The sequence below is a fragment of the Dermacentor albipictus genome, unplaced genomic scaffold (assembly GCF_038994185.2).
Source record: "Dermacentor albipictus isolate Rhodes 1998 colony unplaced genomic scaffold, USDA_Dalb.pri_finalv2 scaffold_21, whole genome shotgun sequence".
Classification (NCBI taxonomy): Eukaryota; Metazoa; Arthropoda; class Arachnida; order Ixodida; family Ixodidae; genus Dermacentor; species Dermacentor albipictus.
This window is the reverse complement of record NW_027225575.1, coordinates 83,754-155,842: the sequence shown is the minus strand read 5'-3', so window position 1 is coordinate 155,842 and position 72,089 is coordinate 83,754. Positions and strand designations below refer to the sequence as shown.

General features: G+C 46.7%; 1 protein-coding gene and 1 pseudogene across 1 annotated transcript; one reads left to right on the top strand and one right to left on the bottom strand.

Moving 5' to 3' along the window:
* Positions 1 to 12,389: 12,389 nt before the first annotated feature.
* On the bottom strand, positions 12,390 to 43,411 carry LOC139052286 (glutathione hydrolase proenzyme-like). Its single transcript, XM_070529369.1, has 2 exons — positions 43,280 to 43,411; positions 12,390 to 12,550 (listed from the first exon to the last, which is right to left on the bottom strand). Exons 1-2 carry the CDS (start codon positions 43,371 to 43,373, stop codon positions 12,393 to 12,395), a joined length of 252 nt encoding a protein of 83 aa, XP_070385470.1. The 5' UTR covers positions 43,374 to 43,411; the 3' UTR covers positions 12,390 to 12,392.
* Positions 43,412 to 69,116: 25,705 nt separating this feature from the next.
* On the top strand, positions 69,117 to 70,645 carry LOC139052274 (speckle-type POZ protein pseudogene; annotated as a pseudogene).
* The last annotated feature ends 1,444 nt before the right edge of the window (positions 70,646 to 72,089 follow it).

Here is a 72,089-nt window from a genome sequence, read left to right as displayed (position 1 = left end):
ATGAATATGGACAGAACTTATAAACAGCCCAGACGAGAGCAAGACATTCGGGCTCGGTAATCTAATAGTTGATCTTTGCAGTTGTCAGGAGAGCCGGCTAGCGTAGGCTATAACGCGGTCGTGTCCGTGTTGGCGTTGCGATAAGACGGCGCCGATCCCATAACCACTGGCATCGGTTCGAACCTCTCTAGGTGCAGACGGGTCAAAGTGGGCCAAGACCGGTGGAATGGTGAGAATCGCGATAAGGCGTGAAAATGCAGCAGCCTGAGGGGAACCCCACGTAAAAGGCACGTATTTCTACAGAAGTTCAGTGAGTGGTCGAGCGATTGCTGTGAAATCTTTCACGAACCATCGGAAATAAGAACAGAGCCCCGCAAAGCTCCGGACGTCTTTGACAGACTGAGGTACAGGAAAAGCCGTTACTGCTCGAACCTTCTCCGGGTCGTATTGTACGCCGGAAGCATCGGCGAGATGGCCTAGCATTGTAATCTCTCGGCGCCCGGAATGGCACGTCGATTAGTTTAATTGGAGCCCAGCCTTGCGGAAGACGTCAAGGATAGCTGCGACACGCTCAAGGTGCGTCTCAAATGTAGGAGAGAACACAAGGACGTCGTCGAGGTAACAAAGACAAGTTGACCATTAGGAACCTTGAAGCAGAGAGTCGATCATCCGTTCAAACGTGGCGGGGGAATTGCATAAACAGTACGGCATAACCGTGAATTGGTAGAGGCCATCTGGAGTGACGAAAGCGGTTTTTTCTTGGTTTTGCCCATCACCGGAAATTTGCGAATAACTAGATCGAAGGTCGATGGACGGAAAGTATTTGGCACCTTCAAGACGATCAAGAGCGGCGTTAATTCGTGGTAAAGGGTAAACGTCCTTTTTAGTAATTCGGCTTAGGTGGTGGTACTCAACGAAAAAACGCCACGTATCATTTCATTTTTGACGAGCGCAACCGGCGATGCCCAGGGACTCGACGAGGGCTTTACAATGCCTCTGGCGAGCATCTTGTTTACTTCCTGCTGAATAAATTGCCGCTCTGCCGTGGACACGCGGTATGGTCGGCTGTCAATGGGAACAGCATCACCAGTGTTTATCCGAAACATAACAAGGGAGGTCTGACCAAGTGGTCGATTGTGAGTGTCAAATATGTCGCGGTAGGAAAGCAAAAGGCGGTATAGGGCAGCTGCTTGGTCAGGTGCGAGGTCCGGAGCAACCATGGGACGTAATGTACCGTCGAGGCTCAAGGCATCCTGCGGGTAATCAGGAGGATCTGGAGACGCGTCGGCTGCAAAAGCAGTGACGTGGTCGTCTTTCACTGACCGGAGCGTGGCTACCGCTATGTCTTCAGGTAACACTTGCTTCGTCAAGCCAAAATTGATAACGGAGAGAGACATCCGATTAGCGCCAAGGGTTACGACGGAATGTGGCACAGAGATGTCACGTGCCAGGAGGACACCACGAATAGGTGTGATGACATAGTCGCCATCAGGCACGGTTACCGTTGAGGCCAATTCGACAAAGGTTAGGGCTTTTGGAGGCAAACGAACACACGCTGTAGTGCAGAGGGTGTTCGGTTGTTCGGAGCGAGCCTCTGAAAGAAGAGGAAGCTCTAGGCACAGCGTACCGGTGGCACAGTCGATGAGCGCAGAATGCGTCGTCAGAAAGTCACGCCCAATGTCAGGAGGTCATGAGGGCAACTGGTCACCACGGTGAACAGGACTGGCACTTGGCGGCCAGCAATTTCTATGCGAGCAGTGCACATACCCTTGACGGCAACAGTGGCGTCATTGGCGACGCGTACGGCTCGAGTGATGGCAGGCGTAAGGACTTTTTTCAGGCGACGACATAGGTTGGCGCTCATTATGGACACATGGGCTCCAGTATCAATAAATGCCGTCAACAGAACACCATCTACCTCTACTTCAATTAGGTTCGTGTTGGGGAGGAGCGTCAAGGGAGAATTTGGAGAGGACGAATGTGATCCAGCAGTATACCTTCAAGAGCTGCATGGCCTAGTTTTCCGTCCGTCGGTCTGGCGTGGAAAAGCGGCGAGGCTGGGGTGACGGGGAGCGACGGCGTTGAGGCGACGGCGATCGCAGGGAGAAGCGGCTGTCAGGGGCATCAGAAGTAGGGTAAAGACGGTGAGGTGAATAACGGCGAGCGTCGGCGTATGGACGAGGAACAGGCAATTAGCTCCAGTACGGCTGCATCCAGGTGGTGCGGCAGTGGCGTGATACATAACTCGGTGGCAGTGGAAGCAGATCGGTTTGTCGTTTGGGGTTCGCCATTCAGAAGAGTTGCGCGGTCTGGGAGCGAAATACCCGTCATTACAGTTTGTGGACATAGGAATGGGTGCCGATTCAGTTCGGGAGACAGAGCAGGCTGTAATGATGCCATGGTCTGCAATTTCTTGCCGCACAACTGCTTGAATAATGGAAATAGTGGGGGCCTGTTGGTCAAAGTAGCCGTCAGGGGGTCATGGATGAAGGGGGGCAGGACTCGCCGCTTCAATCTCACGGTGAACGATACGTGTGACGTTCTCTTCAAAAGGCCGTGTGGCGGTAAGAATGGAGGAAGAAGACGTGGTAGGGTTGTTCGGGAGCCGGGAAAACATTGGGACGACACGGCGGCTTTTGGCTACCTCGAAGCGGCAGCATTTTTTGACGATGGCGTCGACGGTTGAAACGTCGTTATAGACGAGCAAATTGAAGGTGTCGTCCGCAATGCTTTTTACGGTATGGCTCACCTTGTCAACCTCGGTGATGTGCTCGTCGACTTTCCGGCAAAGCGCGAGCACTGCCTGTATGTAGGAGACAAACGTATCGGTCGACGACTGCCCACGAGTGGCAAGCTCTTTTCGAGCAGCCTGTAAACGACCTGACGGGTAGTCTAATAGGTCGCGAAGCCGCTCTTTGAAAATGTAGCAGCTGGAGAGCTCGATCTCATCGGTGCGAAACCAGACTCACGGTGTCCTGTCCAGATAAAAGATCGTTCCGTAACGTACGTTGCGGTTGGCGCCGCAGGTGTAGGTGGCGACGGAGTGGTTCCATCGGAAGCCATAGCTCAGAAGACGGTGCGGCTGCTTTGGAGCTCCATGGCGAGGACGGGGAATGATCTACTTTCACCACAATGTTATGCGAAGCACGAGTCAGTAAGACGAGCAACTATTTACAGGTTACAGTTACAACAGCGGTTGCAGCGCTGACCGGTTAGATTCCCACCGCGAGTCCATTCATTGTGCAAGCTATTAGGTCACCGACTCGTACTTACGAACGAAAATGCAAAAAAGGCAGAAAAAGCACCTTTAGTGACATCTTTGTCACGGATATCTCTAATGGAGACAACTGCATGGTTGCACAGTTCTAAAGCCTGTTTCACATGATGCGACTGCAACGACGAAAATCGGTGCTGTCGCACGCGTCGCAATGCGATTTTTAGAGGGCTCATTTCACATGATTGCGATGTTAACAATGCGACTGGAGCGACGCCCAGGGTTGCTTAGTGCCAGGTTTCGTGGCACACGCTGCATAATTCATTTATTGTAGTGAATAAAACGCTTACACTATAATATTATTGACTTCTTTTGATTATAAGCAAATAATATGTACGTTTACTCATTTAAAAACGTTAGTTAAGATTTGTCTTGGGGTGCGCGACGGCGGTTTCTGTAGTTCAGTGCGACAGCGCGCACGTAAACAGCTGTTCGTAGGTGGTTCAGCGGTGTGTGTTGCCTTATCTACCTTCTATGACCGTTTTGTTCTGCCTGTGCTACAACAATCTGCAAGATGACCTATCGACAAGTTCATATAGCTACCCTCACCGTATATACAGTATTCGGAATTCGGCTGCCACGAAGTTGTCGTGTCAGCCCAACAAGATCCTCGCGCTACCCGTGCTCGGCGTCAGCGTCTAGAGAAATGATGCGTGTATATTGCCTGTCATTGCGCATATGTGGTGCCTGCTTCTAGCCATATTCTTACGCCAAACGCAACAAGAAGCACCAACCCGAACGCCCGCGTGTGCCCCTGAACGAAGCCTCAAACGATCTGTGTGATTACGACGTGGAATGAAAATTGTGTTGTGAAATTCAACCTTAGCGCTAGCCTGGTTCGTCCATCGCCGTGCTTGCGCTGCGAATATATATATGGGAGCTCCCTCTCAATATTTCTAAAGGCGCAAAAGCCGACGCATCAAATGTTTCGAGCAGTTACCGTCACTTTTGTAGAAACCTGTACGTTGTAACGTAGCATTCTAAAAGACACGCTTCTCGTCCACTTTGTTGTCCCGTGTCTCGCGATGGTAGTATACTCGGAACTTCTAACAAGAAGACCATATCAATACGCGCTATTCATAATGCAGGATCGTAGGCCCACGGCAGGCGCACTTGCCGTAGAATTTTTCAGCTTTCTGCTCAGCCTCGCACGCCTCTCACGGTTAGCCTGTTTTGTGGAAATAAATATTATTATATTATTAATGTTATTAGATATTATAGTTTCTTCACTGTAATTTATAGCAATCGTCCAGATTTCTTAAGCTAGTCATGCATTTAACCTATATTAGATCAACATTGTTACGACATGCTTATGGGAGTCATTTCAAACTAGATTGCTCAGCCAGAGAAAGTACAAATGCAAGCCTCAATGTTTATTCCAATTTGGTATTCCTATACATTATATTGTCAGAATTTTATGCCTGCTTGCATTTCCTGCAATTCAATGTTCAGAGCTGGAAAAACTGATTCCTTTTCTTGCTGTCGAATGGCTGCTTCAATGTCGATAGCAAGCTATAATTATTCATTTCGAAAGTGTTAAGCAATGACTATATGTCTAAGCTTATCAGTGCGTTTTTGTTCCACGAACACTTTTAAGTTTTCTCTCTCCCTCTCATTGACAGCCATGGAATGAAACCGTTCACTTTCATATGTATCAGAATGCAAACATTCTGAAATTTGTCCTGAACATTTGTCTGCGTCCTATAGTGTGTATGTTTGTATTAAGTTCTGGGGTTACAATCGCAGTGATCTACACATATTGTTATATTGCAAGAAACAAATTTATTTCACTTTGTTTTCAAATCTACAATGTGGCCATGCAGTAACGACTGCATTAATAAGCAAAAAAGAAAACTGCAGATTCAGTGTACGTGTTGGAATCTATGCGAAGTGAAGTTTTTGTCAAGTGGTCAATTAAATGCTGTTAAAGTAACTGCGATATATACCATTTGTCTTATTTTCAACAATCCAACTTGTCATCTTTTGCAAGGTTTGCTTATGCACCGCATAGGTCACAACATTGATGTCATGTAATCTTTATGCATTACACTGTTCACAAACCATACCGAAACGCAAACGGCAGTTAATGTAGATGCACGCTGCGAGACATCAACACAGTGACGTTTGTTGAGCAAGGAATGGTGCGAGGTGTATGCAGATGAATGAATGACGTGCTTATGTACTTATTTATTTATATACCTCGCAGGCTGCAAGGTTGGAGTATTATGCAAGGGGGAATAAAAAAGTTGTTACAAAAGGAAGAAGGGCACAACATTAAGAAAAAAAACAGCAAAAAAAGCAGTACCACTACATTGCACCAACTAGCCCAACGTGTTTTACTGGCACATTATACAATACTTAACAAACAATAACAGAAAAAGTTACTGCCCATGCACCCTGTACAGACGGTAAACCAGCGAAGCTGAAATGTGCAGCCCCGGTTTTTATCACTTGGTTAATTCCAATGGCTTATTAAAGTCTTTCTATATTATTGGTTATGTCTGTGTTTCTTAATGAGGTTATGCACATGTTTGGCTTGGGTTTATCACATTGTTTATTTGGAATGCCGCACATTGCACTTTGCAAGATCACCATCTTCGAAAGTGCAATGAGCAGCGGTTCATTGTGTTAATCCAGGTGGTCCGTCGAAGTCTTTCTGAATTATGTTACGCATTTGTGTTTTGTAATGCGTTAATCATAATGTTTATGACTCAGTTATGCGCTGTAGTTACCAAGTGACACACCGGGGCTGCACATTTCGTTTAATTAAATACAGGGACACATTTTTGAACCTATAGGGAAGTCTGAGAGAGACTTCTGCACGCGCGCTCTGCTGCTAGAGAGAAATGACGTCACTATCGGTGTAGCCATTGGCCCGCCACACCTTTGCTGCAAGATAATTATGACATCAGGATCTTGTCTTAACCCCGTCCCACTCTGTGTCCCTTCCTTGGAATAATGCGTAGATAAATGTTTATGTGTTAAATGCATAAGCAATTTCTATGTCTACCCAACAGGAAATGTCTCCGTCCCTCATGTAAGACGAACAATGGCTCACAACCCCCGAAACAATGGCTCATACCCCTACGCTAGGGTTCTTGTGATCGGACCATGAGTGTTTCGCCTAGGCATATACAGCTTCACTCTAAAAAGAATGAACACCTTTCTGCTAGATACCAAGATAATCTCATGAGGTGTTCTAACAAATGAAAGTTTATTGACCATGCCGAGTAAATGCTGGTCGACAAGCAATAAATCGAATTTACACAAAAAGCAGAAGCAAGATCTGATGCGTGTCCATACAGATCCCAACAGGAAACGCATCCATCTCTGAAAGTGTAACAGCGGCCATGCTGACACAAGATTCTCCCAGTGTATTTGCATCTACAGCATCCATAATTTCTCTAGGCAGCCGATCTCCACAGAATGCTAGCTTCTTCCTCTACAATGCACTCTCCACATCTGAGCGTGCATCCTAGAGGAAGAAGCTAGCATTCTGTGCAGATCGGCTGCCTAGAGAAATTACGGAAGCTGTAGATCAAAAAATGCTGGGTTAATCTTGACATCACGGCCCCCGCTAAAAATGGATGCATTTCCCGTCAGGAAATGCACATGAATTTTTGCTTCTCCTATTTGTGTATGTTCAGTCTATTGCTTGTCAGCGAGCATTTACTCGGTGTGTACATTAAACTTTTGATTGTTAGATCATCACGGTTTTCTTGTTTGTCCTATGTGTTCTTTGGTGCCATTTGCAGCCAGGCTATTCGTTTTTTTTTTAGACTGCAGCAAGTCACTTTAATAGCCCTCATGATACCTTATAAAATCTTTTATTTGGCCAATGTAGCAAGAATTTACAGTGTGAAGCAGTAAGAACAGGGTATGCTAACTTCTAATTAAAAGGTTTATTGTGAAAGTGCAGTGATCTATAAAGGTTACCACAAAGTAGTGCAGCAATAAAACCTGATAAAGACTAGTGCTTGATGAAACCAAACATAAAAGCAGGAAAGGGGGAAAATACGTATAGATATACAAGTCCAGGGAAAAAAAACAGTGATGACCAAGTGTGCAAGTGGCTACCTTCCAGGAAACTCATTTTTTACCCAATGGCATGGAACTGGAAGAATGTGCTTGCATTGCATAAGCAAACTGTCAGTCTGTCTATTGGAATAACAACAGTGTTTCTTGAAAGGTGCTGGCATGCAGGATTGGCAATTGTAATTATTTTTTCCTGCACTTGGAATTTTTCTCTATTTTCTTTCTGTAGCATATTTATTTATGTTTGGCTGCATCAAGTACCAATTTTTATCTATCCTTCAATGATGTCTTTCTTTTTCTGGGGAAAATTCGGGGAAGGCAGGAGATGGAAATTCAAGACGATGAGCAACATGATAACAAGGTGAAAGTAGGAGCCAACGTTTCCACACGTGGACTTTGAAGAAGACAAGTCCACTTGTCGAAACGTTGGCTCCTGCTTTCACCTTGTTCTCGTTTTGCTCATCGCCCTTTTACAACTCGCCACATTTTTACAAATGAACCTCAGTTGAAAGTTAGTCCTCATCCATATCTAGTGTCATCCTGTTGATACTGCTCCATGCTATGCACTCTTGCAACATTTGTGTGTGTATGTGTGCACACGTGTGGATTTGGATGCGAGATCGGGCCCTTGGGCAGAGGTATCATTCTTCTCCTGTGCAGCCTTGTGAATTCATTAACTATACTGCAACAGAAATGCAATGGACAGGAACGAAGTGAACACACAGAGCGCTTCGTTCTTGTGTGTTGTCTATCTGTTGCACTTTAGTTAATAATGAATACACACAAACTCATCTAGTTTTCAGTTATTATGTCAGGCTTATAAGCCCGCTTGTGTCCTGGAATAACTGCATGGCTATGTATCCTGTAATTTAATTTCTGGCCATGTGCTGGCAAGTCGCGTGTTAATCTCTTGATTTTCCTGACAATCTTGTGTGATGTGCAGGCCCAGACAGTTTCTGGTGAATCCATGCAGGGTGTTGTGCAGGGTGTAATCTGCATTACAAGTGCTGCTTTGATTGCTTTCCGTTCAGCTTTTCTAGGTGTAGGATGACCTAAAATGGTACTCACTTATATGGGGTTTAGTTTTATGTAGTGTCATACTACTGTTACACTGCTATTGCCAGATCAGTGTACTATATGTGCCTTATGTTTGCTTGCATCTTCGTGATTAGCAACCTCCTGTGTTTGTTTGGCAGCTGCATATAATCTCCTGGCCTAATTGTTTGTCCCCATATTTCACGGTATGGGCCTGTTGTGTTTCAACTTCACGTACTCCCGAGGTTGCCTTTCTGAAGGGAGGGGTGTTTGCATCTCATATGCTAACTGGCATAGTATCTTGGGACGAGGTTCTGAGCTCTTGAGACAAAGAATTTGTGCTGCAGGCTGCAACTCTACTCTGTCTAGGTGCTTCTTCGTTAGCTCTTTCTCATAGAGGTCTTCAAGCATGGTACAGTTGGAAAGACCTGTTATTACTACCCGATGCCTGTATTCGATGAGTTGTCTTTTTTGTGTGCTGTTGGTAATTCATACCGTACCATACCTTGGACACAAGCACAGCATCTGCGATTTTCTATAGTATCCGCTCGGCCACCCCCGTTATTTCGAGATTATTCGTTTCACCAGGTGTGGAAGTTGCGTCCAGGCATTGCATAATTGTTTCACCCACATGCTGGCTCTGCCGTCATGGGCTTACACTAGCTGAGGATTTGTGGATGTTGACTTGCGGGCATATTTGTCCAGCTATGTGGATCACTATGTGCAATCTGGGGTAGTTCTTGATTCTAGTCTTTCTTTTTTTCTGACGTCGATATGAGCTGACTTATCAGAAAGCGAGAGGCCAGACTAGCCAAGAAAGTCTGCAGTGTTGTCGAGGGCTTGTTGCATCATTTTTGATTTCTGTATAAGATAGCTTTCCCACAGACTGTAATACACCATAGGCTGTAGTGTTTCTTGTAGTATGCCCGTGTTGTTGGTGTGTGTGGGCTAAACGTACCTCCAACTCTCACCTGGAATTTTCTGTCTTTCAGAAAGTTAGTTTAAGTGTTCTACCAGAAATGTTTTTGCACATCGTTCCTCTTATTAGAGCAGCATGAGGTACTGCTGTTAACCCTTTAATGACGAGACATATAAATACCGAGAAAACATGTTTATTGTTCTATCTAAATATGCAAAACACGTCAAGAGTAAGCATAATCAACAAAAAGAAAAAATATTTTGCAGAAATTTTTCAGCAATAGAGGGAAAACCCCAGGCAGGAAACTGGAAGTGGGCTTCACCCCATTGAAGCCACGTAGCTTTATTTTCCATTTGTATAGACACCTCTTATCATATGTGAACCAGAGGTGCCCATTTCATTTGCTTTACATCAGATGTGCGACACCAATGCAGCTGCATACGTTGCATTGGCCTGTCTCCTCTGAACTTGCTTGCACAAGACAGTGAGTCACGTGCCAAACTTCTTCTTCCTCGTCCAGTGTTCCTGCTCTAAACCAACAAATTGACATCCAACAACGCTTGCTGCTTGTCATTCAGTGTTGGCCGAAGACATTTAGCTAGAAACTTCGTACTTGATACTTAAACTCGACAAGAAAAAAATTCTTTTTTGGTGTGTTGCCTGTAGGCAACACTCGTCAATAAAGGGTTAAAAGCCTCTTCACTCTGTTCATTTTTTCATAAGTGGTATTACACAATGCCCTGCAATAAAGTTTCTGCTGCTTATGGCCCACTCATATCTGCCAGAAGGGACAACTCTTGAAAAAGGTTTTCTTTGTGCTATGTGTGCGACGTAGTATGAGCATTCATGCCTTGACATTTATACATCTGTATAACCAGCTTCTTGACAGAGTACTTGCTATACCTGATCATGCTTACTTGTGCAGTGCTGTTGAACAATACATATTGATGCAATGAATATTTACACACTTGAATTATCACGAAAGATGGTTGTTTTACAATTCTGCGCTTTGCTTTCTATTGGTGTTAGATTTTGCATAAGCATGCCGCCCGTGCAATAGCATTTTGAAGTGTAAGGGTTCAATAAAAGGTGATGAACTAAATCTAAGTGCAAGAGCTTTTTTTCGCACCTATGACTCCCATCGAAATGCGACTTCCATGGCTGGCAAATCAATCCCTCGCCTTGTGTTAGCAGCAGAATGCTATAGCCACAGTGGCAGGTGAACAAATTGAAGAACAATATTTCTGTCTATAATTTTTTTTCTTGCCTGTATGTAAGTAAAGTTTGGAATAAGTTTGTCATTGCAAAAAAGCCCAGTTTGTGTTCTTTTATTGAATAAACCACATATTGTGTATAGTTGAAATGCAGAAATTTGTTCTAAAATCCTCAGGTGATATATGTTCTTGCAAGTAGCATGGTATTTCATTACTTACAAAGATAGTAATCGCAGCGGATATCGTTATATGGGTTTACACACTAATATATGTGATCACAAACTTATTAGAAACTTACTAGAAACATGTAAGGCATGAATGTTTCTGCACACTTGATCAGCTGTGAACGTGCAAGAACTGCTTGTACTGGCTGACTTCACTGCATAGTTTAGATTTACTCTTCTTCAGCGTGTCGTTTTATACTGTTTTATCCACACAAGAACAGGGCGTTTGCCTGCTTTTCGCATTGTTGCACGAGTTCTACATAATTGTGCAGGAGGGTACGTTGTCACTGTATTTACTTAATCTACTAGCTGTGCAGTTAGTTACCTTGCAGAGCAAGTGTTCATACAGATGCAGTAAGGATACAAAGTCCGCAACATAGTCAATGTTTATTGGTTTCTGTGCAAGAAAAAAAAATTCTCCAGCGAAGAGGTGCAACCAAACGTACATGTAATATTTTATTCAAGCCACGGATTTAATGCTATCGTAGCAAATTCATTACGATAGCCTACACTTTTGCTCTGTCAGATTTAATAAGAGGCAAGATAAGCTTTCAAGATGCATCGGGAAATTCGTGCTTGAAAACCGACAAGAAAATGCAACTGAACGGTGCCGCGTTCAGCGCAACGTTGAAACTTCGGTACTTTGCTGTCTTGTCATTTGCCCTTGACGAGGTTGAAATAATTCAAGCTGCTCCGTAAGCGCGATTTTTGCATGCTACTCAAAACATTGTAGCGACCTCGTCGTCTGCTGGGGATCGAACACCTCCTAGCACTGACAACTCGCAAAGGCGTACGAAGCAAACGTGAAAATGCACTTCATTTGCTGTGCAGAGTGTCAACAAACGCATAGAAATCGGAGAATGCAATCTGCGGTACAAGTTTTTTATTCTCCCTTCGCGTACGTACCGAATTCGACGATCCACGTCTCCGCGTATTGCACTTGTCGATCGAGACGCCATTTTCCAAAACAAACCAGCGAAATAGCTCCTTTGGCAGCTCTCCGCGCAATTTCGACGGAAAATCGCAGCGATCAGTGCGACGGTGCGACTGTGCGACCAACCGGTTGGTCGCAGCCGAAAATCGGGGGGTCGGCACTGCGACTGCGATTTTCATCGCAAACGAAGGAAATCGCACTTCCGGTGCGACGAAAATCGCATCATGTGAAACAGGCATAAGGCGGTGGCGATAGTGTCTTTTCTCATGCTTATCCCATATTCCTAATTGCGGTAGCCGTACTCGGTTATCTCTCCAACTTGACTTCATCGCGGAGATACCGAAGCGAATTCCATCACAAGACGTACATAACAGATTCATTATTTAAAAGCTTTTTGTGCGCAAACAGACAGGGACAAAGAAGAGGGGTAATACAAGGACGAGCGCTTTGAATCCAGAATCAAGGAAGGCTTTCTGGTTGTTGTACCCAATGATTGTTATTTAGGAAGGGCTTTCCTAGCGGTGAATGAGTGCTTTAGCAAATATGATGTAAATGTAGAAAGCGTACTAAAGAAGGCGGTGGAGCAAAAAAAAAAGGGGCTCGTCCTTGCGTTGTCGCTCTTTTTTGTCCCTGTCTGTTTGCGCACAAAAAGCTTTTAAACAAAGAAGTACATAATGCATTCCCAGTCATTCAGAACTTTCATTCCAATTCTGTTTGAACCGGTGCCATACTTGTCGCTCTTGTAAGCTCAATGCCCTCACCTTCCGTCGATGCAGCGCACGGCTCGTGTCTGGGCGTCGTAGAAGAGGGCGAAGCAGTCGCCTCCGATGCCCGTCGCGTACGGCTTGAGCACCTGGAGCGCGGCCGCTTCCGCCACCGCCACGTCCGCCGCGTTTCCACCACGCTTCAACACCTCTGCGGCGAAAAGCACCACAATATGATCGCGGTAGCCCGACTTCACACTCCCTCGGCGGCGCTTCTTGGCCGTCGACACAAGTTGAAATAACCGCTTCACTCCTTACCACCGTATTTACCGACGCGGGGAAACAGGGGACAGGTATTAGCCCAATGGCGCTTCGGTGACGTCTGTCGGGGTACCCGACTTTGTCGTCTGCGACACCCCAGCTGTAGAATAGCTTCAATAGCTTCAATAGCGTTTCTTCTCACCCTGACTGCGTCTCGCGTAGCACGATGCTCTGCAATAACAGTATATTTTTCTTTATATTTTAGCTCCGTAAATGAAATCATTAGCGAGACAACAAACGTATATTTAATATATCTGCTACATCACCACCCGATGTGGTGGCCCAGTGCTACGGCATTGCGCTGCTTAGCTCGAGGTCGCTGATTCGACCCTGTCCGCGGCGGCCGCATTCCGATGGGGGCTAAATGTGAAAACGTTCGCGTATACTTACATTTAGGTGCGCGTTAAAAAACCACAGGCGGTCAGAACGAATCCGGAGTCCTCCACTACGGCGTGCCTCAATCATGTGGCGGTTTTGGCACCTAAACATCCCACAATTTGATGTTTTTAATTAAATATGTCTGTAACCACAGCACCCGCGGGCAGGGACAAGATCTCGGGACTCAATCGTAAAACATCGCTCCGAGCGAGTAAATGAGTGTACGCAGCTTTTGAAATGAAGCACCATCTCAGGACTCATTCACAAAATATCGCGGTGCCTGAGTGGCACTGTAGTTGAACGCAAATTTTAACTTTCGCTCGCAATTATGATCACTTCATGTGGCATATATAACCTTTTTCGGACGAGAAAACTCTAGTTTCTTCACTGGCAATCGGTTTATCTCAAACCTCAGTTAAGCCACACCATCATGTTTTGCAATCGTCAAGCATGCTTTACATGGTTTTCTTGCAAACAAATTACTTTACCACTTTCTAGTGCAAAAATATTGTACAGGTTAGCATAGGCCTATTATTGCTGCTCAAAGCACTCAGACCACCGGAGACCACTCGGAAAACGGCGCTTCACAGCGTAGAAAGAAATATTGTTATAAAAAAATTGATACTCGCTTAACTTTCTTTACGTGAATTGAATGCACCTTAATCAACCTTGCTCTAATTTGTACCAACTTCATTCCACATTAATTTACCTTCATTCACTTTACTCCACCTTCATTCACTTTACATCACTTTAAGTAACCTTACTCAAACTAGTTGTATCTTTGATTCGTTGTACTTCACTGTAATTCAGCTTAATTTACATTACTTACCCACAATTACTACTACTTAACGTTGGAATACCATTTGCCATTTTCTGTATTACTACTGAGGTCATACAAGAAGCTGACGTCAACTCTTCCCCAATGGCTGCGTCGTTACGAGGCCAACGACGCACGCACTAGGCGGCATGTTTAGTCAGCCAGATCGCTGCAGTGTGACGTGTGCAATGATCCACGCACTAGGCACACAGTCAACCGGAACCGTGGAGCCGCCGTCGCGTCGGGCAGCGTGCTCGTCCTGCGCCCCCCGTAGGCCCGGATTTGGTTCCCACCTGTTCCCAGCTGCTTTTCGCTAACTGCATCAAAACGCGCTGTGCGGTCAGCGTGCCCTAAAAGTAACCAAATGAGTTACAATAATGTTGGTGCCCCGTATAAAACGTAACTAACATGCTCCAGCATGATTCAGTACATGCCAAACTAAGTGCACCACAACGGCCGAGCTGTTTTTCGCTAACTGCGTCACAACGTACTGTGCGGTCAGCGTGCCCTAAAAGTAACCAAATGAGTTACAATAATGTTGGGACCCCGTATAAAACGTAACGAAAATGCCCCAGCATGATTCAGTACATGCCAAACTATGTGCACCACAACGGCCGAGCTATCTTTCGCTAACTGCGTCACAACGCGCTGTGCGGTCAGCGTGCCCTAAATGTAACCAAATGAGTTACAATATTGCTACGGGGTAGTATTCCCAATGACCAAGAGCCGAGCAGGAAGAAGAAGACGACGTTTGGAAGCTAGCGCGGGCTGTTGCCTCTTGGTAAACTGCGGCGTATAGCCTTGTAAATATACTTGTAAATAGCTTTTCGTCGGTGTCTGCCTACGTAACATATTTGGTGGAGGTGGGCGTTCCCTGTACCTCGTCACGGAGCTTCGCAGTGGACGGTACGTCGAGCCTACCTTCATGGCTCCCGGCGACGCCAACCCGACACCACCGGCTCCGACACCTGCTGCCACTTCGACGACCTACATCACCCTCTCCGCTCCCTGTGATCCTGGCGTATTCTCGGCAAAAGATGGGGAAGACGTCGAGGACTGGATCAGCGAGGCCTCTGCATTCTCGCTTCTCATCGATCTTCTCACAACGCCTCCCGTTCTCGCCCATTTCGATCCTTCTGCGCCTACCGAAGTCCGTACTGATGCCAGCGGTCACGGTATTGGCGCAGTACTGGCACAACGCCAGCGTGGCCACGACCGTGTTATCGCTTACGCCAGCAGGCTCCTCTCACCCGCGGAGTGCAACTATTCCATCACTGAGCGTGAGTGTCTGGCCCTAGTTTGGGCGGTTGCGAAGTTCCGCCCATACTTATATGGCCGCCCCTTTTCCGTCATCACAGACCATCACGCGCTTTGTTGGTTATGCTCATTGAAAGACCCTTCAGGAAGACTTGGTCACTGGGCCTTACGCCTCCAAGAATATTCGTTCTCTGTCACCTACAAATCTGGCCGACTACACAAGGACGCTGACTGCCTGTCTCTCTACCCGGTAGACGAGCCTGACGACGCCGACAGTAGTACCGCCGACGGCGTTTTCTCTGTGTCTGCCTTCGCTAACATCGCCGATGAGCAGTACCGAGACCCATCGCTTCGAGTACTCATCGAGCGTCTGCGCTCTACACCTACCGACGCATCCGTTCGCCGATATGTCCTCCAGGGCGGCATTCTGTACCGAAGGAGCTTCCTCCGTGATGGCCCTGATCTTCTTCTTGTCGTGCCAAAACATCTACGACAGACTGTGCTCTTTCAGATGCATGACGCACCCACTGCAGGACATCTTGGCGTAACCCGCACGTACGACCGCGTCCGCCGCCGTTTCTATTGGCCTGGTCTTGCTCGCTCCGTCCGACGCTATGTTGCTGCCTGTGATCCCTGCCAGCGTCGGAAAACGCCTCAGGTGCTACCTTCCGGTCATCTCCAGCCGATCCCCATCCCTGTGGAACCGTTTTTTCGTGTTGGATTAGACCTCCTCGGTCCCTTTCCCACGTCATCCTCTGAGAACAAATGGGTAGCCGTCGCAACTGATTACGCCACCCGATACGCTATCACGCGGGCTCTTCCTACCAGTTGCGCCACTGACGTCGCGGACTTTCTCTTGCGTGACATTATCTTAGTGCATGGCGCCCCGCGACAGCTGCTTACTGACCGTGGTCGTAACTTCCTCTCGAAAGTTATCGCCGACATTGTGCGTTCCTGCTCTATTCAACACAAGCTGACCACCTCATACCATCCTCAAACCAATGGCCTGACAGAGCGCTTAAACCGTACTCTTACCGACATGCTGTCCAAGTACGTTTCGACGGACCACCACGACTGGGACGTTGCCCTTCCTTACGTCACCTTTGCTTACAATTCTTCCCGGCACGACACCGCCGGATTTTCTCCATTTTATCTACTCTACGGTCGCGAACCGACCTTGCCCCTTGACACGGTACTTCCTCCTGCTGCGACCTCAACAACCGAGTATGCGCGCGACGCCATCGCCCTCGCCGATCATGCACGCCAGCTTGCCCGTGCTCGACTGACGGACTCGCAAACCACGCAGCAGCGTCAGTACAACGCCCGCCACCGTGACGTACAGTTTTCGCCTGGTGCGCTCGTGCTCCTCTGGTCGCCCTCCCGTCACGTCGGACTTTCAGAGAAGCTCCTTAAGCGATACACAGGGCCCTACCGCGTGCTGCGCCAGGTGACGCCTGTGACGTACGAAATGGCCCAGTGAGCTCAACCTCGTCATCTACTGTGGCACCTAGTGATGTCGTGCACGTCAGTAGGCTCAAGAGCTACTACACTGCTTCAGAGTCCAGCCTTTAGTCGCTCCGGGACGGCGCTTTTGCCGCCGGGGGTAGTGCTACGGGGTAGTATTCCCAATGACCAAGAGCCAAGCAGGAAGAAGAAGACGACGTTTGGAAGCTAGCGCGGGCTGTTGCCTCTTGGTCAACTGCGGCGTATAGCCTTGTAAATATACTTGTAAATAGCTTTTCGTCGGTGTCTGCCTACGTAACAATATTGTTGGGACCCCGTATAAAGCGTAAGGAACATGTCCCAGCATGGGGCGGGTTCAGTACAAGCCAAACTCAGTGCACCACAACGGCCGAGCTGTTCTTCGCTAAGTGCGTCACAACGCGCTGTGCGGTCAGCGTGCCCAAAAGTAACCAAATGAGTTACAATAATGTTGAGACCCCGTATAAAACGTAACGAAAATGCCCCAGCATGATTCAGTACATGCCAAACTATGTGCACCACAACGGCCGAGCTGTCTTTCGCTAACTGCGTCACAACGCGCTGTGCGGTCAGCGTGCCCTAAAAGTAACCAAATGAGTTACAATAATGTTCGGGCCCCGTATAAAACGTAACGGACATGCCGCAGCATGATTCAGTACATGCCAAACTAAGTGCACCACAACGGACAAGCTGTTTTTCGTTACCAGCGTCACAACGCGCTGCGTGGTCAGCATGCGCCAGAAGTAAACAAATGAGTTACAATAATGTTGGGGCCCCGTATAAAACGTAACGAAAATGCCCCAGCATGATTCAGTACATGCTAAACTAAGTGCAACGCAACGGCCAAGCTGTTTTTCGCTAACTGCATCAAAACACGCTGTGCGGTCAGCGTGCCCTAAAAGTAACCAAATGAGTTACAATAAGGTTGGGGCCCCGTATAAAATGTAACGAACAGTCCCCAGCATGATTCAGTACATGCCAAACTAAGTGCACCACAATGGCCGAGCTGTTTTTCGCTAACTGCATCAAAACGCGCTGTGCGGTCAGCGTGCCCTCAAAGTAACCAAATGAGTTACAATAATGTTGGGGCCCCGTATAAATCGTAACGAACATTCCCCAGCATGGATCAGTACATGCCAAACTATGTGCACCACAACGGCCGTGCTGTTTTTCGCTAACTGCGTCACAACGCACTGTGCGGTCAGCGTGCCCTAAAAGTAACCAAATGAGTTACAATAATGTTGGGACCCCGTATAAAACGTAACGAAAATGCCCCAGCATGATTCAGTACATGCCAAACTATGTGGACCAGAACGGCCGAGCTATCTTTCGCTAACTGCGTCACAACGCGCTGGGCGGTTAGCGTGCCCTAAAAGTAACCAAATGAGTTACAATATTGTTGGGACCCCGTATAAAGCGTAAGGAACATGTCCCAGCATGGGGCGGGTTCAGTACAAGCCAAACTCAGTGCACCACAACGGCCGAGCTGTTCTTCGCTAAGTGCGTCACAACGCGCTGTGCGGTAAGCGTGCCCAAAAGTAACCAAATGAGTTACAATAATGTTGAGACCCCGTATAAAACGTAACGAAAATGCCCCAGCATGATTCAGTACATGCCAAACTATGTGCACCACAACGGCCGAGCTGTCTTTCGATAACTGCGTCACAACGCGCTGTGCGGTCTGCGTGCCCTGAAAGTAACCAAATGAGTTACAATAATGTTCGGGCCCCGTATAAAACGTAACGGACATGCCGCAGCATGATTCAGTACATGCCAAACTAAGTGCACCACAACGGCCAAGCTGTTTTTCGTTACCTGCGTCACAATGCGCTGCGTGGTCAGCATGCCCCAGAAGTAAACAAATGAGTTACAATAATGTTGGGGCCCCGTATAAAACGTAACGAAAATGCCCCAGCATGATTCAGTACATGCTAAACTAAGTGCAACACAACGGCCGAGCTGTTTTTCGCTAACTGCATCAAAACGCGCTGTGCGGTCAGCGTGCCCTAAAAGTAACCAAATGAGTTACAATAAGGTTGGGGCCCCGTATAAATCGTAACGAACATTCCCCAGCATGGATCAGTACATGGCAAACTATGTGCACCACAACGGCCGTGCTGTTTTTCGCTAACTGCGTCACAACGCACTGTGCGGTCAGCGTGCCCTAAATGTAACCAAATGAGTTACAATAATGTTGGGGCCTCGTATAAAACGTAACTAACATGCCCCAGCTTGATTCAGTACATGCCAAACTAAGTGCACCTCAACGGCCGAGCTGTATTTCGCTAACTGCGTAACAACGCGCTGTGCAGTCAGCGTGCCCTAAAAGTAGCCAAATGAGTTACAATAATGTTGGGGCCCCGTATAAAACGTAACGAACTGTCCCCAGCATGATTCAGTACATGCCAAACTAAGTGCACCCCAATGGCCGAGCTGTTTTTCGCTAACTGCATCAAAACGCGCTGTGCGGTCAGCGTGTCCCAAAAGTAACCAAATGAGTTACAATAATGTTGAGACCCCGTATAAAACGTAACGAAAATGCCCCAGCATGATTCAGTACATGCCAAACTATGTGCACCACAACGGCCGAGCTGTCTTTCGCTAACTGCGTCACAACGCACTGTGCGGTCAGCGTGCCCTAAATGTAACCAAATGAGTTACAATAATGTTGGGGCCTCGTATAAAACGTAACTAACATGCCCCAGCATGATTCAGTACATGCCAAACTAAGTGCACCTCAACGGCGGAGCTGTATTTCGCTAACTGCGTAACAACGCGCTGTGCAGTCAGCGTGCCCTAAAAGTAGCCAAATGAGTTACAATAATGTTGGGGCCCCGTATAAAACGTAACGAACTGTCCCCAGCATGATTCAGTACATGCCAAACTAAGTGCACCCCAATGGCCGAGCTGTTTTTCGCTAACTGCATCAAAACGCGCTGTGCGGTCAGCGTGTCCTAAAAGTAACCAAATGAGTTACAATAATGTTGGGGCACCGTATAAATCGTAACGAACATTACCCAGCATGGTTCAGTACATGCCAAACTATGTGCACCACAACGGCCGTGCTGTTTTTCGCTAACTGCGTCACAACGCACTGTGCGGTCAGCGTGCCCTAAAAGTAACCTAATGAGTTACAATAATGTTGGGACCCCGTATAAAACGTAACGAAAATGCCCCAGCATGATTCAGTACATGCCAAACTATGTGCACCACAACGGCCGAGCTGTCTTTCGCTAACTGCGTCACAACGCGCTGTGCGGTCAGCGTGCCCTAAAATAACCAAATGAGTTACGATATTGTTGGGATCCCGTATAAAGCGTAAGGAACATGTCCCAGCATGGGGCGGGTTCAGTACAAGCAAAACTCAGTGCACCACAACGGCCGAGCTGTTTTTCGCTAAGTGCGTCACAACGCGCTGTGCGGTAAGCGTGCCCAAAGTAACCAAATGAGTTACAATGACGTTGGGACACCGTATAAAACGTAACGAAAATGCCCCAGCATGATTCAGTACATGCCAAACTAGGTGCACCAGAACGGCCGAGCTGTCTTTCGCTAACAGGGTCACAACGCGCTGTGCGGTCAGCGTGCTCAAAAGTAACGAAATGAGTTACAATATAGTTGGTGCCCCATATAAAACGTAACGACCATAACCCAGCATGATTCAGCACATACCAAACAATGTGCACCACAACGGCCGAGCTGTTTTTCACTAACTGCGTCAAAACGCGCTGTGCGGTCAGCGTGCCCTAAAAGTAACCAAATGAGTTACAATAATGTTCGGGCCAAGTATAAAACGTAACGGACATGCCGCAGCATGATTCAGTACATGCCAAACTAAGTGCACCACAACGGCCAAGCTGTTTTTCGTTAACTGCGTCACAACGCGCTGCGTGGTCAGCGTGCCCCAAAAGTAACCAAATGAGTTACAATAATGTTCGGGCCCCGTATAAAGCCTAACGAAGATGCCCCAGCATGATTCAGTACATGGCAAACTAAGTGCAACACAACGGCCTAGCTGTTTTTCGCTAACTGCGTCAAAACGCGCTGTGCGGTCAGCATGCCCCAAAAGTAACCAAATGAGTTACAATATTGTTGGGGCCCCGTATAAAACGTAACGAAAATGCCCCAGCATGATTCAGTACATCCCAAACTAAGTGCACCACAACGGCCGAGCTGTTTTTCGCTGACTGCCTCACAACGCGCTGTGCGGTCAGCATGCCCCAAAATTACCCAAATGAGTTACAATATTGTTCGGGCCCGGTATAAAACGTAACGGACATGCCCCAGTATGATTCAGTACATGCCAAACTTAGTGCTCCACAACGGCCCAGCTGTTTTCCGCTAACTGCGTCACAAAGCGCTGTGCGGTCAGCGTGCCCCAGAAGTAAAGAAATGAGTTACAATAATGTTCGGGCCTCGTATAAAACGTAACAAACATGCTACAGCATGATTCAGTACCTGCCAAACAAAGTGCACCACAACGGCCGAGCTGTTTTTCGCTAACTGCGTCACAACGCGCTGTGCGGCCAGCATGCCCCAAAAGTAACCAAATGAGCTACAATGATGTTGGGACCCCGTATAAAACGTAACGAAAATGCCCCAGCATGATTCAGTATCTGCCAAACAAAGTGCACCACAACGGCCGAGCTGTTTTTCGCTAACTGCGTCACAACGCGCTGTGCGGCCAGCATGCCCCAAAAGTAACCAAATGAGCTACAATGATGTTGGGACCCCGTATAAAACGTAACGAAAATGCCCCAGCATGATTCACTACATGCCAAACTATGTGCAACACAACGGCCGAGCTGTTTTTTGCTAACTGCATCAAAACGCGCTGTGCGGTCAGCGTGCCCTAAAAGTAACCAAATGAGTTACAATAAGGTTGGGGCCCCGTATAAAATGTAACGAACAGTCCCCAGCATGATTCAGTACATGACAAACTAAGTGCACCACAATGGCCGAGCTGTTTTTCGCTAACTGCATCAAAACGCGCTGTGCGGTCAGCGTGCACTCAAAGTAACCAAATGAGTTACAATAATGTTGGGGCCCCGTATAAATCGTAACGAACATTCCCCAGCATGGATCAGTACATGCCAAACTAAGTGCACCACAACGGCCAAGCTGTTTTTCGTTACCTGCGTCACAACGCGCTGCGTGGTCAGCATGCCCCAGAAGTAAACAAATGAGTTACAATAATGTTGGGGCCCCGTATAAAACGTAACGAACATTCCCCAGCATGATTCAGTACGTGCCAAACTAAGTGCACCACAACGGCCGAGCTGTTTTTCGCTAACTGCATCAAAACGCGCTGTGCGGTCAGCGTGCCCTAAAAGTAACCAAATGAGTTACAATAATGTTGGGGCCCCGTATAAAACGTAACGAACATTCCCCAGCATGATTCAGTACGTGCCAAACTAAGTGCACCACAACGGCCCAGCTGTTTTTCGCTAACTGCGTCACAATGCGCTGTGCGGTCAGCGTGCCTTAAAGGTAGCCAAATGAGTTGCAATAATGTTGGGGCCCCGTATAAAACGTAACGAACATTCCCCAGCATGATTCAGTACGTGCCAAACTAAGTGCACCACAACGGCCGAGCTGTTTTTCGCTAACTGCATCAAAACGCGCTGTGCGGTCAGCGTGCCCTAAAAGTAACCAACTGAGTTACAATAATGTTGGGGCCCCGTATAAAACGTAACGAACATTCCCCAGCATGATTCAGTACGTCCCAAACAAAGTGCACCACAACGGCCGAGCTGTTTTTCGCTAACTGCATCAAAACGCGCTGTGCGGTCAGTGTGCCCTAAAAGTAAACAAATGAGTTACAATAATGTTTGGGCCCCGTATAAAACGTAACGAACATTCCCCAGCATGATTCAGTACATGCCAAACTAAGTGCACCACAATGGCCGAGCTGTTTTTCGCTAACTGCATCAAAACGCGCTGTGCGGCCAGCGTGAACTAAAAGTAACCAAATGAGTTACAATGATGTTGGGGCCCCGTATAAAACGTAACGAACATTACATTACGAACGTACATGTTTGGCATGATACAGTACATGCCAAACTAAGTGCACCACAACGGCCGAGCTGTTTTTCGCTAACTGCATCAAAACGCGCTGTGTGGTCAGGGTGCCCTAAAGGTAACCAAATGAGTTACAATAATGTTGGGGCCCCGTATAAAACGTAACGAACAGTCCCCAGCATGATTCAGTACATGCCAAACTAAGTGCACCACAACGGCCGAGCTGTTTTTCGCTAACTGCATCAAAACGCGCTGCGTGGTCAGCGTGCCCTAAAAGTAACCAAATCAGTTACAATAATGTTGGAGCCCCGTATAAAACGTAACGAACATTCCCCAGGATGATTCAGTACATGCCAAACTAAGTGCACCTCAACGGCCGAGCTGTTTTTCGCTAATTCCATCAAAACGTGCTGTGCGGTAAGCGTGGCCTAAATGTAACCAACTGAGTTACAAAAATGTTGGGGCCTCGTATAAAACGTAACGAACATTCCCCAGCATGATTCAGTACGTGCCAAACTAAGTGCACCACAACGGCCCAGCTGTTTTTCGCTAACTGCGTCACAATGCGCTGTGCGGTCAGCGTGCCTTAAAGGTAGCCAAATGAGTTGCAATAATGTTGGGGCCCCGTATAAAACGTAACGAACATTCCTCAGCATGATTCAGTACATGCCAAACTAAGTGCACCACAACGGCCGAGCTGTTTTTCGCTAACTGCATCAAAACGCGCTGTGCGGTCAGCGTGCCCTAAACGTAACCAAATGAGTTACAATAATGTTGGGGCCCCGTATAAAACGTAACGAACATTCCCCAGCATGATTCAGTACGTGCCAAACTAAGTGCACCACAATGGCCGAGCTGTTTTTCGCTAACTGCATCAAAACGCGCTGTGCGGTCAGCGTGCCCTAAAAGTAACCAACTGAGTTACAATAATGTTGGGGCCCCGTATAAAACGTAACGAACATTCCCCAGCATGATTCAGTACGTGCCAAACTAAGTGCACCACAACGGCCGAGCTGTTTTTGGCTAACTGCAACAAAACGCGCTGTGCGGTCAGTGTGCCCTAAAAGTAAACAAATGAGTTACAATAATGTTGGGGCCCCGTATAAAACGTAACGAACATTCCCCAGCATGATTCAGTACATGCCAAACTAAGTGCACTACAATGGCTGAGCTGTTTTTCGCTAACTGCATCAAAACGCGCTGTGCGGTCAGCGTGCCCTAAAGGAAACCAAATGAGTTACAATAATGTTGGGGCCCCGTATAAAACGTAACGAACATTCCCCAGCATGATTCAGTACGTGCCAAACTAAGTGCACCACAACGGCCGAGCTGTTTTTCGCTAACTGCATCAAAACGCGCTGTGCGGTCAGCGTGCCCGAAAAGTAACCTAATGAGTTACAATAATGTTGGGACCCCGTAAAAAACGTAACGAACATTCCCCGGCATGATTCAGTACATGCCAAACTAAGTGCACCACAATGGCCGAGCTGTTTTTCGCTAACTGCATCAAAACGCGCTGTGCGGCCAGCGTGAACTAAAAGTAACCAAATGAGTTACAATAATGTTGGGGCCCCGTATAAAACGTAACGAACATTCCCCAGTATGATTCAGTACATCCCAAACTAAGTGCACCAAAACGGCCCAGCTGTTTTTCGCTAACTGCGTCACAATGCGCTGTGCGGTCAGCTTGCCCTAAAAGTAACCAACTGAGTTACAATAATGTTGGGGCCTCGTATAAAACGTAACTAACATGCCCCAGCATTATTCAGTACATGCCAAACTAAGTGCACCTCAACAGCCGAGCTGTATTTCGCTAACTGCATAACAACGCGCTGTGCGGTCAGCGTGCCCTAAACGTAGCCAAATGAGTTACAATAATGTTGGGGTCCCGTATAAAACGTACCGAACATGCCCCAGTATGATTCAGTACATCCCAAACTAAGTGCACCACAACGGCCCAGCTGTTTTTTGCTAACTGCATCAAAACGCGCTGTGCGGTCAGCGTGCCCTAAAAGTAACCAAATGAGTTACAATAATGTTGGGGCCCCGTATAAAACGTAACGAACATTCCCCGGCATGATTCAGTACATGCCAAACTAAGTGCACCACAATGGCCGATCTGTTTTTCGCTAACTGCATCAAAACGCGCTGTGCGGCCAGCGTGAACTAAAAGTAATCAAATGAGTTACAATAATGTTGGGGCCCCGTATAAAACGTAACGAACATTCCCCAGTATGATTCAGTACATCCCAAACTAAGTGCACCACAACGGCCCAGCTGTTTTTCGCTAACTGCGTCACAATGCGCTGTGCGGTCAGCGTGCCTTAAAGGTAGCCAAATGAGTTACAATAATGTTGGGGCCCCGTATAAAACGTAACGAACATTCCCTAGCATGATTCAGTACGTGCCAAACTAAGTGCACCACAACGGCCGAGCTGTTTTTCGCTAACTGCATCAAAACGCGCTGTGCGGTCAGCGTGCCCTAAAAGTAACCAACTGAGTTACAATAATGTTCGGGCCCCGTATAAAACGTAACGAACATTCCCCAGCATGATTCAGTACATGCCAAACTAAGTGCACCAAAATGGCCGAGCTGTTTTTCGCTAACTGCATCAAAACGCGCTGTGCGGCCAGCGTTAACTAAAAGTAACCAAATGAGTTACAATAATGTTGGGGCCCCGTATAAAACGTAACGAACATTCCCTAGCATGATTCAGTACGTGCCAAACTAAGTGCACCACAACGGCCGAGCTGTTTTTCGCTAACTGCATCAAAACGCGCTGTGCGGTCAGCGTGCCCTAAAAGTAACCAACTGAGTTACAATAATGTTCGGGCCCCGTATAAAACGTAACGAACATTCCCCAGCATGATTCAGTACATGCCAAACTAAGTGCACCAAAATGGCCGAGCTGTTTTTCGCTAACTGCATCAAAACGCGCTGTGCGGCCAGCGTTAACTAAAAGTAACCAAATGAGTTACAATATTGTTGGGGCCCCGTATAAAACGTAACGAACATTACATTACGAACGTACATGTTTGGCATGATACAGTACATGCCAAACTAAGTGCACCACAACGGCCGAGCTGTTTTTCGCTAACTGCATCAAAACGCGCTGTGTGGTCAGGGTGCCCTAAAGGTAACCAAATGAGTTACAATAATGTTGGGGCCCCGTATAAAACGTAACCAACATTCCCCAGCATGATTCAGTACATGCCAAACTAAGTGCACCACAACGGCCGAGCTGTTTTTCGCTAACTGCATCGAAACGCGCTGCGTGGTCAGCGTGCCCTAAAAGTAACCAAATCAGTTACAATAATGTTGGAGCCCCGTATAAAACGTAACGAACATTCCCCAGGTTGATTCAGTACATGCCAAACTAAGTGCACCTCAACGGCCGAGCTGTTTTTCGCTAATTCCATCAAAACGCGCTGTGCGGTAAGCGTGGCCTAAATGTAACCAACTGAGTTACAAAAATGTTGGGGCCTCGTATAAAACGTAACCAACATTCCCCAGCATGATTCAGTACATGCCAAACTAAGTGCACCTCAACGGCCGAGCTTTATTTCGCTAACTGCATAACAACGCGCTGTGCGGTCAGTGTGCCCTAAAAGTAAACAAATGAGTTACAATAATGTTGGGGCCCCGTATAAAACGTAACGAACATTCCCCAGCATGATTCAGTACATGCCAAACTAAGTGCACTACAATGGCCGAGCTGTTTTTCGCTAACTGCATCAAAACGCGCTGTGCGGTCAGCGTGCCCTAAAAGTAACCAAATGAGTTACAATAATGCTGGGGACCCGTATAAAACGTAACGAAAAATCCCCAGCATGATTCAGTACATACCAAACTATGTGCACCACAACGGCCGAGCTGTTTTTCGCTAACTGCGTCACAACGCGCTGTGCGGTCAGCGTGCCCTAAAAGTAACCAAATGAGTTACAATATTGTTAGGACCCCATTTAATGCGAAAGCAACATGTCCCAGCATGGGGCGGATTCAGTACAAGCCAAAGTCAGTGCACCACAACGGTGGAGCTGTTCTTCGCTAACTGCGTCACAACGCGCTGTGCGGTCAGCGTGCCCAGAAGTAACCAAATGAGTTACAATAATGTTGGTACCCCGTATAAAACGTAACGGACATGCCCCAGTATGATTCAGTACATGCCAAACTAAGTGCACCACAACGGCCGAGCTGTTTTTCGCTAACGGCGGCAGAACGCGCTGTGCGGTCAGCATGCTCCAAAAGTAACCAAATGAGTTACAATAATGTTGGTACCCCGTATAAAACGTAACGGACATGCCCCAGTATGATTCAGTACATGCCAAACTAAGTGCACCACAACGGCCGAGCTGTTTTTCGCTAACGGCGGCAGAACGCGCTGTGCGGTCAGCATGCCCCAAAAGTAACCAAATGAGTTACAATATTGTTAGGACCCCATTTAATGCGAAAGCAACATGTCCCAGCATGGGGCGGATTCAGTACAAGCCAAAGTCAGTGCACCACAACGGTGGAGCTGTTCTTCGCTAACTGCGTCACAACGCGCTGTGCGGTCAGCGTGCCCAGAAGTAACCAAATGAGTTACAATAATGTTGGTACCCCGTATAAAACGTAACGGACATGCCCCAGTATGATTCAGTACATGCCAAACTAAGTGCACCACAACGGCCGAGCTGTTTTTCGCTAACGGCGGCAGAACGCGCTGTGCGGTCAGCATGCTCCAAAAGTAACCAAATGAGTTACAATAATGTTCGCGCCCCGTATAAAACGTAACGAACATTCCCCAGCATGATTCAGTACATGCCAAACTAAGTGCACTACAATGGCCGAGCTGTTTTTCGCTAACTGCATCAAAACGCGCTGTGCGGCCAGCGTGCCCTAAAAGTAACCAAATGAGTTACAATAATGTTGGGGCCCCGTATAAAACGTAATGATCATTCCCCAGCATGATACAGTACATGCCAAACTAAGTGCACCACAACGGCCGAGCTGTTTTTCGCTAACTGCATAAAAACGCGCTGTGCGGTCAGCGTGCCTTAAAGTAGCCAAATGAGTTACAATAATGTTGGGGCCTCGTATAAAACGTAACTAACATGCCCCAGCATGATTCAGTACATGCCAAACTAAGTGCACCTCAACGGCCGAGCTCTTTTTCGCTAACTGCGTAACAACGCACTGTGCGGTCAGCATGCCCTAAAAGTAGCCAAATGAGTTGCAATAATGTTGGGGCCCCGTATAAAACGTAAGGAACATTCCCCAGCAGGATTCAGTACGTGCCAAACAAAGTGCACCACAACGGCCGAGCTGTTTTTCGCTAACTGCATCAAAACGCGCTGCGTGGTCAGCGTGCCCTAAAAGTAACCAAATGAGTTACAATAATGTTCGCGCCCCGTATAAAACGTAACGAACATTCCCCAGGATGATTCAGTACATGCCAAACTAAGTGCACCTCAACGGCCGAGCTGTTTTTCGCTAATTCCATCAAAACGCGCTGTGCGGTAAGCGTGGCCTAAATGTAACCAACTGAGTTACAAAAATGTTGGGGCCTCGTATAAAACATAACTAACATGCCCCAGCATGATTCAGTACATGCCAAACTAAGTGCACCTCAACGGCCGAGCTTTATTTCGCTAACTGCATAACAACGCGCTGTGCTGTCAGCGTGAACTAAAAGTAACCAAATGAGTTACAATAATGTTGGGGCCCCGTATAAAACGTAACGAACATTCCCCAGCATGATTCAGTACGTGCCAAACTAAGTGCACCACAACGGCCGAGCTGTTTTTCGCTAACTGCATCAAAACGCGCTGTGCGGTCAGCGTGCCCTAAAAGTAACCAACTGAGTTACAATAATGTTGGGGCCCCGTATAAAACGTAACGAACATTCCCCAGCATGATTCAGTACGTGCCAAACAAAGTGCACCAAACGGCCGAGCTGTTTTTCGCTAACTGCATCAAAACGCGCTGTGCGGTCAGTGTGCCCTAAAAGTAAACAAATGAGTTACAATAATGTTCGGGCCCCGTATAAAACGTAACGAACGTTCCCCAGCATGATTCAGTACATGCCAAACTAAGTGCACCACAATGGCCGAGCTGTTTTTCGCTAACTGCATCAAAACGCGCTGTGCGGCCAGCGTGAACTAAAAGTAACCAAATGAGTTATAATAATGTTGGGGCCCCGTATAAAACGTAACGAACATTACATTACGAACGTACATGTTTGGCATGATACAGTACATGCCAAACTAAGTGCACCACAACGGCCGAGCTGTTTTTCGCTAACTGCATCAAAACGCGCTGTGTGGTCAGGGTGCCCTAAAGGTAACCAAATGAGTTACAATAATGTTGGGGCCCCGTATAAAACGTAACGAACATTCCCCAGCATGATTCAGTACATGCCAAACTAAGTGCACCACAACGGCCGAGCTGTTTTTCGCTAACTGCATCAAAACGCGCTGCGTGGTCAGCGTGCCCTAAAAGTAACCAAATCAGTTACAATAATGTTGGAGCCCCGTATAAAACGTAACGAACATTCCCCAGGATGATTCAGTACATGCCAAACTAAGTGCACCTCAACGGCCGAGCTGTTTTTCGCTAATTCCATCAAAACGCGCTGTGCGGTAAGCGTGGCCTAAATGTAACCAACTGAGTTACAAAAATGTTGGGGCCTCGTATAAAACATAACTAACATGCCCCAGCATGATTCAGTACATGCCAAACTAAGTGCACCTCAACGGCCGAGCTTTTTTTCGCTAACTGCATAACTACGCGCTGTGCTGTCAGCGTGCCCTAAAAGTAGCCAAATGAGTTACAATAACGTTGGGGCCCCGTATAAAACGTAACGAACATTCCTCAGCATGATTCAGTACATGCCAAACTAAGTGCACCACAACGGCCGAGCTGTTTTTCGCTAACTGCATCAAAACGCGCTGTGCGGTCAGCGTGCCCTAAATGTAACCAAATGAGTTACAATAATGTTGGGGCCCCGTATAAAACGTAACGAACATTCCCCAGCAGGATTCAGTACGTGCCAAACTAAGTGCACCACAACGGCCGAGCTGTTTTTCGCTAACTGCATCAAAACGCGCTGTGCGGTCAGCGTGCCCTAAAAGTAACCAAATGAGTTACAATAATGTTGGGGCCCCGTATAAAACGTAACGAACATTCCCCAGCATGATTCAGTACGTGCCAAACTAAGTGCACCACAACGGCCGAGCTGTTTTTGGCTAACTGCATCAAAACGCGCTGTGCGGTCAGTGTGCCCTAAAAGTAAACAAATGAGTTACAATAATGTTGGGGCCCCGTATAAAACGTAACGAACATTCCCCAGCATGATTCAGTACATGCCAAACTAAGTGCACTACAATGGCCGAGCTGTTTTTCGCTAACTGCATCAAAACGCGCTGTGCGGCCAGCGTGCCTTAAAAGTAACCAAATGAGTTACAATAATGTTGGGGCCCCGTATAAAACGTAATGATCATTCCCCAGCATGATACAGTACATGCCAAAATAAGTGCACCACAACGGCCGAGCTGTTTTTCGCTAACTGCATAAAAACGCGCTGTGCGGTCAGCGTGCCCTAAAAGTAACCAAATGAGTTACAATAATGCTGGGGACCCGTATAAAACGTAACGAAAAATCCCCAGCATGATTCAGTACATGCCAAACTATGTGCACCACAACGGCCGAGCTGTTTTTCGCTAACTGCGTCACAACGCGCTGTGCGGTCAGCGTGCCCTAAAAGTAACCAAATGAGTTACAATATTGTTAGGACCCCATTTAATGCGAAAGCAACATGTCCCAGCATGGGGCGGATTCAGTACAAGCCAAAGTCAGTGCACCACAACGGTGGAGCTGTTCTTCGCTAACTGCGTCACAACGCGCTGTGCGGTCAGCGTGCCCAGAAGTAACCAAATGAGTTACAATAATGTTGGTACCCCTTATAAAACGTAACGGACATGCCCCAGTATGATTCAGTACATGCCAAACTAAGTGCACCACAACGGCCGAGCTGTTTTTCGCTAACGGCGGCAGAACGCGCTGTGCGGTCAGCATGCTCCAAAAGTAACCAAATGAGTTACAATAATGTTGGGGCCCCGTATAAAACGTAATGATCATTCCCCAGCATGATACAGTACATGCCAAACTAAGTGCACCACAACGGCCGAGCTGTTTTTCGCTAACTGCATAAAAACGCGCTGTGCGGTCAGCGTGCCTTAAAGTAGCCAAATGAGTTACAATAATGTTGGGGCCTCGTATAAAACGTAACTAACATGCCCCAGCATGATTCAGTACATGCCAAACTAAGTGCACCTCAACGGCCGAGCTCTTTTCCGCTAACTGCGTAACAACGCACTGTGCGGTCAGCATGCCCTAAAAGTAGCCAAATGAGTTACAATAATGTTGGGGTCCCGTATAAAACGTACCGAACCTGCCCCAGTATGATTCAGTACATGCCAAACTAAGTGCACCACAACGGCCGAGCTGTTTTTCGCTAACTGCGTCACAACGCGCTGTGCGGTCACCGTGCCCTAAAGGTAAACAAATGAGTTACAATAATGTTGGGGCCCCGTATAAAACGTAACGAACATGCCCCAGCATGACTCAGTACATGCCAAACTAAGTGCACCACAACGGCCTAGCTGTTTTTCTCTAACTGCATCAAAACGCGCTGTGCGGTCAGCGTGCCTTAAAAGTAACCAAATGAGTTACAATAATGTTGGGGCCCCGTATAAAACGTAACGAACATTCCCCAGCATGATTCAGTACATGCCAAACTAAGTGCACCACAACGGCCGAGCTGTTTTTCGCTAACTGCCTAAAACGCGCTGTGCGGTCAGCGTGCCCTAAAAGTAACCAAATGAGTTACAATAATGCTGGGGCCCCGTATAAAACGCAACGAAAAATCCCCAGCATGATTCAGTACATGCCAAACTATGTGCACCACAACGGCCGAGCAGTTTTTCGCTAACTGCGTCACAACGCGCTGTGCGGTCAGCGTGCCCTAAAAGTAACCAAATGAGTTACAATATTGTTAGGACCCCATTTAATGCGAAGGCAACATGTCCCAGCATGGGGCGGATTCAGTACAAGCCAAACTCAGTGCACCACAACGGCGAAGCTGTTCTTCGCTAACTGCGTCACAACGCGCTGTGCGGTCAGCGTGCCCAAAAGTAACCAAATGAGTTACAGTGATGTTGGTACCCCGTATAAAACGTAACGAACATTCCCCAGCATGATTCAGTACATGCCAAACTAAGTGCACCACAACGGCCGAGCTGTTTTTCGCTAACTGCATCAAAACGCGCTGTGCGGTCAGCGTGCCCTAAAAGTAACCAAATGAGTTACAATAATGTTGGGGCCCCGTATAAAACGTAACGAACATTCCCCAGCATGATTCAGTACGTGCCAAACTAAGTGCACCACAACGGCCGAGCTGTTTTTCGCTAACTGCATCAAAACGCGCTGTGCGGTCAGTGTGCCCTAAAAGTAAATAAATGAGTTACAATAATGTTGGGGCCCCGTATAAAACGTAACGAACATTCCCCAGCATGATTCAGTACATGCCAAACTAAGTGCACAGCAATGGCCGAGCTGTTTTTCGCTAACTGCATCAAAATGCGCTGTGCGGCCAGCGTGCCCTAAAAGTAACCAAATGAGTTACAATAATGTTGGGGCCCCGTATAAAACGTAACGAACATTCCCCAGCATGATACAGTACATGCCAAACTAAGTGCACCACAACGGCCGAGCTGTTTTTCGCTAACTGCATAAAAACGCGCTGTGCGGTCAGTGTGCCCTAAAAGTAACCAAATGAGTTACAATAATGCTGGGGTCCCGTATAAAACGTAACGAAAAATCCCCAGCATGATTCAGTACATGCCAAACTATGTGCACCACAACGGCCGAGCTGTTTTTCGCTAACTGCGTCACAACGCGCTGTGCGGTCAGCGTGCCCTAAATGTAACCAAATGAGTTACAATATTGTTAGGACCCCATTAAATGCGAAAGCAACATGTCCCAGCATGGGGCGGATTCAGTACAAGCCAAAGTCAGTGCACCACAACGGCGGAGCTGTTCTTCGCTAACTGCGTCACAACGCGCTGTGCGGTCAGCGTGCCCAGAAGTAACCAAATGAGTTACAATAATGTTGGTACCCCGTATAAAACGTAACGGACATGCCCCAGTATGATTCAGTACATGCCAAACTAAGTGCACCACAACGGCCGAGCTGTTTTTCGCTAACGGCGGCACAACGCGCTGTGCGGTCAGCATGCCCCAAAAGTAACCAAATGAGTTACAATAATGGTCGCGCCCCGTATAAAACGTAACGGACATGCCCCTGTATGATTCAGTACATGCCAAACTTAGTGCTCCACAACGGCCAAGCTGTTTTTCGCTAACTGGGTCACAACGCGCTGTGCGGTCAGCGTGCCCTAAAAGTAACCAAATGAGTTACAATATTGTTGGGACCCCGTATAAAGCGTAAGAAACCTGTCCCAGCATTGGGCGGATTCAGTACAAGCCAAACTCAGTGCACCACAACGGCCGAGCTGTTTTTCGCCAACTGCGTCACAACGCGCTGTGCGGTCAGCATGCCTTAAAGTAGCGAAATGAGTTACAATAATGTTGGCGCCTCGTATAAAACGTAACTAACATGCCCCAGCATGATTCAGTACATTCCAAACTAAGTGCACCACAACGGCCGAGCTGTTTTTTGCTAACTGCGTCACAATGCGCTGTGCGGTCAGCGTGCCCTAAAGGTAACCAAATGAGTTACAATAATGTTGGGGCCCCGTATAAAACGTAACGAACATTCCTCAGCATGACTCAGTACATGCCAAACTAAGTGCACCACAACGGCCGAGCTGTTTTTCGCTAACTGCATCCAAACGCGCTGTGCGGTCAGCGTGCCCTAAAAGTAACCAAATGAGTTACAATAATGTTGGGGCCCCGTATAAAACGTAACGAACATTCCCCAGCATGATTCAGTATATGCCAAACTAAGTGCACCACAACGGCCGAGCTGTTTTTCGCTAACTGCGTCACAACGCGCTGTGCGGTCAGCGTGCCCTAAATGTAACCAAATGAGTTACAATATTGTTAGGACCCCATTTAATGCGAAAGCAACATGTCCCAGCATGGGGCGGATTCAGTACAAGCCACAGTCAGTGCACCACAACGGCGGAGCTGTTCTTCACTAACTGCGTCACAACGCGCTGTGCGGTCAGCGTGCCCAGAAGTAACCAAATGAGTTACAATAATGTTGGTGCCCCGTATAAAACGTAACTGACATGCTCCAGAATGATTCAGTACATGCCAAACTAAGTGCAGCACAACGGCCGAGCTGCTGTTAGCTAACTGCGTCACAACGCGCTGTGCGGTCAGCGTGCCCAGAAGTAACCAAATGAGTTACAATAATGTTGGTGCCCCGTATAAAACGTAAGGAACATGCCCCAGGAAGATTCAGTACATGCCAAACTAAGTGCACCAACACGGCCGAGCTTTTTTTCGCTAACTGCGTCACAGCGCGCTGTGCGGTCAGCATGCCCCAAAAGTAACCAAATGAGTTACAATAATGGTCGCGCCCCGTATAAAACGTAACGGACATGCCCCTGTATGATTCAGTACATGCCAAACTTAGTGCTCCACAACGGCCAAGCTGTTTTTCGCTAACTGCGTCACAACGCGGTGTGCGGTCAGCGTGCCCTAAAAGTAACCAAATGAGTTACAATATTGTTGGGACCCCGTATAAAGCGTAAGAAACCTGTCCCAGCATTGGGCGGATACAGTACAAGCCAAACTCAGTGCACCACAACGGCCGAGCTGTTTTTCGCCAACTACGTCACAACGCGCTGTGCGGTCAGCGTGCCTTAAAGTAGCGAAATGAGTTACAATAATGTTGGCGCCTCGTATAAAACGTAACTAACATGCCCCAGCATGATTCAGTACATGCCAAACTAAGTGCACCACAACGGCCGAGCTGTTTTTTGCTAACTGCGTCACAATGCGCTGTGCGGTCAGCGTGCCCTAAAGGTAACCAAATGAGTTACAATAATGTTGGGGCCCCGTATAAAACGTAACGAACATTCCTCAGCATGACTCAGTACATGCCAAACTAAGTGCACCACAACGGCAGAGCTGTTTTTCGCTAACTGCATCCAAACGCGCTGTGCGGTCAGCGTGCCCTAAAAGTAACCAAATGAGTTACAATAATGTTGGGGCCCCGTATAAAACGTAACGAACATTCCCCAGCATGATTCAGTATATGCCAAACTAAGTGCACCACAACGGCCGAGCTGTTTTTCGCTAACTGCGTCACAACGCGCTGTGCGGTCAGCGTGCCCTAAATTTAACCAAATGAGTTACAATATTGTTAGGACCCCATTTAATGCGAAAGCAACATGTCCCAGCATGGGGCGGATTCAGTACAAGCCACAGTCAGTGCACCACAACGGCGGAGCTGTTCTTCACTAACTGCGTCACAACGCGCTGTGCGGTCAGCGTGCCCAGAAGTAACCAAATGAGTTACAATAATGTTGGTACCCCGTATAAAACGTAACGGACATGCCCCAGTATGATTCAGTACATGCCAAACTAAGTGCACCACAACGGCCGAGCTGTTTTTCGCTAACGGCGGCACAACGCGCTGTGCGGTCAGCATGCCCCAAAAGTAACCCAATGAGTTACAATAATGTTCGCGCCCCGTATAAAACGTAACGGACATGCCCCTGTAGGATTCAGTACATGCCAAACTTAGTGCTCCACAACGGCCGAGCTGTGTTTCGCTAACTGCGTCACAACGCGCTGTGCGGTCAGCGTGCCCTAAAGTAACACAATTAGTTACAATAATGTTGGGTCCCCGTGTAAAACGTAACGAACATTCCCCAGCATGATTCAGTACATACCAAACTAAGTGCAACACAATGGCCGAGCTGTTTTTCGCTAACTGCCTTAAAACGCGCTGTGCGGTCAGCGTGCCCTAAAAGTAACCAAATGAGTTACAATAATGTTGGGGCCCCGTATAAAACGTAAGGAACATGTCCCAGCATGGGGCGGATTCCGTACAAGCCTAACTCAGTGCACCACAACGGCCGAGTTGTTCTTCGCTAACTGCGTCACAACGCGCTGTGCGGTCAGCGTGCCCAGAAGTAACCAAATGAGTTACAATAATGTTGGTGCCCCGTATAAAACGTAACTAACATGCTCCAGAATGATTCAGTACATGCCAAACTAAGTGCAGCACAACGGCCGAGCTGTTGTTAGCTAACTGCGTCACAACGCGCTGTGCGGTCAGCGTGCCCAGAAGTAACCAAATGAGTTACAATAATGTGGGTGCCCCGTATAAAACGTAAGGAACATTCCCCAGCATGATTCAGTACATGCCAAACTAAGTGCACAGCAATGGCCGAGCTGTTTTTCGCTAACTGCATCAAAATGCGCTGTGCGGCCAGCGTGCCCTAAAAGTAACCAAATGAGTTACAATAATGTTGGGGCCCCGTATAAAACGTAACGAACATTCCCCAGCATGATACAGTACATGCCAAACTAAGTGCACCACAACGGCCGAGCTGTTTTTCGCTAACTGCATAAAAACGCGCTGTGCGGTCAGTGTGCCCTAAAAGTAACCAAATGAGTTACAATAATGCTGGGGTCCCGTATAAAACGTAACGAAAAATCCCCAGCATGATTCAGTACATGCCAAACTATGTGCACCACAACGGCCGAGCTGTTTTTCGCTAACTGCGTCACAACGCGCTGTGCGGTCAGCGTGCCCTAAATGTAACCAAATGAGTTACAATATTGTTAGGACCCCATTAAATGCGAAAGCAACATGTCCCAGCATGGGGCGGATTCAGTACAAGCCAAAGTCAGTGCACCACAACGGCGGAGCTGTTCTTCGCTAACTGCGTCACAACGCGCTGTGCGGTCAGCGTGCCCAGAAGTAATCAAATGAGTTACAATAATGTTGGTACCCCGTATAAAACGTAACGGACATGCCCCAGTATGATTCAGTACATGCCAAACTAAGTGCACCACAACGGCCGAGCTGTTTTTCGCTAACTGCGTCACAACGCGGTGTGCGGTCAGCGTGCCCTAAAAGTAACCAAATGAGTTACAATAATGGTCGCGCCCCGTATAAAACGTAACGGACATGCCCCTGTATGATTCAGTACATGCCAAACTTAGTGTTCCACAACGGCCAAGCTGTTTTTCGCTAACTGGGTCACAACGCGCTGTGCGGTCAGCGTGCCCTAAAAGTAACCAAATGAGTTACAATATTGTTGGGACCCCGTATAAAGCGTAAGAAACCTGTCCCAGCATTGGGCGGATTCAGTACAAGCCAAACTCAGTGCACCACAACGGCCGAGCTGTTTTTCGCCAACTGCGTCACAACGCGCTGTGCGGTCAGCATGCCTTAAAGTAGCGAAATGAGTTACAATAATGTTGGCGCCTCGTATAAAACGTAACTAACATGCCCCAGCATGATTCTGTACATGCCAAACTAAGTGCACCACAACGGCCGAGCTGTTTTTTGCTAACTGCGTCACAATGCGCTGTGCGGTCAGCGTGCCCTAAAGGTAACCAAATGAGTTACAATAATGTTGGGGCCCCGTATAAAACGTAACGAACATTCCTCAGCATGACTCAGTACATGCCAAACTAAGTGCACCGCAACGGCCGAGCTGTTTTTCGCTAACTGCATCCAAACGCGCTGTGCGGTCAGCGTGCCCTAAAAGTAACCAAATGAGTTACAATAATGTTGGGGCCCCGTATAAAACGTAACGAACATTCCCCAGCATGATTCAGTATATGCCAAACTAAGTGCACCACAACGGCCGAGCTGTTTTTCGCTAACTGCGTCACAACGCGCTGTGCGGTCAGCGTGCCCTAAATGTAACCAAATGAGTTACAATATTGTTAGGACCCCATTTAATGCGAAAGCAACATGTCCCAGCATGGGGCGGATTCAGTACAAGCCACAGTCAGTGCACCACAACGGCGGAGCTGTTCTTCACTAACTGCGTCACAACGCGCTGTGCGGTCAGCGTGCCCAGAAGTAACCAAATGAGTTACAATAATGTTGGTGCCCCGTATAAAACGTAACTGACATGCTCCAGAATGATTCAGTACATGCCAAACTAAGTGCAGCACAACGGCCGAGCTGTTGTTAGCTAACTGCGTCACAACGCGCTGTGCGGTCAGCGTGCCCAGAAGTAACCAAATGAGTTACAATAATGTTGGTGCCCCGTATAAAACGTAAGGAACATGCCCCAGGAAGATTCAGTACATGCCAAACTAAGTGCACCAACACGGCCGAGCTTTTTTTCGCTAACTGCGTCACAGCGCGCTGTGCGGTCAGCATGCCCCAAAAGTAACCAAATGAGTTACAATAATGGTCGCGCCCCGTATAAAACGTAACGGACATGCCCCTGTATGATTCAGTACATGCCAAACTTAGTGCTCCACAACGGCCAAGCTGTTTTTCGCTAACTGCGTCACAACGCGGTGTGCGGTCAGCGTGCCCTAAAAGTAACCAAATGAGTTACAATATTGTTGGGACCCCGTATAAAGCGTAAGAAACCTGTCCCAGCATTGGGCGGATTCAGTACAAGCCAAACTCAGTGCACCACAACGGCCGAGCTGTTTTTCGCCAACTACGTCACAACGCGCTGTGCGGTCAGCGTGCCTTAAAGTAGCGAAATGAGTTACAATAATGTTGGCGCCTCGTATAAAACGTAACTAACATGCCCCAGCATGATTCAGTACATGCCAAACTAAGTGCACCACAACGGCCGAGCTGTTTTTTGCTAACTGCGTCACAATGCGCTGTGCGGTCAGCGTGCCCTAAAGGTAACCAAATGAGTTACAATAATGTTGGGGCCCCGTATAAAACGTAACGAACATTCCTCAGCATGACTCAGTACATGCCAAACTAAGTGCACCACAACGGCAGAGCTGTTTTTCGCTAACTGCATCCAAACGCGCTGTGCGGTCAGCGTGCCCTAAAAGTAACCAAATGAGTTACAATAATGTTGGGGCCCCGTATAAAACGTAACGAACATTCCCCAGCATGATTCAGTATATGCCAAACTAAGTGCACCACAACGGCCGAGCTGTTTTTCGCTAACTGCGTCACAACGCGCTGTGCGGTCAGCGTGCCCTAAATGTAACCAAATGAGTTACAATATTGTTAGGACCCCATTTAATGCGAAAGCAACATGTCCCAGCATGGGGCGGATTCAGTACAAGCCACAGTCAGTGCACCACAACGGCGGAGCTGTTCTTCACTAACTGCGTCACAACGCGCTGTGCGGTCAGCGTGCCCAGAAGTAACCAAATGAGTTACAATAATGTTGGTACCCCGTATAAAACGTAACGGACATGCCCCAGTATGATTCAGTACATGCCAAACTAAGTGCACCACAACGGCCGAGCTGTTTTTCGCTAACGGCGGCACAACGCGCTGTGCGGTCAGCATGCCCCAAAAGTAACCCAATGAGTTACAATAATGTTCGCGCCCCGTATAAAACGTAACGGACATGCCCCTGTAGGATTCAGTACATGCCAAACTTAGTGCTCCACAACGGCCGAGCTGTGTTTCGCTAACTGCGTCACAACGCGCTGTGCGGTCAGCGTGCCCTAAAGTAACACAATTAGTTACAATAATGTTGGGTCCCCGTGTAAAACGTAACGAACATTCCCCAGCATGATTCAGTACATACCAAACTAAGTGCAACACAATGGCCGAGCTGTTTTTCGCTAACTGCCTTAAAACGCGCTGTGCGGTCAGCGTGCCCTAAAAGTAACCAAATGAGTTACAATAATGTTGGGGCCCCGTATAAAACGTAAGGAACATGTCCCAGCATGGGGCGGATTCCGTACAAGCCTAACTCAGTGCACCACAACGGCCGAGTTGTTCTTCGCTAACTGCGTCACAACGCGCTGTGCGGTCAGCGTGCCCAGAAGTAACCAAATGAGTTACAATAATGTTGGTGCCCCGTATAAAACGTAACTAACATGCTCCAGAATGATTCAGTACATGCCAAACTAAGTGCAGCACAACGGCCGAGCTGTTGTTAGCTAACTGCGTCACAACGCGCTGTGCGGTCAGCGTGCCCAGAAGTAACCAAATGAGTTACAATAATGTTGGTGCCCCGTATAAAACGTAAGGAACATGCCCCAGCAAGATTCAGTACATGCCAAACTAAGTGCACCAACACGGCCGAGCTTTTTTTCGCTAACTGCGTCACAGCGCGCTGTGCGGTCAGCATGCCCCAAAAGTAACCAAATGAGTTACAATAATGGTCGCGCCCCGTATAAAACGTAACGGACATGCCCCTGTATGATTCAGTACATGCCAAACTTAGTGCTCCACAACGGCCAAGCTGTTTTTCGCTAACTGCGTCACAACGCGCTGTGCGGTCAGCGTGCCCTAAAAGTAACCAAATGAGTTACAATATTGTTGGGACCCCGTATAAAGCGTAAGAAACCTGTCCCAGTATTGGGCGGATTCAGTACAAGCCAAACTCAGTGCACCACAACGGCCGAGCTGTTTTTCGCCAACTGCGTCACAACGCGCTGTGCGGTCAGCGTGCCTTAAAGTAGCGAAATGAGTTACAATAATGTTGGGGCCCCGTATAAAACGTAACGAACATTCCTCAGCATGACCCAGTACATGCCAAACTAAGTGCACCACAACGGCCGAGCTGTTTTTCGCTAACTGCATCCAAACGCGCTGTGCGGTCAGCGTGCCCTAAAAGTAACCAAATGAGTTACAATAATGTTGGGGCCCCGTATAAAACGTAACGAACATTCCCCAGCATGATTCAGTATATGCCAAACTAAGTGCACCACAACGGCCGAGCTGTTTTTCGCTAACTGCGTCACAACGCGCTGTGCGGTCAGCGTGCCCTAAATGTAACCAAATGAGTTACAATATTGTTAGGACCCCATTTAATGCGAAAGCAACATGTCCCAGCATGGGGCGGATTCAGTACAAGCCACAGTCAGTGCACCACAACGGCGGAGCTGTTCTTCACTAACTGCGTCACAACGCGCTGTGCGGTCAGCGTGCCCAGAAGTAACCAAATGAGTTACAATAATGTTGGTACCCCGTATAAAACGTAACGGACATGCCCCAGTATGATTCAGTACATGCCAAACTAAGTGCACCACAACGGCCGAGCTGTTTTTCGCTAACGGCGGCACAACGCGCTGTGCGGTCAGCATGCCCCAAAAGTAACCCAATGAGTTACAATAATGTTCGCGCCCCGTATAAAACGTAACGGACATGCCCCTGTAGGATTCAGTACATGCCAAACTTAGTGCTCCACAACGGCCGAGCTGTGTTTCGCTAACTGCGTCACAACGCGCTGTGCGGTCAGCGTGCCCTAAAAGTAACCAAATGAGTTACAATATTGTTAGGACCCCATTTAATGCGAAAGCAACATGTCCCAGCATGGGGCGGATTTAGTACAAGCCAAAGTCAGTGCACCACAATGGTGGAGCTGTTCTTCGCTAACTGCGTCACAATGCGCTGTGCGGTCAGCGTGCCCAGAAGTAACCAAATGAGTTACAATAATGTTGGTACCCCGTATAAGACGTAACGAACATGCCCCAGCAACATTCAGTACATGCCAAACTAAGTGCAGCACAACGGCCGAGCTGTTAGCTAACTGCGTCACAACGCGCTGTGCGGTCAGCGTGCCCAGAAGTAACCAAATGAGTTACAATAATGTTGGTGCCCCGTATAAAACGTAAGGAACATGCCCCAGCAAGATTCAGTACATGCCAAACTAAGTGCACCAACACGGCCGAGCTTTTTTTCGCTAACTGCGTCACAGCGCGCTGTGCGGTCAGCGTGCCCTAAAAGTAATGAATTGAGTTCCAATTATGTTGGTGCCCCGTATAGAACGCAACGAAAATGCCCCAGCATCATTCAGTACATGCCAAACTATGTGCACCACAACGGCCGAGCTGTTTTTAGCTAACTGCGTCGCAACGGGCTGTGCGGTCAGCGTGCCCTAAAAGTAACCAAATGAGTTACAATATTGTTGGGACCCCGTATAAAGCGTAAGGAACATGTCCCAGCATGGGGCGGATTCAGTACAAGCCTAACTCAGTGCACCACAACGGCCGAGCTCTTCTTCGCTAACTGCTTCACAACGCGCTGTGCGGTCAGCGTGCCCAGAAGTAACCAAATGAGTTGCAATAATGTTGGTGCCCCGTATAAAACGTAACTAACATGCTCCAGAATGATTCAGTACATGCCAAACTAAGTGCACCAACACGGCCGAGCTCTTTTTCGCTAACTGCGTCACAACGCGCTGTGCGGTCAGCGTGCCCTAAAAGTAATGAATTGAGTTCGAATTATGTTGGTGCCCCGTATAAAACGTAACGAACATAACCCAGCATGATTCAGTACATAGCAAACAATGCGCACCACAACGGGCTGTGCGGTCAGCGTGCCCTAAAAGTAACGAAACGAGTTACAGTAATGCTGGGGCCTCATAGAAAACGGGACGAACATACCCCAGCGTGATTCAGTACACGCCTACCTAACTCTTTCGCTAGCTGCGTCACAACGCTCGGTGACGTACCCTAAGCTGAAATTGCTTGAAATGCAGCACAGACTGTCAAACGAAACTTCTCACCTTGACGGGGTCCGATAGCGCTGAGTGCCGTGTCAAAGTGTACAAGGAACGCAAGAATACGCCGAGAGCCTAGAACTACATCAAATATAAACAGGATGCCGGGCGGCCGAAGAGCCGAACGCTGACATGCGCAGCTCGCCTCGCTTGCTTCGGTGGGGTGTCTGGCGCATACAGCGCATACAGTATACAGTAAACAAAGACGTTGCGACTCACTTTAGCAAACGCTAAATAGGATGAACGCGAAAACATGCGCGATCGCAAGAGATTCACTAAATTTCTTGCCCTTGTCACGCTTGTCATTCGAATGATGTTGTTTCTGGCTATTTGTTTTCTACCAAAGGTTGAAGCTTCGAGTATCGAAAAATATGGGGTTTTACGAGCTAAAACCACATTCTGATTATGAGGCACGCCGCAGTGAAGGAGTCCGGAAATTTACAACACCTGGGGTTCTTTAACGTGCACCTAAATCTAAGTACACGGGTGTTTTCGCATTTGGCCCCCATCGAAGTGCGGCCGCCATGGCCGGGATTCGATCCCGCGACCTCGTGCTCAGCAGCCCAACACCATAGCCACTGAGCAACCACGGCGGGTTCTTCGAGTATCAAAGGTCATAGTTTCGAGCGCTCTAATTAACTCCAATGTAACTGTGTCTTAAAACCAAATGTGGAGGGTGCGATTCCCGCGAAATGTGGGTTGCACATCAATGGTAACACAGTGACTGACGCCGTATATACTCCGACGCACGCTCAGGGAGATTTACATTGACCCCGGCTCAGTCAGGCTCACTCATGCAAAGACTCGCAATGACTTAAAAACTTAAGGGATTGACGGTCTCGGATTCGAGTATGAATATCGCTCGCGATTGAGTCCGGTGACCTACCGTACAGAGCTCTCATTGGGCAGCTTCCTTCGCCATCGATACGCTACGGGAAGCGCAGAGTCTGTAGGCTCAGCGCACGCCTGTCACAGCACGACGGGCTCAAGGAACGCTCGGAACGTGCTTACCGATGGCCGCGGCAGTGGCGAGCGGGTCATCGGTGCTGGCTCCGCCGCCCAGCGACAGCACGGGCGACCGACGCGACGTGTACGGCCCCGCCATATGCACTGCGTCTAGCGAGACCCCGTTTGCGCGTCGTGGATGGCTCCTGCCCCGTTCCGAACAACACTTGGAATGAACACGGACCCCGGCTCCTGTTTTTCTGCTCGCGTCGATAAAGGATGCGATAAGCTCCGAGAAAGACGCAAGAAAAAAAGAACATACGAGAGGCAGAGTAAGAGAAAGCACAGGCTTGATAACGGCCACATTCCTTTGAGTTCATTTTCTTTGGGAATTATTTTTATTGCGCAATGGCAGCAACAGACGTGTGCTCGTGGACAATAAAAAAAGAAGGGAAAAAAATCATAAAACAAAAAAGACGTATGCTCGTCGCGTTACTTCTTAATCGGGAGTGCTGTGAAATAAAAAAACGAGACGTGTGTCAAGTGCAGGGAAACGTAAGGACTGCGGAATTTAGTCAGCTTTCGAGGACAGTCTTGCGCGTATTTATGTCGCCTGCCTTTCTCGTTAAGTGTGGAGCTCAGTATACAGTTACACGAAAAGCCTGTTGACAAATATTAAGAGTGCATTACGTCGCCAAAGCTTTGCCGTCGCTGCGGCTGGAACCTCCGCGTATTGAGTGGCAACACTCGAGCGTGGTGGCTTCCCCCAGTGGGGCGGAAGGTGAGCTGTTTCTAGACAAAAGATTAAACTGAAATCGTTCATATTTATGTCGAATAGCTAAACACACGAATCGACGACGGCTAGTGTCGCAGTTGTTTAAGATCATTAGGTGCGAGGGAAGGGTAATGGATAAGTGAAAAGCAAACTGGCGCCTCCTAAAGTTAGACCACCTTTCACTCTAACAAAAATACTTGACCCATGGCCAACAATAGAGCTACAGAAAAGAGCATTCGTGGCTTTTAAAATCTTTTCAGCGAAAACAAATATACGATGTTCTTAGTAAACGTATTGTCCTTGACCTCGTTGTTACATATGTGTGTATGTGTATGTATGTGTAACTCATGTGTGTATGTAACTCGTATGTAACTCGTGTATGTAACTCGTATGTGTGTAACTCATGTCTGGCATTACTATATGTTATGTGCCTTGTTGTGCACATATGAGCTTAACTTATGCGCGTGTCTTCAATCTCTTTTGTACACTTTCACTTGTTCACGGAACCATGTCTACTAGTTTGCTTTTTACTTTCTTGTGTGGATACAACTTTGCAAATGTTCGTGTTATTTGACTGTCACCAGTGAACATCCCTCTTTGCGCTTTTTTGTGCGAAAATAAGCAGCCGTCGTGAATAATGGTGCGGAACGCTCCTTACATAATAAAAGAAACTTATGAATTGTATGAATTATTTCATGCGGGATTCTTGATAGTGTGGCTTGGAGTATTGTTTCTTTATCCGCAAGCTGTGTCGGCGTGCAACTAAACATTGAAATTTTCCATGATCTTTCACAACTAAAAAAATGGGGTGAGAGAGCACGCAGGCATGCCAATTAGTTCTTACGCGGCTTTCTGCATAAGGTATAGGCACAATCTAGCTGTAAGATCAGTTAGAAAACATACACGGGGTGCTTTTCTTTTCTTTAGCTGCACCAAATTTTTCACAGAATTTTAAAGATTTTTCTAAAGATCTTCTAAGATTTTTTAACGATTTTTAAAAGATCGCACAATTTGAAACCTTGATCTGAATTATTCAATGTGGCGGCCATTACCTCTAAGAGAAATCAAAATGTTCAGTTGAATAATTAACGTAATTAGGTTAAATAACATTATTCAGTTACTTTACGCCCATATTTTGATTTACGAATTATAGCCGCTGAGTTCGCACGGCGTATCCACATGGAACGATCTCTCTGGACAGCACCAGTTCCGAGATATTAATTTTCTGTGTCCGATGAAATGCATTGGTGTTCCACTTACTTTTGTGCTTCAGCACATAAAACAGTCTTTTCTTAACAGAGTAACTGCAAATGCCAGTGCATTGCGTCGGACACTTTAAAAAATAATACCTCGGAACTGGTGCTGCCCAGGGAATTTGTTTCAAGTGGATACGCCAAGCGATCTCAGCGTCTATAACTCACTCACTGAAATATATGGTGCAAAGTAAATAATTAAAAAGTTAATGAGCGTAATTACGTTGAATATTCAATTGAACATATTGAGTTCTTGTAGAAGGAATGGCCGCCTTATCGAGTGACTTAGATCAAGGGCTAGAATTGTGCTACCTGCCATAGGCAATCTTTGAAAAATTTGGTGCACTTAAACAAAACACCCTGTGTTCTTAACAGTGCAACTAGAACATGCGCAACAGCAAAAAAAAACTGATAATAACAAAAGCAATCGCATCACTTATAAGGCGAGATGAACAGCAACGAATCAAAAGGACACCACGATGACTGCATATAAACCGTAATTGTCCTGTCCTTTCTCAACGTTCCTTTATTAAGGCGTTTGGTTTTCGTTGCCATGCATTAACCGGTTTCAATATGCACCACATAGAGCCGGAATCTGTGTGATCGCGTACTCTTAGAGAAATGACGAGCCCAGCTATTGCAGTAGAATGCAAAAACGCGCCTGCACCGTGAATTGGATCGACGTTAAAAAAAACGTGATCAAAATTAATCCGGAGTCCCCCACTACATCATAATCAGAGCGTGGTTTCGGCACGTGAGAACCAAAATTCTTAAAGTCAATAATATACGAGTTTCCTTATAGTTCAATTTAATAATATGTAGTGTTGCTTCAGCGACCACAGATATCACCACATAAAATTTAGATAAAGTTGATTAAATATCGCCTGTGAGGAACCGCCTGGCATGCACAGTGTTTTACAAAGTTTATGGATTAACCTGAACACATGCAGCAGTAATGTAAACATGATATATAGTATACAGAAAAGGTTCCTCCGATGTTGAAGATGTAGAAAAATTATATAAACTAGACATGCACATTTTGGCAGTGCAGTATACTGAAATTGAAGAATGTACAAAACAAAATTTTTAAGTGACCGCCACAGTGAAGACACAGAAGCTTCTCTCGGCTAGTCAATTTTCGATCCGATGTGCATGCTCTTTTAATGATGCGTGAAATCCCAGTAAATGCTCATGAATGCGTATTAGTTTGATAATTGGGTTCAACTAATATCAAGTGCAACTTAATTTTGCTCACCTGTTGTCCGTCCGGGCTCTTTGACAGCGTACGTACAAACCAATATGAGCAATTCTTTCCGTCGTATGCGGTTTTCACTCAAACAAAAGCAAGCAGTCGACTCCAGACCGACCTTTGATCGAAGCTTGACTAGCAGTCTAATCTCTTGTATTTTGATCACCTTCTCTGCAAGTACCCTTATTCATTATTGCACAACGTTGTGCAACATTGCCCATTACTGCAGAAAACCGTGCAGGAACTGAGCAAAGCGTGTGGGGGATCCAGCGTCAGTGAACGCGTACAGAAAAAGCCGATCGAACGAAATTATCAAGTGCGAGGAGGCTTCCGCATGCTCACTGACCAATAGCTATTGCTTGGCGGGCCTAAAGAATAGAGTAAAAAAAAACACCTGCCTACTGCAGCGAGTAAAAAACAAATCCTCTCTGTACAACAGGAACTTACCCGTTTTCCCATTTGCGAAGCTACTGGTTTTCCACATACGATAGGCATCACTGAGGCTAGTAATAAAGCCAACAAATTTTTATATCGTCTTTTTACCTGATCTGGCCTGCAAAAGTATGGAACTAGGAGCCAGATGCACATTTTGTTACTTTCCAATTTATTTTTACTCTCAGTGTCATACTAAAGATAGTAAATTATACTACTTTCATTCATGTTCATTGTAGGAGATGCTTATTTGAAGTTTCACCTAAGTCTCGAAAATTGGCCGAGAAATTATTGCTATACATTCATTAAAAACATCAATGACCAAGCTACAATTCCATGTATCGCAGTATACGCTGCGACTACCACGCCTTGAAATAAAAGGATAAACAATAAAAGCACCGAAAACGAGGACATTTCTAGCAGCAACGAAAGAGTTAGCACACACATTCCCAAGTTTGTTTGGTGCAGAAAAAAGATGCACTTTCTAGTTCTATCGGCTAGCTACAGTCTTGTGGTCATTAAGTACCGAAGTGCGCAATGCTGGGCTAGTTGATTTAGCACAGCCCATATAGAAAGGTGAAAACAGCGCAAAAAAAAGAGACGACCACACAGAAGAAGAAGCACCCACCACAGCTGTGCCTGTGGTAATAATATTTGGGGTTTTACGTGCCAAAACCACTTTCTGATTATGAGGCACGCCGTAGTGGAGGACTCCGGAAATTTTGACCACCTGGGGTTCTTTAACGTGCACCTAAATCTAAGCACACGGGTGTTTTCGCCCCCATCGAAATGCGGCCGCCGTGGCCGGGATTCGATCCCGCGACCTCGTGCTCAGCAGCCCAACACCATAGCCACTGAGCAACCACGGCGGGTGTGCCTGTGGTGTTTTTCGTTCTATGCGTCGTCGTTCTCGCGCTTTTTTCACCTTGTTACGAGCTAACTTCCGCACATAACGCTATTACGACGCACTTAATCTTTCTTTCACTGCGATAGAAATCATAAGGAGACTCGAGGCGCACTTGTGGCGTCAGCATTGCCATGCTGTCCCACTATCCCCGACGCATGCGCGGATCCGCGAGCGGGAGATTAAAAGGCATCCATAGAAGCGCAGTGCGCTTCGCTCCAAAAGCGACGAAGTGAAACGCACGATCACTTTCCGCTCAGTCGGTTAGGCAGCGCTCTGGCATCCGCTGCTGGCTCGAGCGTTCCTGCGCGCGTGTACAGCGCACTGCGGTGGTGAACGTCGAGCTAAACTATCGTAACCCTTGCTTGGGACGCCAGCCGACAGTTTTCTGTAGGCGCGTCATTCAGGTCCGATTTCCTGCAACGCTAATGGCAGGCTCCGCGTCACAGAGATGCTCTGAGGCGCATACAGCGCCACGCTAAACGCGTCCGCCCACGCTCCTCGCCCGACTGCTGACATGCGAGGGGGTTACTTAACACACCTGTCACGCGGCACGTATGGTGTCCATCGCAGCAAATGAGATTACGTCCTAATGCCATCTTTGCAGCTTCTACACGGGCATAGTGAATGACATTCACAGCTAATGGCATTCCCCTTGTCACCAATGAGTTTGCCGAACTCATGCAAGCGCAACTTGTTTAATCTCGACGACAGGGGCTTGGCTAAAAATCACGAAATCGATAAGATAAAACGAAGTGTAATCAGAGTAGAGGTTGTCATAATTGCTGTTATGAGATTTTCAATAATTTCATGACGTACAGCACGATGGCTGAAGTAGTTTGGGCAACTATCTTCTTGCTCCCGTGGAGTCTCGAGTGGACACTAGCACCTCTTGTCGACCATGTTTACAAACAAACGCGCGTCAGTTTTTTTTTTCATTTCTGCGTATTGTTTTCAAGTTGATTCCGCGCTAACGCCTGTTGACCAACCACGGAAGCCAACGCTGCAGCTTCGTCAGCAGAGAATGAGAAGCGAAAAGCGTACTGGACCGCCGACGAGAGGCACGCGCGCTGCTGAGAGTGTGGGAAGACCACCTCACCGATTTCCGCAACCTGAAAGTATAGTGCATGTCGATTGCCGAGTGCCTGCGTGCGCAAGGTCGCGATAAACATCGCCATCAATTGCGAATGTCCTTTTATGTACCCGTGTAGACAGGGAACGCAAAAGCGTAATGACATTCGGCCTGAATGTCATTTACTGTACCATTACACGTGCCGTGTGACAGAGGTGCACTATAAAAACAAAGAGAGCTTCGGGCACTCTCTTCGAGGGAGTATCTGCTTGTCCCATATTTCGCTCTCGTTTCGAGAGTAGATTGACTCTCTTTGAGAGAGAGTAGAATTAGTACTCCTGACTGAGTTTTATTACTCTGCCGCAAGGGAGTGCTATGGACAATGAACAGGCCTGGACTGCGGCCTGATCCCGGTGACCAAAACCTGTAACGCACTCCCTAACCAAAGCAGGATTGGCCACCCTGGTGCAGTACTTAGCCACAACCTCCTATATGAACACAACAGTCAAACCCCGGCCCTCTCAGTCCCCAGCAGCTGTGAAGCAACTGACCACGGTCGCGGTCAGACCTGTGAGGCAGCCGAGGGTGCTAAGAATACCTGGGTCCGGACAGGCCGCCATTGGAATCTGAACCTGGCAACGTTTAACGCTAGAACGCTATCTAGTGAGGCGAGTCTAGCAGCGCCATTAGAGGAATTAGAGGGCAGTAAATGGGATATAATAGGGGTCAGTAAAGTTATGAGGACAAAAGAAGCATATACAGTGCTAAAAAGCGGGCACGTCCCGTGCTAGCGGGGCTTAGCGGAGAGACGAGAACTAGGAATCGGATTCCTGATTAATAAGAATATAGCTTATAACATACAGGCATTCTATAACATTAGCGACAGGGTGGCAGGCCTTGTTGTGAAACGCAATAAGAGGTACAAAATGAAGGTTGTACAAATATACGCCCCTACATCCAGTCATGATGACGAGGAAGTCGAGAGCTTTTATGAAGACGTGGAATCGGCTATGGGTAAAGTCAAAACAAAATACACTATACTACAGGCACGTACCCATGGGGGGGGGGGGGGGCGGGGGGGCCCGGGCCCCCCCCCCCCCCGAAATCATGTGGCATACCCCCCCTCCCCGCCCACGCCACCACTCCTCACACATTCCTAAAGCGCCGCCAGATTAATGTTGAGACTTGGCAGCTGTTCATCGGTCAGCCTTATGCTGCCTTTTTCACTCCTTTTAGATGGCGGTAGTTATCGGCATTTCTTGTAATGTGAAGGACAGTTTTCTCATAGATTCCGCACCCGCGCGATTAACTCGAGATGCGCTCAGTTGTCACCATCTATTCAACCGTCACGCGCATAGCTGTTGCTTTTGTTAGTTCAACCTTCTTTGTTTAGGCTGATCCTGGGACCAGGAGAGGGATGCGGCTGTTACTCAGCTGGTATGTACTCTCATGGAAAGAGTTGCGGCCGGAGAAAACACCAGTTGCATTTAACTTTTCCCTTTGCTTCATTATTTCCTTGAGTTACGGCTCGCCGCGACTTGCCGATGCCCGGAACCATATACACGTGATATGGGTTAGATAAGGTGGGAAATAAAATGATGTGAAAGAGCGTCCATCATGAAACCCTGCAATAACCCTTAAACCCATAAGCAAGATGACTGTCGCCAGTTACCTCGTCTGTTTTTCCTTAATTGTATCGCACTTTTTGTGCAAAATTGGAAACCGGAAACAAAAATCGCAAGGAGGTGAGAAATTAAGCGATCCACTAAGGGAGAGAGCCAACGCGCAACAACCAAACTGCAAGCAAAAGCGAATAATAAAAATGTTAACCGTTGTTTATGAGAATATTTATGGATCAACATCTTTTTATTTAAAAAGGAAGTAGAGAAAACGCCGCCGGAAGTGGAGAATAATTACTTGCTTTGAATGACGCTTCTACAGTTATCGGCCGAACCGCCTCACGTAGCCACTTCTCTGCTGTGCTTATATGGGTGTTTTTCTAACCTTTCTCGGTGAGCGCAGTACGTCTAGAATCGCAGAGTCCTGCGCTCTACGCGTTTGTATGGGACTGGCGGCCGCAGAGCGTTACGCAATTCGCGGAACTGTCAAACTGATCCACTAGGCGAAAATAACAGATATTCGAAACTATAACATGTGAAAGACTGAAGAAGCCGTAAAAAAATGAACGCGGCCTGACATCAGTAAAAAAGAAACCTGGCATAGGACAAACCATGATGTATGCACTAAAAGATAAGATGGTTAATATCTTAAGAAATCTCGAAGATACAGTAAAAGCAGCGGAAAAATTCTAAGCTGACCTGTATGCAGTACGCAGAGGAGTCCCGATACCTCACTTAAAAACAGTAATGAACAGGATACGGAAACTCTCCTATAACTAGCGATGAAGTCAGAAGGGCCCTGCAAGACATGGAACGATGAAGAGCGGGAGGAGAAGGTGGAATAACAGTCCATTTAATCAAACATGGAGGAGACATATTGCTTAGAAAACTGGCGGCTCTTTATACGAAGTGTATATCGACTGCAAGGGTCCCAGAAAACTGGAAGAATGCAGACATTATACTAATCCACAAAAAAGGAGACGTTAAAGAATTGAAAAATTATAGGACCATTAGCTTGCTCCCAGTATTATATAATATATTTACCAAAATAATGTCCAATAGAATAAGGGCAACACTGGATTTTGTCAACCAAGGGAACAGGCTGGCTTCAGGAAGAGATACCTTACAATGGATCCCATCCATGTCATCAATTAGGTTATCGCGAAATCTGCAGAGTACAATAAGCCTCTCTATGCGGCTTATATAGATTACGAAAATGCATATGATTAAGTAGAGATACACGCAGTCTAGAGGCACTACGTAATCAAGGACTACAGAACGCTCACATAAAAAGCTTGAAAAATATCGCTACATGCGTTTGGTATTTGTTTGTTTTAACGAGGTGCGTGGGCGCCATCACTCCAGAAAAGAGGAGGAAGAACGAACTGGGCTCGCGCTGTGAATCTAACCGGTCAGCGCTGCAACCGTTGTTGTAAATATAATCTGTAAATAGTTTCTCGTCTTATTGGCTCGTCCTTCGCGTAAGAATATATACAAAGGTTCTACAGCTACCTTAATTCTACACAAGAAAAGCAGGGAGATACCTATAGGGAAATGGGTCAGACAGGGAGACACAATTTCTCCAAAGCTATTCACTGCGTGCTTAGAAGAAGTCAAGCTATTAAACTGGGAAGGCTTAGGAGTAAAGATCGACGGCAAATATCTCAGCAACCTTCGGTTTGCCGATGGCATTGTTCTATTCATCAACAATGCAGACGAGTTACAACAAATGATTGGAGACCTTAACAGAGAGAGTGTAAGAGTGGGGTTGAATATTAATATGCAGAAGATGACGATAATGAAAAATAGCCGGGCAAAGGAACAAGAGATCAGGATCGCCAGTCGGCCACTAGAGACTGTGAAGGAGTACATTTACCTAGGTCAATTAATCACAGGGAACCCTGATCATGAGAAGGAAATTCACAACAGAATAAAAATAGGTTGGATCGCATACGTCAGACATTGCCAGCTCCTGACTGGAAGCTTACCATTATTATTGAAATGTAAGGTGTGCAATCAGTGCATTTCGCCAGTGCTGACATATGGGGCAGAGACTTGAGAATGAGTTAAGGACCGCGCAAAGAGCGATCGAACGAAGATTGCTAGGCATAACGTTAAGAGAGAGAAAGAGAGTGGTTTGGATCAGAGAGCGAACGGGTATAGGCGATATTCTAATTGACATCAAGAGGACAAAATGTAGCTGGGCAGGTCATGAAGTGCGCCGGTTAGATAACCGCTGGACCATTAGGGTTACAGAATGGGTACCAAGAGAAGGAAAACGCAATCGAGGACGACAAAACACTAAGTGGAGCGATGAAATTAGGAAATTCGCCGGCGCTAGTTGGAATCGGTTGGCGCAGGACAGGGGTAAATGGAGATCGCAGGGAGAGGCCTTCGTCCTGCAGTGGACATAAAACAGGATGATGGTGATGATGATGAATGTGATGATGATGTTGATGGAGGTGGTGGCCCCCCCCCCCCGAAAAAATATCCTGGGTACGTGCCTGCTATACTGATGGGCGACTTCAATGCCAAGGTAGGCAAGAAACAGGCTGGAGACAAGGCAGTGGGGGAATATGGCATAGGCACCAGAAATAGCAGGGGATAGTTATTAGTACAGTTTGCAGAACAGAATAATATGCGGATAACGAATACCTTCTTCCGCAAGTGAGATAGCCGAAAGTGGACGTGGAGGAGCCCGAACGGCGACACTAGAAATGAAATAGACTTCATACTCTGCGCTAACCCTGGCATGATACAAGATGTGGACGTGCTCGGCAAGGTGCGCTGCAGTGACCATAGGATGGTAAGAACTAGAATTAGCCTAGACCTGAGGAGAGAATGGAAGAAACTTGTACATAAGAAACCAATAAATGAGTTAATTACCGGAATTCCGGAATTCTAGATCAAGCTACAGAACAGTTATTCACCTTTAACTCAGGAAGAAGACCTTAGCATTGAAGCAATGAACGACAATCGTGTGGGCATCATTAAGGAGTGTGCAATAGAAGTTGCTGGTAACTCCGTTAGACAGGATACCAGTAAGCTATCGCAGGAGACGAAAGATCTGATCAAGAAACGCCAATGTATGAAAGCCTCTAACCCTACAGCTAGAATAGAACTGGCAGAACTTTCGAAGTTAATCAACAAGCGTAAAACAGCTGACATAAGGAAGTATAAAATGGATAGAATTGAACATGCTCTCAGGAACTGAGGAAGCCTAAAAGCAGTGAAGAAGAAACTAGGAATTGGCAAGAATCAGATGTAGGCGTTAAGAGACAAAGCCGCCAATATCATTACCAATATGGATGAGATAGTTCAAGTGGCTGAGGAGTTCTGTAGAGATTTATGCAGTACCAGTGGCACCGACGACGATAATGGAAGAGAGAATAGTCTAGAGGAATTCTAAATCCCACAGGTAACGCCGGAAGAAGTAAAGAAAGCCTTGAAAGCTATGCAAAGGGGGAAGGCAGCTGGGCAGGATTAGGTAACAGCAGATTTGTTGAAGCATGGTAGGCAGATTGTTCTAGAGAAACTGGCCACCCTGTGTACGCAATACCTCAGCACTTCGAGCATTCCGGAATCTTGGAAAAACGCTAATATAACCCTAATTCATAAGAAAGGGGACGCCAAAGACTTGAAAAATTATAGACCGATCAGCTTACTGTCCGTTGGCTACAAAGTATTTACTAAGGTAATTGCAAATATAATCAGGAACACCTTAGACATCCGTAAACCAAAGGACCAGGCAGGATTCCGTAAAGGCTACTCAACAATAGACCATATTCACACCATCAATCAGGCGATAGAAAAATGTGCGGAATATAACCAACCTCTATATATAGCTTTCATTGATTACGAGAAAGCGTTTGATTCAGTCGAAACCTCAGTAGTCATGGAGGCATTGCGGAATCAGGGTGTAGACGAGCCGTCTGTAAAAATACTGAAAGATATCTGTAGCGGCTCCACAGCCACCGTAGTCCTCCGTAAAGAAAGGAACAAAATCCCAATAAAGAAAGGCGTCAGGCAGGGAGATACGATCTCTCCAATGCTATTCACAGCGTGTTTACAGGAGGTATTCAGAGACCTGGATTGAGAAGAATTGGAGATAAGAGGTAACGGAGAATACCTTCGTAACTTGCGACTCGCTGATCATATTGACTTGCTTAGGAACTCAGGGCACCAACTGCAATGCATGCTCACTGACCTGGAGAGGCAAAGCCGAAGGGTGGGTCTAAAAACTAATCTGCAGAAAACTAAATTGATGTTTAACAGTCTCGGAAGAGAACAGCAGTTTATGATAGGTAGTGAGGCACTGGAAGTGGTAAGGGAATACATCTACTTAAGGCAGGTAGTGACGGCGGATGCGGATCATGAGACGGAAATAATCAGAAGGATAAGAATGGGCTGGGGTGCGTTTGGCAGGCATTCTCAGATCATGAACAGCATGTTGCCATTATCCCTCAAAAGAAAAGTGTATATTAGCTGTGTCTTACCAGTACTCACCTACGGGGCAAAAACCTGGAGGCTTACGAAAAGGCTTCTACTCAAATTGAGGACGACGCAACGAGCTATGGAAAGAAGAATGATAGGTGTAACGTCAAGGGATAAGAAAAGAGCAGATTGGGTGAGGGAATAAACGCGAGTTAATGACATATTAGTTTAAATCAAGAAAGAAAGGGCATGGGCCGGACACGTAATGAGGAGGAAAGGTGACCGATGGTCATTAAGGGTTACGGACTGGATTCCAAGGAAGGGAAGCGTAGCAGGGGGCGGCAGAATGTTAGGTGGGCGGATGAGATTAAGAAGTGTGCAGGGACGGCATGGCCACAATTAGTACATGACCGGGGTTGTTGGAGAAGTATGGGAGAGTCCCTTGCCCTGCAGTGGGCGTAACCAGGATGATGATGATGATGATACAGCTTCACTGTAAAAAGAATTAACGCCTTTCTGCTAGAGACCAAGACGATCGTGAGGTGTACTAACAAATGAAAGCTTATTGAAGATGCTGAGTAAACGCTGGTTAACAAGCAATAACTCGAAGTTACACAAAAAACAGAAGCAAAAGGTGATGTGTGTGCATACAGATCCGAACAGAAAATGCATCTGTCTCGGAATATGTAACAGAGGCCATGCTGATGAGATTCTCCCAGTGTCTTTGCACCTACAGCTTCCATAATTTCTCTAGGCAGCTGATGTTAACAGAATGCTAGCTTCTTCCTCTACAATGCACTCTCGACATCTGAGCGTGCATTGTGGACGAAGAAGCTAGGATTCTGTGCAGATCGGCTGCCTAGAGAAATTACGGAAGCTGTAGATCTAAAAATGCTGGGAGAATCTTGTCAGAACGGCCTCCATTAGAAGTGGATGCATTTCCTGTCAGGAAACACATTAATTTTTGCTTCTCCTTTTTGTGTGTGTTCGGTTTATTGCTTGTTAGCCAGCATTTACTCGGTGCATACATTAAACTTTTGGTTGTTAGATCATCTCGGTGTTCTTGCTCGCCCTATGTGTTCTCTGGTGCCATTTGCAGCCAGGCTATTCTTCATTTTTTTTTAGACAGCAACAAGTCACTTTAATGGTCCTGATGATGCTTCTGTGTACCTTCTAAAATCTTTTTTTTTCGGCCAATGTAGCAAGAATGTATAGTGTGTAGCAGTAAAAACAGGGTACGCAAACTTCTAATTAAAAGGTTTATTGTGAAAATGCAGTGATCTATAAATGTTACCAGAAAGTAGTACAGCAATTGAATATGATAAAAACTAGTGCTTGATGAAACCAAACATAAAAGCGGGAAAAGAGAACATTTGCGACCCTTGCAACATTTGTGTGTGTGTGCGTGCGTGCGCACGCGTGGATTTGGATGTGAAATCGGGCCCTTGGGTGGAGGTATCATTCTTCTCCTGTGCAGCCTCATTAATTCATTAAATATAGCGCAACATAATTACGATGGACAAGAACGAAGTGAACTCACAGAGCGCTTCGTTCTTGTCCGTTGTCTATCTGTCGCGCTTTAGTTAATAATGAATACACACGAACTCGTGCAGTTTTCAGTTCTTATGTCGGGCTTATAAGCCCGCTTGTGTCCCGGAATATTTGCATGGCTATGTATTCTGTAATTTAATTTCGGTCCATGTGCTTGGAAGTCGCACGCCAATTTATTTTATTTATTTATTTAGAAAACACCTTACAGGTCCTGTCGGGCATTGAGTAAGGGGGGCAATGTAACAAAGAACTGTTAAGTACAATGGAAACAACTAAAAAATAAACCTAAGACAACTCTACAGTGGCTGAACTAAAAACAAAACAAAGCACAGCATGATCAAGCATAGCAGATATATAAAAGATATATAATTTCCTGATTTTCCTGACAATCTCATGTGATGTACAGGCCAGGCAGTCTCTGGTGAATCCATGCAAGTGCGCAGGCTGTAATCTGCACTAGAAGTGCTGCTTTGATTGCTTTCAGTTCAGCTTTTCTGGGTGTATGATGACCTGGAATGATACTCACTTATATGGGGTTTACCGTATTTACTCGATTCTAAGCACCCCCTTTTTTTCACGATCGCGATGCCCAAAGTGAGGGGGGGGGGTGCTTAGATTCGAAAAAATCTAGAATGACCCCCCTCCTTCTTTTCGCTGCGACATCGTGACGAGATGAGGGCGAGAAATAACATTTTATATTGTAAACATTCAAAAGAAAATCGGTGCAGACAGTGAGCCCACCGCTTGTGTCGGATGCTCAGTTACAATCACTGCCACTCGAGTTCGTCGCACAGCTTGAACCGCCGCTCTCGGTAAGCCACAGCAGGTCGTCTTCCGCTTCGTCGAAGTGGTTTGTGATTGAGCACTTCTTAAATGATTTGACCACAAGGTCCACTTGGATCCGCTTCCAAGCGTCCGAATCCACTTGGGATGGTTGATGGGTACGCTTTCTGCAGCTTTCGCCGTACAGCCGTACAGTCCGGCTGTGGGGTGACATCGCGCCGCGGACGCCGGGCCACCTCGGTACTCCGACGGCTCCGGCTTGATGACAGAGTGAGCAAGCGCGCTTGGCGGCCTTGGCTACGTGCTCTTCCTAACAAATAGGGGAGGGGGGGGGGTGTTTAGATTCGCATGCAAACTTTTTTCCCAATTTTTTCGCGGGAATAGAGGGGGGGTGCTTAGAATCGCGAAAATACGGTATTTTTGTGTAGTGCCATACTACTGTTACACTGCTATTGCCACATCAGTGTACTATGTGTGCCAGATGTTTGCTTGCATCTTCATGATTTGCAACCTCCTCTATGTGTTTGGCAGTTGCATATAGTCTCCTGGCCTAATTGTTTGCCCCCATATTGCACGGTATGGGCCTGTTGTGTTTCAAGTTCAGGTGCTGCTGAGGTGGTTTCTGAAGGGAGGGGTAGTCCTCGCATCTCATATGCTAGCTGGCATAGGATTTTAGGACCAGGTTCTGAGCTCTTGAGGCAAAGAATTTGTGCTGCAGGCTGCAACTCTACTCTGTCTAGGTGCTTGTTTGTTTGCTCTTTCTCATGGTGGTCTTCAAGCATGGTGAAGTTTTAAAGACCTGTTATTAGGCGATGCCTGTATTTGATGAGTTGTCTTTTTTGTGTGCTGCTGGTAATTCATACCATACAATACCTTGGACACAAGCACAGCATCTGTGATTTTCCATAGTATCCACTCGTCCACCCCCCGTGATTTCAACATTATTCTTTTCGCCAGGTGTAGAATTTGTGTCCAGGCATGGCATAATTGTTTCACCCACGTGCTGGCTCTGCCGTCATGGTCCTAAACTAGCTGAGGATTTGTGGATGTTGACTTGTGGGTATGTTTCTCCAACTATTGGGAGCACAATGTGCAATCTGGAGTATTTCTTGATTCTAGTCTTTTTTCCGACATCGATGTAAGCTGACTTATCAGAAAGCGAGAGGCCAGACTGGCCAAGAAAGTCTGCAGTGTTGTCGAGGACTTGTTGCATCATTCTATATTTCTGTATAAGATAGCTTTCCCATAGACTGTGGTACACCATAGGCTGTAGCATTTCTTATAGTATGCCTGTGTTGTTGGTGTGGGTGGGACAAATGCACCTTCAACTCTCACCTGGAATTTTCTGTCTTTCAAAAAGTTACTTTTTAACTTAAGTGCTCTACCAGAAATTTTTTCGCTCATCGTTCCTCTTATTAGAGTAGCATCAGGTACTACTGTTGAAAGCCTCTTCACTCTCTTTATTCTATCATAAGCGGTATTACACAATGTCCTGCAATAAAGTTTCTGCTGCTTATGGCCCACTGTTATCTGCAGACGGGACAACTCTTGAAAAAGATTTTCTTTGTGCTGTGTGTGCGACATAGTATGAGCATTCATGTCTTGACATTTATACATCTCTAGAACCAGTTTCCTGACAGAGTACTTGCTATACCTGATTATGCTTATTTGTGCAGTGCTGTTGAACAATACATATTGATGCAATGAATGTTTACACACTCCAATTATCACGAAAGATTGTTGTTTTACAATTGTGCCCTTTGCTTCCGATTGGTGTCAGATTTTGCATAAGCATGCCCCCCTATGCAATAGCATTTGGAAGTTTAACGGTTAAATAAAATGTGATGAACTAAATATAAGTGCAAGAGCTTTTTTTTTTTACCAGTGACTCCCATCGAAATTCAACTTACATGGCTGGCAAATTAACCCCTTACTTTGTGCTAGCAGCTGAATGTTATTAGCCCCGAGAACGACCTAGAGGGGCGCTGCGAGCGCCGCTCGCGTGACGTGAGGGCACGGACTCGCGCCTGTCGTCTGCTGCAGTTCGGGTGGTGTCCAGGTGCATTCTGCAGTGTTTCCGCTTGTTCGCTCTCGTTTCCAATGCTTGTATACTTAAGACAGGCCTCTCAAATATACATTTTACGACGACGTCTTCGTTCGCGAAAATGTAATCAAGGAGCTTATTTCCTAGACGACAATATATTTCTCAAAGGCCACGCTATAGTGCCACCCGAGGGAGCACAGACCAGCCCATTACGGGTTTTTCATGCGCGGATCTACACTTTGCAGGGGTAGCTCCCATGAATAATAAAAGCATAGATGCAAAACCACAGCACATAAGAATCCAATTGAGATTCCATACCCACCATGGTGCAATACGCGTGTCACAATTAAACGGCTAAACGCTGGCTATATATGACTTACACAACATCTATATTGATTTTAACTCGCTAAAGCATGTTTGCTCACGACGAATAGTTCAGGGTATGATATCAAATTTTTCTATCTCTTCACAGAAACATTTGGCTGTAACACGAGGACTTAACTGCCACTGCAGTTTAGATTCGGCCAGCACCACTTGCGTTTTTAACTGGTTCTAAAAATTAGGCCGTTTATCACCGGTTAAATTTAAGTTGCGGTAACTTGATGCAAAGCTGATTGAAGCTTACAGCTGTTTGCAGCACACGGAAAGGAATGCACCAATATTTATTCCCTTTCCGTGCAACACGTTCAACTCACTTGAGCAATTTGCTGGCGCTTCTCGCTTAAGAAACAAACATGATGAATCTGTTTGGAGAACTGACACAGGCTGCTCGGGTCAAATATTTGAGTGAAATATGCCTTTTGGACCGGTTCGCTGCAGCCTACAAGGAGCCGAAGCCCCATTCATTAATAGTGTGGCGCATATTGAAGATATCATTGTTCCCCAGTGCAGTTCAAGTGCTCATGTGTGGCTTGTGGCGCCTTCTTTATGAGGCGGGCATGCGAGGTTCTCTTTTATGCACTGACGAAGCAGATAGTTTTCGGTTTGCATAATTAAACAACGCAAGATCTAGACATGGTGAGGCAGAATTTGTTTGCATTTTCCATTTCAACGCAGCCTAAACTGCGCTGTAGTGCCTCGAGTATGCCATAGGCATTGTAATAGGAACTGTAAAGAGCTACTTCACGGTTTCAATTCAATGTTGTAGTGAACTGCTGGGTTTCCCGAACCATGCGCGCCTCGCCATAACAGTTGGTTGCTTCCGTTGCGGGAGGGGTGTGCCATACCGTAGATAAAAGCTACTGAGGGCTGTTATATGACACATTTGATCGCTTGCATTTGATTGGTTCTTGATATTAACCACAAAATTTTATTTCATGTGATTGCTGTTATGATATTCGTTAAATAAATATATGCTATACACGATGCGCCGTCGTGTTAACAGCCAATGCGTTTCTGGGTCCGTGTTTTAGAGAACGGGGAAAGTAGTACCAAACCTTTTCACACAAAATGCGCGCCTATCTCTTCCTTTTAGGCCTTAATACATGCAGTTGCCACATAAGACTAAAACAACTCACCACAGTAATAATAATCATGATGACAGCTTCGCTGGGCAGTGTCCTTCTAACACAGATTTATAATGTTGACACCAAATATCAAGGTATTTTTTCCATGTAAAATGCTATGTCTCTCATACTTTAATAATAAGGGAATTTTAAGTGTTTAGAGGAGCATCATAAATAACTTCTCGTGTTGAACTTCACGTGTTGAGCAAAATTTATGAACAGACGCGGCGCATATATGCATTGCAAGACCAGTAGACCCCTACAGCGCTACATAGCTTGCGATATCAGTCTGAAATTTTCATGACTCACGCGGTTTAGAAGAAGAAACTGCGTTTCAGGAATGACAGCAGAAACAATCCCAAATAACCTTCTGTAAGTACGGCTGAAGCCACCAATACCCCAAGCACGCACGCGGGAAAGGAGCGAACTGGAGCGAGCGGCGTCCTGGCCGTGACGTCACTTGCGAGAGGGCGTCACTCCAAATTCTCGCCGCTAATAGCCACAGTGGCAGGTCAATAAATTGAAGAACAATATTTTTGTCTATAGATTTTTTTATTGCCTATATGTAAGTAAATATTTGAATATGTTTGTCATTACAAAAAGCAGTTTGTAGTCATTTATTGAATAAAGCACATATTGTGTATAGTTGAAATGCATAAATTTTTTCTGAAATCCTCGGGTGATATGTTCTTGCAAGTAGCATGGTATTTCATTACTTATATAGTAATCACAGAGGATATCGTTATATGGGTTTACACACTAATATAATATGTAGTTTGTGATCACTAATATATGTGATCACAAACTTATTAGAAACATGTAAGGCAAGAATGTTTCTGCACACTTGATCAGCTGTGAACGTGCAAGAACTGCTTGTAGTTAAAAGATTCAGTTTCACAGGAAGGGATGCAACTGGCTGACTTCACTGCGCAATTTTGATTTACTTTTCATTAACGTGTCGTTTTCTACTGCTTTATTCCCACAAGAACAGGCTGTTTGCCTGCTTTTCGCATTGTTGCGCGAGTTTTACATGACGGTGCAGGAGCATACGTTGTCACTGTGCCACTACAGCAAGCGAATAATTTATTTAATTTACTAGCTGTGGAGTTAATTATCTTTCAAAGCAAATGTTAATACAGGTGGAGTACGGATACAAAGTGCGCAACATAGTCAATGTTTATTTATTTCTGTGCAAGAAGAAAAAATTCTCCAGAGAACAGGTGCAACTTAACGTGCATGTAATATTCGAAAACAAATTAACGACGCTGTTTATACAAGCCACGGATTTAATGCTGCCGTAGAAAATTCATTACGATAGCCTACACTTTTGTTCTGTCAAATTTAATAGGTGAGGTAAGATAACCTTTCAAGATGCATCGGGAAATTCACGCTTGAAAACCGACAAGAAAATGCAACTGAACGCTACCGCGTTCAGCACGACGTTGAAACTTCGGGAACATCGCTGTCTTGTCATTTGCCCTTGCCGAGGTTGAAATAGCTCAAGCTGCTCCGTAAGCGCGATTGTTGCATGCTACTCAACAAAATAATATTGTGACGACCTCATCGTCAGGTGGGGATCGAGCACCTCCTAGTACTGACAACTCGCAAAGAGTACGAAGCAAACGTGAAAATGCACTTCATTTGCTGTGTAGCGTGTCAACAAACGCATAGAAATCGGAGAATGGAATCTTCAGTACAAGTTTTTTTTTTATTCTCCCTTCACGTACGTAACGAATTCGGCAATCGACGTATCCGCGCATTGCACTGGTAGTGCGAGACGCCATTTTCCAAAATAAACCGGCGAAATAGCTCTATATGAGAGCTCTCCGCGCAATTTCGACGCAAAATCGCAGCGATCGTTGCGAGTGGCCGACTAACCGGTTGGTGGCGGCCGAAAATCGGGGGTCGGTACTGCGACTGCGATTTTCGTCGTAAACGACGGAAATCGCATCATGTGAAACAGGCTGAAGGCGGTGTGACAACGGCATGGCGACAATGGGATGACGTTTCTGAAATGATGACAGTGGTAAAAATTAAAATGACAGCGTGACGACGAAGGCATGACGGCACTGGTATGGTAACGACTGCGTGACGGCGATGGGGTGATGACGACGGCATGTCAACGGATGCATGACGGCGACGCAATGACGACGATGGCATAACAGCGGCGGCACAATCAAAATTGAATGACAACAGCATGATTACGATAGAATGGCGAAGTACTGACGTCGGTGGAACGGCGAAGGCGTTATTGCAATGGCATGACGACAGCGGGATAACGTTCATGAAGTGATGACTATGTTAGAATGGCAGCGTGACGACGACGACATGATGACACTGGTAAACGACGACTGTGCGACGACTGCATGGCGAGAATGGGATGGGACGAAGATAGAATAACGACGATGGAATGACCACGACGGCAACAAGACTGTATGACGATGACATGACAACGGTATGAGGATAGTGCGAGGACGACGAGTGTATTGCGAGTACGATGGGCCGACAACTGTATCACGAAGTCTGTACGACGACGATGGCATGACGACGACAGCATGATGAGAGTCTAATAACGAGGCTGGAGTGAGGACGGCTTAACGACCACGACGGCCTCACGACGAAGATATGACAACGAATGCATGACGACTGTGTGAGGACGACGGCATGACGAGAGTCGGAAACCAAGCTGGAATCACAACCACGGAACGGCCAGGACAGTGCACGAGCACACGCTCTAATACTCTCATTATAATCTTATTCTTATTATGTTATTATTATCCTTATATTCTAATAATCTTATTAAAACAATAAACAATAAAACCACCTGCTTCTTCGCCAGTCCTCTACAGTGGGTAACATCCATTGTTGAACAAAAAAAGCAGAAGCTCGCTTGTGCTGCACGTGAACAGAGCGAACGCCCTGCGCCCTGCGCGATACGATACGAAGCGCTGACGTGGCCTGGTTCCTGAGCTCCCGAACACTGGTTCTGGTCAAGTAGCTGGCGGTTTTCTTTTATAGTGTGTATTTTACGTATTCGTTTTTCTTTCAATATCTGCTAACCTTACCGAGTAATTTCCTGTTTTTTTTTGCAATGTCACTCTCACCGCCTGGCCAGGAGGCTTCCTCCTGGTCGGCTTCTGTTCCGAACTCTGATTTGCCGGTGGAGCTTTTCTTACGCAGTGGGACGAGCAGCGTACCTGTGGCTTTGGTTCCGAGTTAATGGCGGTGCGATTCGCATGAAGAATCCCAAAGCAATTCAAAGTGAACTCCGGATGGCCTCGGCCAATTTTCAACAAATCACCGAGGTTCGACAGTTCGGCCGAGGGGGGAGGGGATTCTTTGCTGCTCGTCAGACCAGGCTTGTGTTCAACATTTACTAAAGTGCGATGTTTTCGCGACACATCCGGTGAGCAGTTTCATTCCTCATCACCTTGCATCTACCAAAGGCCTAGTCAGTGATGTCGACGTAAGTCTATGTCCGGCAGAAATTTTGGAAATGTTTTCACCTGCAGGCGCGATTTCTGTGTATCGTAGCGCATGCCCACTGAAACAGTCATTGCTACTTTCGCTGGAATGAACCGCCCATCGGAAATCAAGGCATGGCCACTGATATACCGAGTTGAGCCTCTATCACCTCGCGTCCTTCAGTGTCTAAAGTGCTGGCGGTTGGGGCACTCGATAAAAGGCTGCAGATCCAACACACGATGCCGAATTTGAGCAGAAGGCCACCACTCAAATGTTTGTTCTTCCCCAAATGAGTCCTGCTGCCTTTGCAGTGGTCCCCACCCCGCAAATGAACCTAATTGCCCTGCAAGGTCTAAAAAACTAGAAATCCTTGAAATAATTGACAGACGTCGGTGCTCTCGGCGTGAGGCCATTGGAGAAATTCAGAGCAGATCTCAAGGGTATGCTGGTATAACGGCCCGTCAAACATTGTCTATGGAAAACTCAATCTCCGAGGCTGTGGCAGCTTCCGTAGAAAAGGCATTGGAGAAAGCAATGGAGCGTATCATGACAAATCTCACCGACTCCCTTGTTCAGGTGCTGTCCTTCCAACTAACTCAGTGCCTTCAACTAACTAATAAAGCCAATAGTGAGGATCCGGTGTCAGTTCTACCGCGGAGCCCACCAATTGGAATATCGACCACGCAGACATCCACAAATAAAGAGCCATTAAGCCATCAACTTCTAAGAAAATCGACCACATCTGTCTTACTGACACAGACGGTATGGTAAATCGAGATGTAGATATGGACCCCCGATCTCTTAAACGAACGAGGTCACCGACAGAGAAAAAAAACCTAGCTCTCCCACCAAGTCCAAGGCAAAGAAGTACGATAGAGAGATTCCTACTAAGAAGGACTTCTTAAAAGAGAGCGTTTTAGACCAAGCAGTTTCTACTGCTCGGATTTATTCACCACAGGAACTTTACCAGTAATTCAGTGGAACCGTCGTTCCATACTTTCCGCTGCAACAGATTTGTTATATCTTATTTCTAAATATTCTCCAGATATTATTATTTTACAGGAAACTTGGCTTGTTGCAGGTGAAGCTTTTCATCTAAAAAATTTCCGATGTTTTCGATTGGATCGCCTATCCTGAGGCGGTGGTTTAGTTTTGTTTATCTCATCAAAAATCTGTCATCGAGCTACTATAACATACCAGATAATGTCCCCAGGCTGTGAAATCTTAGCACTGGATATAATACTCCCTGGTTGCACACATTTCTCTATAATTAACACGTATTTACCCGCTAGAGTGCAAGATACCCGCTATCTGGATACCTGTATTGCACGTAGTCAGAAAAACATCCTACTGGTGGGAGATTTCAATTCTCATCATGTATCGTGGGGTTTCCGAACGGACACTTGTGGTAAACGCTTGTGGGATTGGGTCTTAACGAATCAATTCTCTTGTTTAAATTCGAGACCACATACTTTCGTACGGGGTCAGTCGCGATCTGGCCTAGATCTTACGTTTGCTACCTCGAGCATGTCTGTCACCTCCTGGAAGACTGTAGACTCCGGAACTAACAGTCATCACCTCCCTATAATTTTTTAACTGCTTACCCCGTTAACTAGTTTAGATAGTAATGTGCGCACTTGTGTTAATTACGAAAAATTTAAAAATGCATTAAAGTCAGCTTTACACGCTCAGGAGGGCATGGAGAGGGATATTAAAGCAATGAACCTATGTTCCATTCTAAAACAGTCATCAAAAAAAAGCTCAGTTTGCTGTGCAATCCACTAAGGGTGGATCATATTGTCTCTGGTGGAATTCTGACTGCGGGCGAGATTTTAGACGTAGAAAAGCAGCGTGGAAGAAACTTTTATTCAACCAAAGTCCTGCTAATTGGGCATATTATACATATATAGCTACTACATTTAAACGAACAGACTCAAAAGCTAAGGAGGATTATGATTCCAAGCGCTACACATACCTTTCAAAGTCTTGCAATAAAAAGGCCCTGTTTAAATTTCTTAAATCTCGTAAAGTTATACCGGCGTCCGTGAATGTCGATTCTGTCGTTTTAACTACAAAAGAAGTATCGGAATCACTTGAAAAAATTGCTCAAGGACTTGCGCAACGTTTCAAACATAAATTGCCCTTAAACCTAAAAAAACCACCCTTGGCAGACGACTTTGAGATAATAACAGCGACAGAGATTGAATGCATTATTAGTTCGCTGCCAGCGTCTTCCCCCTGTCCAGATGGAATTACAACAGGAATGCTAAAAGTCTCATTTGATAATGCACCTCAGGACCTCCTAAACATAATAAATTTCTCTCTCAAGAATGCATGGGTTCCAAGAGAGTGGAGAGTAGCTGAAATTATTCCACTATTAAAGAAAAAATCAGCTGGACTTGACTTAGACAACATACGACCAATTTCTCTTAGTTCCAATGTCGTCAAATTAATAGAACGAGTTCTTCACGGCCGTATAACAAATTTTATGGAGGATGACACCCTTCTCAGTCCTTGCCAAATTGGATTTCGTCCCGGCCTCTCCATATGGTGCGCACATATAGACATAGAGAGCCGCGTTAAACTTGCTCGCCGCAAACAAGAGTACGCAGCTTTGGTGGCGCTAGGTGTATCAAAAGCATACGACTATGTAAAACATGGTATTCTATTCGATAAACTTCAGTCTACGAACTCCCCTAAATATATAACTGCTTTGATCTATGAATTTATAAGAGATAGAGAGTTTTATTGTTAACAGCACGGCATTTCGACGTCCAAACACAAGCAGACAAGAGGTGTACCACAGGGTTCCGTTCTTTCCCCTATATTATTTAATATTTTGCTAAGCACAATTCCTTTGTGTCCGGAAGTACATGTTTGTGTTTACGCGGACAATATCGCATTTTTTACGCCCGCAAATAATATACATTCACTACAACAGTCGTTGCAGAATTACTTAGGAATGCTGGAGACATGGCTAGAGGGGTTATGCATGTCGTTAAATATTAGCAAAAGTGCGGTATTGGTATTCCCATTAACTGCACAGGTGCAAATTACTTTACAATACCGACAGGAAATCATTCCTCAAGTTGACGAAGTCAAGTACCTTTGTGTCATTTACGATGGCAAACTCACCTGGCGCAGTCACATCCAACATATTAAAACAAAGGCCGAATGAGCCGCAGCTATGCTCCGCCGGCTCAGCCACCGTCGCTCTGGACTACGCAGGGATACCTTACTGATGATATATAAAATGTATGTTCGGCCCATATTAGAATTCGGCTGCGCGATACTTTCCGGTGGCCCCGCCTACAAAATTAAACCTCTCATACTTTTAGAAAGAGAAGCTCTACGGTCATGCCTCGGGCTTCCTAGATTTGTTGCCAATGCTGTTTTATATCAGGAAGCTCATATACCTACCCTAGATTGCAGATTCCGCATGCTTACGGTTCAGACATTTTTAAAAATTTATGAGTTTTCAAAAAGACGTACGCAATATGCCTTTATCACTGAACCTGCTGAGTTTTTCCAAGTATCGTGGTCGAGAGTGCACAGCCCTCAGATAGTATTCGTACAAGCACAGTTACAAAAACTGGATGTATCCATACGCCAAGTTTACCATTCAAATGATGCCTTCACAGACCTCAAAATTGAGTTCGAGGACATATTTCCTAATCATGCTAAACAATTACCAAGGCGATATTTAATTAATATCTTACACGGCCACCTGCACCAGCTAACCACTGACAACGTAGTAGCTACTGACCCTTCTGTTTGCATTGAGAAGGCAGGAGTGGGGATCTTCTCTGAATCTCTTCAATGGTCCTACTCCCTTCGCCATCCCGACTTCACACCTATATTTCAGGCAGAACTATTAGCGATTATATTAGCATTACGAAAACTCCCCCAAAAAGACCCATTAGCTGTTATCGTGACCGACTCACTATCTGTATGCACAGCACTAACTGCATCTATAAATTCAGCAATTCAAAGAACATTTCGTTCGATGATACCTCCGTACTTACGAAAAGTATGTTAGCTTTGGGTAGCGGCACATCGTTGGTTGCACTTGAATGAAATAGCAGATTCACTCGCACGAGCATCCCTTAACGGCCCTATCATATGTTTTTGCCGACATCAGCTTATGTCACCGCGGCAAGGTACAGAAATTTCGCTATAACTCAAAATTCTGCAATATCCATGCTAACACCATGTTCTGAATTCCACCATCTTGGCTTCCCATGGAATATTAATTGGTGTCCTTCAAGACAATTGGAAGTATCTTTTACTAAATTGAGATGCCGTATACCTCCTCTAAATTTTTACTTACACAGGTCTGGTCTCGCGATGTCCCCTCTATGTTCTTATTGCAGTGCACCTGAAACTATTGAACATTATTTTCTCTCATGCCGCCGCTTTCTAAGACAAAGAAGAATATTAGAATACTCATTTACCAAACTTGGCCTATCACTAACCTCGACAAACATTCTTTCTTTTGGGGCAACTTCACTGGGAACCAGCCACAGGGATGCTTTTCTTGCTGTTTACGATTTTATTAGAGAGACAAAAAGAGTACCTTGCTGATTTTCGACAATTATCCATAGTTTCTATTACCTAATTTCTTTCCGTTAACTTATTTTATCAAAATTCTTACCAATACTTTCATTGCAATTCTAAATTACAGTTCTATCGTTCCACGCTCCACTATTCAAATCTAGTTTCTCTATACTTCTAACCTTACGGAAAACCGCCTGCTTCTTGGCCAATCCCCCATAGTGGGTACGCGCCACTGTCTGGGACACAAAACAAGACAAGACAAGACAGCGATCTCGGCGCTGATGTGGCCGTTCGGTCAGTCGACCCATGGTGGACGCTGAGCCGCAGCCGCAGCGTTGTCACCGCCTTCAGTAGTGTTGCCGCCAGCAAGGCTACTGCCTGCAAGCACCTACCGGCTGCAGCCATGAACAGAAGAAGGGGCCGAGCGTCGTCGCGGCGCCTTGCCGCTGCCGCGTCCGATGAGGTACGCCCGGAGCTATCCAGCCCAGTGGCACTTCCCCACCTGCCGAATCCGCCTCCGCAGATCGAGGTCCACGCACCCGTGGCCGAGAGCTGGTGCTACACTCACGTGAGAGTGATTAGGTTTTCCTACACGTGGACTATCAAGAACTTCAGTTTTTGTCAGGAAGAGACCGAAGAACCGCTGAAAAGCTCTACATTTTCTGCCGGAGCCAACGACAAGCTGAAGTGGCGCCTAGAGCTGTACCCTAAAGGCCTGGACGAGGCGAACAAGGACTACATGTCCCTGTTCTTGTCATTAGTATCTGGCACCAAGAGTGAAGTTCGTGCCAAGTTCAAGTTTTCCATCGTGAACGCAAAGCAGGAAATGGTCCAGGTCATAGAGTCTAAAAAGGCGCACGCCTTTCTTCCTGGCAAAAACTGGGGCTACTCGGACATTATTAAAAGAGACTTGCTCAACGAGGCCACTGGACTCCTTCCAAACGACAAGCTTACCATCTTCTGCGAGGTATGCGTTCTTGCTAATACCGTGAACATCTCCGGACAGAACAGCGTCATGCAGTTCAAGGTCCCCGAATGCCAAATGTCCAACGACTTTGGGCACCTCTTTGAGAGCCGCAAGTTTAGCGATGTCATCATTAGCGTCAATGGCCGGGAATTGTATGCACACAAAGCCATCCTCGCGGCTCGCTCTCCGGTATTTGCGGCCATGTTTGAGCACGAGATGGAAGAGAAGAAGCAGAGTCGAGTGGAGATCACAGACATGGACCATCAGGTGCTGCGTGAAATGCTGCGTTTCATCTACACTGGCCAAGCACCCAACCTTGACAGCATGTCTGATGATCTTCTGGTTGCCGCTGCCAAGTACGCCCTAGAACGGCTAAAGGTCATGTGTGAGGAGGCCCTAGCGTCAAGTATATCTGTTGATACAGCTGCGCACGTGCTCAGTCTGGCTGACATGCACGGTGCTGAGCAGCTCAAAGCACGTGCCATTGATTTCATCAACGCCAGACATGCCACGCGTGTTGCAGAGACTGCGGGCTGGAAGAACATCATCCACAGGCAGCCGCACTTGGTCGCAGAGGCCTTCCAGGCGCTGGCCACCCAGCAAGTACCGGCCATAGAGCCACCCCACAAGCGCTTCAAGCAGTCCTAGGCACAAACTACAGAAACTGTGCCGTGTGCTGGAGCAAAATGCTATTTAGCATTTTTACTGACTTTTTTTTTCGCACAGGCCTATTTGATAGCCTGGTCGTCGTAAGGACCCACATGGTCACCTTGTAAACTCTGTCTTGGAAGGGGGGTGGGGGTGATATAAAATTCTTCTCAACTCTGCCATATATCATTTCGCTTGAACAAAAAAGCTGTGGCTTAGCAGTTAGAATGCTCGGCTTGAAACCTTGATATCGTGACACCACTTATACAAGGTTTTTTATGCGAAGCATATTAACGTAGGTTTCGGGCCTTCGCGCGACGCCCGGCGGTGGCCACCATTGACCCTGAAGTGGGGTCACGTGACATGACGTCACGTGGTGACGTCACACAGGCTGCAGATGAGGCCTCATATCGCGCCGTCGGTCGCCTCCCGGCGGTGCCCACCATTGACCTTCAAGTGACGTTCAAGTAGGTCACCTGACATGACGTCACGTGATGACGTCACACAGCCTGCAGATGGGGCCTCATATCGCGCCGTCGGTCGCCTCCCGGCGGTGGCCACCATTGACCCTGAAGTGAGATCGCATGATGTGACGTCACGGGATGACGTCACACCGGCTGCAGATGGGGCCTCATATCGCGCCGTCGGACGTCGCCCGGCGGAGGCCTCCACGCTTCGCTTCGCGCCGTCGCGCACGATGCGGCGGCGTCGCCACCATCGCTGCATCACGTAATATGTGACGTCACGCCAGGGATGAAACGGCGCGCCCGCCGTCGCGTCAGTCTCTGTGCCCGCAACCGCGCCAGCGTCTTTGCGCCGGGCGTGTATGCGGTCAAGATGCCTCCAAACGCTAAGGATACGCTAAGGTTAAGCCCAGTGGATGCTTCGCATCCACTAGGCTTAACATTGATAAGCCTCCAATTTTTTCTTTGTTTTAATGTGAGGGTTAATGCCTCAGGGCATACAGGGGCATGGAATGCGGGCGAACAAGGATGAATAAATGAAGAAAAAAAGATTTTTCGCGTCTCGACCCACGGAATAAGGTTGCCCCGAGTGCAGGCACGAGGGCTTGCGCCGCACGAATAGCGGACTGAGTGGGCGCCAAGTGGTAAGCCTGATAACTTTGCAATTGCATTTTAGAGCGCAGCTCTTAGGCACCCGTTCCTGCGTTGAGCGTCGGCGTCCCTCCTCGTAACCACGCGAACGCGCTTGTGCCATTGCTCCCACGTACGTCGCCCTCTTCTACCACAGCTGACTCCGATACCACTCGTCATGCAAGCGTTCCCATACTGCGCCTCACGCTCGTGCCACAGATGATGATGATGACGACGATGTAGGCCTCATGTTATGGCTCATACCCACAAAGGGGAATTGGCCAAGAATTGCGTGCTGAAATTTATTACCTTTTCTTTTGAAGTCTTACAAGTTCGATGAGAAAAAAGAAAGAAAAGGAAACATACAAAAGAAACAAATTACAAGACAAAAATCAAGAAAGTTATTCGTCTTGTTGACTGTATGTAACCGCAAACGGCATGAAACACGTCCCTGTGGCTGACCGCTATAGCTGACGCACCGAAAGATAGTATGATATCTGATGATAACATTATTCCTAATTTAG

What these genes read in the sequence shown, in the direction of transcription:
- LOC139052286 (XM_070529369.1), bottom strand. Translation starts at nt 43,373, where the DNA reads ATGGCGGGGCCGTACACGTCGCGTCGGTCGCCCGTGCTGTCGCTGGGC. An exon ending in CGCCACTGCCGCGGCCATCG is followed by an intron (nt 12,551 to 43,279) that starts GTAAGCACGTTC and finishes TTTTCGCCGCAG; the next exon opens with AGGTGTTGAAGCGTGGTGGA.